The sequence below is a fragment of the Diplodia corticola genome (genome assembly GCF_001883845.1).
Source record: "Diplodia corticola strain CBS 112549 chromosome Unknown scaffold103, whole genome shotgun sequence".
NCBI classification, from domain to species: domain Eukaryota; kingdom Fungi; phylum Ascomycota; class Dothideomycetes; order Botryosphaeriales; family Botryosphaeriaceae; genus Diplodia; species Diplodia corticola.
In genome coordinates this window covers 1-57,326 of record NW_017971582.1, presented here as the reverse complement: position 1 = coordinate 57,326, position 57,326 = coordinate 1, and the positions used below count along the sequence as shown (strand labels likewise).

Below are 57,326 nucleotides of genomic sequence, written 5' to 3'. Positions count from 1 at the left end.
GGGGGGGAGGAATGGAGAAACAGCCAATATTGAGGAAAGAGAGAATATGCTCAGTGATGTTGTGGCCTTTCTAATCTTAATAAGTCTGCTCGACCCAACCCGTAAAAACTTCCTGTGATCTGCTCTCTCTCTCTCCCTCCGCGTCCAGACTGCGCGCAACCAATCACAAGCTCCCTCGAAGACGACGTCCATAGATATACCCGAATCTTCCGGCCCCTCTCCGACCTCCAACCTCCTCTCATCCTCCTCTACCGCCTTCTTGTTCGAGGCCGCCGCCCCTTTGCCTTGATTTCAGTTCTAGTTATTATTGTTATTACTGGAAGAGACCATGGTCGCTGCTTTTGGGTTGCGGCTCTTGCTATGTTCCAGGCTCTTCGTCTAGCTGCCGATCCTTCTTCGTTCTTGGTTGAACCAGAGAGAAAGGGCAGTGGGGGAGGGGTTAACTTTGATGGCGGACTACCTCTTCGGGGATTCCAACGGCGATGGAGGGCAGGCGGATGCCGAGATGCTGAGAGATGGTGGAGTCAATGGCAGATTGGACTTTAATAGTCTCTTCAGCGAGCCGTCTGATGAAGGTATCTCTTAATCCTAAGGCACTTTCCACGTTCAGTTACTCTCAACGGTCGAGCCAGATGTACCCACTTTAAATCATGGCCCCCACCCCATCCCCTCCCTCCTCCACCACGTCGAGAACAGCACATCCGATCCTCCCTGACGAGTGCGACGACGCGGAGCCACTTCCACGCCGCTATCAGCATCATGGAAATTTCCTGAGCCGCAGCTGAACTACTCGGCAGAGCACGAGGGCGAAGGGAAGAAGAGGAACGGTTATCGATTGACGTCGGCTGCGGGCAGCACGGGCCGCGACGTTTCTGCGTAGATCATCGGCTCATTCACTAACTTGAAGCAGGATGCAACGTCCGAGACGGACGATTGAGACGACGTATGACTTGCTCTGCTTTTCTCGGGGCTCTTCCGATGAACGGAAGAGGGCTGCGAGGCCGCGCTGATTGTCGGCAAATTTTTCGGTGCAGTGGGATCATGGGAAAATATATTTAGGCCCGTCACTTCTGCCGCCGTCCCCGGCCGCCTACATAACCGTCACCCCGTCACCAACCTATCCGCCAATTGAAACTCGAACCGAAAAGGAAACACACAACGGGAACAAGGGACAACGCCGTCAACACCCGTCGCCATCACTAGACACGCGCCCGCGACCAAGATCAGACAGAAGACGACCGCCCAACACACCAGCACCGCCACCACCACCACCATCAACCCCGAGACGTATACCCAAACAAAACAAAAAACGACCATCCACCCATCCACCCACCCCACCAACCCACCCCACCAACACCATGGCCTCCTCCTCCTCAACCCCAACCCCCGCCCCCACCACCTCTACCCCAGCCCCCACCACCACGACCACAAAGTCCCCCCGCCCCCTCGAAAACAAACTCGCCATCATAACCGGCGCGTCGCGCGGCATCGGCGCCGCCGTCGCGCGGCTCCTCGCCGCCCGCGGCTGCTCGCTCGTCCTCAACCACGCGACGGAAGCGTCCGCGAAACTCGCGGCCGATCTGGCGGCGAAGCTGCGCGCCCGGCACGGCGTCGTCGCCGCGGCGGTGCGGGCGGATGTGGGGGAGGAAGGGGGGCCGGGGGAGATTGTGGAGGCGGCGAGGGGGGTGTGGGGGGAGATGAATGGTGGAGAGGGGGAGGGGGATGGTAAGGAAGGGGAGATGCGGATCGATGTGTTGGTGAACAATGCGGCGGTGCAGGCGAAGGCGTATCTGGGGGATATCAGGCCCGAGGAGTTTTGGCGCGTGTACAAGATCAATGTGCTGGGGACGGCGATGCTGACGCAGGCGGTGGTGCCGTATCTGCCGTGGGATCGGAGCGGGAGGATTGTGAACATGAGCAGTGTGGTGAACAGTAATGTGAGTTGTGGTGTCGGACTTGCGCCCTGACTTCTTTCTTTCCTTCCTCCGTCCCTCCCTCCTCCCCTGGTTTGTTTGGGTTAGATGAAAGAGAGAAAGGGGAGGAGTTTTTTTTCAAAACTGATGAGATTGCTGATTCTTTTCCCCTTCCCACCCACACAGGGCATGGCCGGCTACAGCATCTACGGCGGCACCAAGGGCGCCGTCGAGGCCATGACGCGCGTCTGGGCCACGGAGCTCGCCGAGCGCGCCACCGTCAACGCCGTCAACATCGGCCCCACCATGACCGACATGTACCAGGACATACCCGTCGAGGTGCTCGCCGACGTGCTCAAGTCGTGGTTCCCCACCGCCCCGCTGAGCGCCGTCCGCGACCACGACTCGGACCGCATGAAGTACTTTGCCGACGCCCTCGGCGGCCGCCCGGGGTATCCGGACGAGGTGGCGGGGATCGTCGCCATGCTGTGCTTGCCCGAGTCGGGGTGGACGACGGGCGGGTTGATCGGGGCGAACGGCGGGGGGAGGGTGAGCTATTAGGTGGTGGGGGAGAGAGTAGTAGGAGTAGTACTTCATTGCCGCTGGTCATGCTATTGTCCCGTTTCCCATTTGCTTCGCACCGCAGGGTTAACGTGTAAAGGGAGACGGTGAGCACCAAATTAGAGTTGAAATGATCGCATAGAGATTGTATTCATGCTATCTACTAGTCTTTTATAGACCTGGATGCTGATTATTGGCTTGTTTGCCTGTGTTCGGCTTGATTTTCCACCATCAGACGGGCTCCACGTGCTTAAGACGATGGATGGTGGCACGCTTGTCCTACATACTCACCTCTTCCAGTAATGCATCGAAGTCTTGGTGGGCGGAGAGACGCATCAAAGCGGGGCTCACCATTACAGAGGCGGCGCTGCCATTGCGAGAACCGCGCGTATGATCTTGCATCTAATTCTACGAGACACCACTCTGAGATCTTCACTCGTATCAGTCGTGCAGCAATGCTGAGCTAAACACGCACCAAAAAGCTCGTTAGGGCCATGCAATTTAGCTCTTTGATGCGATAGGACGTGACAAGTCACTTTACACCGACGTCCACGCATATGACTCAGCTACCTGAACAGGTTTCGATCGAGCGGCTATCCTGTGCGCACTGCGAAAGTCTGGTACCGAAACGTGCAACCCTTCTTGGGCAGCGCCATCTTACATGGTTCTGCTCGTAGATCTGGTGACGTTCCCGATTCGGTTAATGACAAGTAGTTGTGGTTGATGCTGAGAGATGTCCATCTCTTCTTGGAAGCGGCCAGTCATGCGTACTGATCTCGAAGACTCGGGCGATGCGTGTGGTCGAAGGGTCTGGCGAAATTTTTTTGCACAGGAACCCTTTATCAACAACGGAACGGCCGGTCGGTCAGAGAATTGCCGTCATCCGTCTTCCCCATCTTCCAGCAGTTCTTCCCGCGTACTCGGTGTTTCCGACAGGCCACAGCCACCAGCTTTTCCTTGATGTCGTAGGTCTCCTCGTCTTCCGAGCGCACTCAGCAAGCATGCAAAGGGTATCCACGAAGGTCCAGCGATGCTAGGGCGGTCTAACGAGTACTCAGTGGGACCGGGAAGAGCACGCGACTATGCCTTGAGACTGACGACACATGACCACAGAGCGCCCTTGGGTAATGAAACAATGGGATCCAGGGACTGAGCGAGTTTCCGGGATGCCTTCGCCGCCATCACGGCTTGGATCATGTTCCAGGATGCAGGATCCGTCGGGGCAAGGCGCCATCTAGCCAAAACCGAGGAGGGAAGGAAGCCATTCGCCAGGCAAACATCCGGGGGAGCTGGGGGTCGTTGGAGCTGGGGGTCGCGAAGTGTCTGGAAAAGCCAGGACAGCTGGGCGGGTATTTATCCAGCTGGCTTCGGAGTCCCACGATAGACTTCATGCCGAGACTTGATTGGACCTCGCGGGGGCAAGCTTACCGAGGTGGATTGCGGAATACGGCAAGAAGCCGGAATCTCGGTTCCAGCGGTCCCAGCGGTTTCTGGCCCCAGGAAACATGGTGAAGGCTTCTGGAAGGAGTTGGTTCGGGCAAAAATGACCCGGGGGCGGATAAATGGTGTCTGGTGCCAAGTCGACTCCACAGCCATCCAACGCCTCCTCCCCGGACGAATGGCCACGAGAGGGAGGAGGAGGCTGCGGAAGATCGACCTACCCAAGTCGACGGCGCACCGTTGCGGCTGGCTGCAAGTCATGCATGCTGCAGCCACGGTGCTCTCCCGCAAAAGCTTGTCTGTGCGGACCACATGTGCGCAGAGGAGATGCCGCTTGTGTTTTGGAACGAAAGCCTACGCAACGGCCACGGAAAAGACAGAAACGGACAGCAGGAGTGGTTGTGATTGGACCGAAGGCGTGTCTGGGCGGTCGACGCGACAGGGGACGAGGCAGCGATAAGGCATGCGGCAGTCTGAAACAAACTCAGCGTCTGGGCAGCACGTATGGGAAAGGGTGTTGAGGAAGGACAGAGGACCTGCGTGTCGCGTGCCACGAAGCTGGAAGGACCTCACGGGTTGCCGGCGGTTCCATGTTCGGCATTCGAGTCAGGCCTGCCCTTGCCCTGTCTGTGCTCACCTCCCCGACACCCCGGCCTGCGCCACCGGGGCCCCGTGCTTGCGACGTCGCGCTATTGCCGTAAGCCGACGGGCGCAGAGAAAAAATTTTCTCTTCTCTGTCGCGGCCGACACTGGGGATCCGCGATAGGGGCAGACGCGGGTGAGGACGAGGCGGGCTGCGCGCGCGACGGGTGAGGTCGCGATAGGCACAGCGCCGGAAGCGAGTGAACCCACCCTCCCCACGGGGGGACTCGACGAGTCCAGGCTGCAATCTGGAGGCAATCTGTGTGGGCATGCGGTCGCCGGGGCAAGATGCCGACATTCGGCCAACCACGGCCGGCGCCGCTGTTTCGGAGCTCGGAGATGGCATGCTTCTGCACCCGCACCTCCACCTCTCCCCATCCTCGCCTCCAGCATCCAGCTCCAGACCCCAGCCCGGGCCCACACTCCACGGCACTCTCCGCCCAGAATACAGTGGAGCAAGATCCTCCCCAGATCCCTCTCTCCGCCCGTCGCGACACCCGTCACACCGCGCTGCGCGCCGGCACCTGCACCCGGCACCTCGTCGTCGCCGTCGCAGGGCTGGGTAGCAGAGCCGCACCGGAACGCCGCACCAATCGCGCCATCCGCCGCCACTGACGCCGCTTCCAGAAGCCTTCCAGAATCCCGGCGCCGGGGGGCGCAGCGTCGGCTGACTGCGCGGGCGGCAAAAGAGCTGCCCCAGCTGCTCCAGCCCTCCGTGCTCTCGGGGAAACTGTGTCTGGGCGTTGGCGGAGCGGAGGCTTGTGTCGGCTGAACGAACTGCCTTGGGACTAACGCTCCCCTAGCTACTCGTTTCCAGGCACCCTCAAGCCAACCACGGCCACCTGCCCCCGGCCTGTCCGCCTGTCCGACTCGCTGGCGGCCCAACTGCCTGACCATACGCGCCCTCACCTTGCCTATCCCAGCCTGCAGCGTTGTCTGCCGGCACGGCTCATTGTCGGCCAGCATGCGCAAACAGTGCGCCCACTCCCCAGGCGGAGGCCCCAGGACTCCACGAACCCACTTCGCCGGCGTGGGCTGCCCACCTTTGCGGAGGCCCATGGCCCCATCAATCCTCCTCTGCCGATGCTCGGCCTAGCCCAGCATCCCTCGCGCTGCCCGACACCACCTGTCATGCCATCAGTATGCGCGTGGTGCCGAAGGAACTTGCCTTCTCACCACCCGTCTCAGCCACCTTGGCACGCCGTGCCTGTCTGTCGCCCGCTCTCTCGTGCCTGCAGTTGCCACGCTCTGCCCACGCTCTGCCCACGCGCGCCGCCCGCCTCCTCGACCCGTCTGCCAAGCCACCCGCCGAGCCTCCAAGCAGACCGAGGGCCTGGAGGCATTGCTCTAGCAGCGATGCGCTAAGGAGCACAGGCCTCCGCAGCGCGCCCTCCGAACCGCTTTCGCAAAGTCCCCGCGTCGTCACAAGGTCCGCATGGGCCCATGTCCTTGCCGCATCGCCTTACGGCCATTGCGGCTTTTGCTGACCTCAATGGCGCCGCCGCGCAATTCAACGCCAAGCGCCTCTGCTCCAGCTGCTTCGTCTCCACTCTCACGGGTCGCCATTCATAAAAGCCCACTTCCCCGGCTGTCTGCCATTTCCCTTCCCCACGCCCTCCAGTCTCCCTCGCCGATCATCACCCACACCAATCTTTGAGGAGCCCCAGAAAACCTACCGCCAGCCATGGGTTTCGCTCTCAAGAAGCCCGACGACGTCGCCGGCGCCGCATGGTACGCCCACACGCTGCCTCTCAACACCATGCCATCACTGACCCCTGTCACAGGCCCGCCATTCTCATTGGCCTGTTCGTGGCCTTCGGTGGTGTCCTCTACGGCTATGACACCGGTACCATCTCTGGTATCCTGGCCATGGACTACTTCAAGGAAGAGTTCTCGACCGTCTCGCCCCCGGCCATCACTGCCTCGCAAGAGTCTCTGATCGTCTCCATCCTGTCCGCCGGTACCTTCTTCGGCGCTCTCACTGCTTCTCCCGTCTCCGACATCCTCGGTCGTCGCTATGGTATCATGTTCTCCGCCATGGTCGTCTTCAACCTGGGAGTCATTCTCCAGACTGCCGCCACTGCGCAGCCCATGTTCATTGCCGGCCGTTTCTTCGCCGGTTTCGGTGTCGGTCTCATCTCTGCCATGAGTAGGTTCCTTCGAGATGCCTCCCCCGCTTCCAAGTGCTCACATACCCCGCAGTTCCCATGTACCAGTCCGAGACCTCCCCCAAGTGGATTCGTGGTACCGTTGTCGGTGCTTACCAGCTCGCCATCACCATTGGCCTCTTCCTTGCTGCCATCGTCAACAACAGTACCAAGCACCGCATGGACACTGGCTCATACCGCATCCCGATCGCCATCCAGTTCGCCTGGGCTCTGATCCTCTTCATTGGGTAAGTCGAAAACTTCCGACGGTTCGCCATGGCGCTAATATCGTCTAGTCTCATCTTCCTCCCCGAAACCCCTCGCTTCCTCGTCAAGCAGGACAAGCACGAGCAAGCCACCGCCTCGCTTGCCCAGCTGCGCCGCCTTCCTCAGGACCACCCGGCCGTTGTCGAGGAGCTTGCTGAGATCGTCGCCAACCACCACTACGAAATGAGCGTCGGCACTGCCAGCTACCTCGAGTGCTTCAAGGGCACTCTTGGCAAGCGTCTCATGACCGGTTGCTTCCTCCAGGCTCTGCAGCAGCTTACCGGTGTCAACTTCATCGTAAGGGCTACCCCACAATCACGGACCGAGTTTCCATTGGCTAACCCCCTCCCCAGTTCTACTACGGTACCCAGTACTTCCAGAACGCCGGTTTCCAGAACCCCTTCGTCATCTCCGTCATCACCAACTCGGTCAACGTCGTCTCCACCTTCCCCGGTCTCTACCTCGTCGAGAAGATGGGTCGCCGCAACCTGCTGCTCATGGGCGCCATCGGCATGTGCGTCTGCCAATACATTGTTGCCATTACCGGTACTGTGGCCGGCACCTCGGACTTGGCTGCGCAGCGTGCTGCCATCGCCTTCGTCTGCATCTACATCTTCTTCTTCGCCTCGTCCTGGGGTCCCGTCGCATGGGTCGTCACCGGCGAGCTGTTCCCGCTCAAGGTCCGCGCCAAGTGCTTGTCCATGACCACGGCGTCCAACTGGCTCCTCAACTGGGCCATCGCGTACGCGACCCCGTACATGGTCGACGAGGAGCACGCCAACCTCCAGAGCAAGGTCTTCTTCGTCTGGGGCAGCTTCTGCTTCGTCTGCATCGCCTTCGTGTGGTTCCTCATCTACGAGACCAAGGGCCTGTCGCTCGAGCAGGTCGACGAGCTGTACCAGACTGTCAACAAGGCGTGGCAGAGCCAGGGCTTCCGCCCGCAGATCTCGTTCCAGGACGTCGACGACGTCGCCGACGGCCGCAAGATGTCGCTGCACGCCGCGGCGGACCTGGCCGCCAGCAAGAAGACCGTCAACATGGCGGAGAAGGCATAGGTGGAGTCGGACTGACTCGGTGTTTGTTGCTCTTTCCAATCCTCAGGATGTTGGAGACGAGTCGAGTGTTGCCACGGTGTTCCTGTTCTTTCCTTTCCTAGTTCATATCACTACTTGTAATGAGGCGACGCAAGCCATCTACGAGATACGCTGTTACGCACGCTTAGTATAGCGAGACCAAAAGCTTAAATATATAACATAGTCGAATATACCCCGTTTATAACTGAAAGTCCCTACCTCGCATGTGCATCTTTTATTATCTTGACTTGTAAAAGAATCGAGTCCATACGAATATTACACCTTACTTACGGGTAGTCGAATCACATGTCCGGATACATGTATGCAGTCTTGAAACTTATGTTTGTGTCAAAATATTTGCTTCGGCTACCCTTTGTAGAAGGCCCGCTCGATTCCAGGTCAAATTTTGTCCATTTCTTTCTTTCTTTCGTGGCATTCTCTTGTCTTTTCCTCTTGTACATATCCACCGATGCAAACCTGCCTCGCCATCCGTGGGTTAGACCGAACCCCATAGACTGATTCAGCTCTACCGTGCCGTATGACTCACTCCGTCTCCCGTCCGTCCTTTAGGCGCACAATCAAATTCCGCGATATACCTCGTGTTGTTAAGTATGTATGTATGTACGTACGTACGTACAATCGACACCCGCTCACCTCGCTAGCCCTCTGCCCATCCATCCATCCATCTATCTGCCCAGCGACCTCAGCCCAGCCAGCACACATGCCTACTCACTCACCTACCTACCAGCTGGCCTCTACACGCTCAACAGTTCCTGCCTGTGACGCAATGGCAGATGGGGTGTTTTTTTTTTTTCCTTTCTCTTTTCTCCATGCAGGTATCTATCTTCACAGCTGACGCGTCGTACACGGCTCAGACCAAGTATCCAACTACCCAGAACGTTTACTGGAGACAGGTCTGGGTTCCGGATCGGATCGGATCGCTGTGTATCAAGGGTCTCCCCCTGTCCCACGTGTCTTTCCACAAGAGTTCGAGAGGCACGCAAAAATCAACCGCTAGACGCGGATACAAGGTGCATAGGCCGTTGGTTAGTTGACACAGCTGTATGTAGCATCAGTCACGGTAAATGTGAAATTCTTCAGACCGGGGGAATATCCAAGCCTGGGATGTAAAAACAAAGCCGAGGTTTATTTATGCCGACTCTTGTTCGGCCCGTGAGTAGGGTAGTCAAGAATGCAAATCTCGCGAACGCCGATGTATGTGTATCTTGAAGTGCCGACCCCCTCCCGACCAAATCTGATGGTGATGGGGCAAACCTACTTCATAATATACTCGCTGCTCGCCCAAACCAACTCTAAACCCTTCCCACCCTCTTTCTCCAATTCATAGAGCACCCACCGCTTCATCACCACGACATCAAACACCGGACGGGTCCATCCGGCCCCCGATCCCAATCCCATCCCCCATGCCTACGGAAGGACGGCACGACTGCATCATCATCGTCGCGCTACTCTTCTTCTTCTTCTCGTCGTCGTTTAGGAGGGAATGATGGTGGTGGTTATGGCAGGCAGCGCGGCGTGGGAATGGTTGTGCGTGTTGAAGGAGGAGGAGGAGTGGCGGAGTGGAGTGTCGGGGCGGAGGTAAAGTTGTTGCCGGAACTGGGGCGGTCGGCGATATTGGCGATGTGGGAGAAGGGAGATGGTGGTGAGTGGAAGCTTATGGCGATAATGCCTTGGTCTTTTTTTTTCGGTAGTGGATATGGTGGGTTTATTCGGTGCTACTATCGGTGTTAGTAGACGTGTTATGAGAAACTCAGAGCGATATGGGAGTCGCGGTCGTGGGCTATGAGGATGATTTGGGGTGGTAAAGAGGGGGGTTGAGGGACGAGGGTGGTGGAGATGGACGGGTCGATGGGTGGGTTTTGTCGTGAGGTGGGGCCGCCGTGGCCGGGGATGGTCCGGGATGAGGGGGAGTAGGCGGTGTCAGATGCAGCTCGTTTGCGGGTAGCGGTGGAGAAGGATGAGGAGAGGGCGTTGCTCCAACGAAGGCAGTGGCAGGCGGCGCAGGTACAGGTCGTCTTCGTCCAATTCGTCCGAAAGGCTCAATCACTGAGACGGATGTGTTTGTCTACAGGCATTTTCGGATAGCTTTGTCGTTGTTGGCACCAGGAACGGAGAGAGCAGCGGGGAGAGGCATGACGCCATAAGCTTGGATTGGGCAGAGTTGCCAAGTGGGGTCGGGCGTCGGTCGCGGAAATGGAGCCGGGGCCCTAGCGTCCCTTCCATCACGAGTGTTTCTTCGGCATTCCATAGGGTGGCATCTCCATGCCTCGCCCAGAGCTTCTGTTCCTGCCAGATTCTTATCCTCCCCCAACGCCACATTGTTCCCTGACACAGAGATGCAGTCGTGCATCAGCCGGAGGCCGGAGGGACCGTCAGACCGGAACCGACAATTGATCACAGATGGGATTGTGGTGTTCAGCTGTCCGCGTTCGCTCTTTCCTCGATCGTCGGGGTAGCTCGTAGCTCGCCAAGGTTGGCCGGCCCTAGTCCACCCAGGTCAGAGACGACGAATGAGCCGATGGCGACCGAAAGACACACCTTCCTAGCTGTTGGGGAATCGCATGTGCGAAGTCGCAGTGCATGCTGTCCGGTCACACCGTGACGCACCTCTGTTCGCTTGACAATGCAAGCTTGCCCCTGCGTCACATCGCAGCTTCGCCTTGTCCGGCAGCAGCTTCCGCGCCGAACAGAGAAGCAGTGTTTGAGATGAGAGATGAGAGCAGGACCGGTGTTTGCTCCGCGTCGCAGCTGCAGCTCCGGATTGCAGCTGTAGCTACCTTGCTGGTATAGCTGCTCCACTGCCCAGTCGGCTCTGTGGCTCTGCGAGATCGGACATCTGCTCCACGTCAGTGACAGCGAAACGCAGACCCACCTTCTTCATGCTCTCGCGCATATATCGCTCTCGCGTGGGTCAATGGCCGGCAATGGTGGTGGCTTTGAAGCTGTCGACTTGGTGCGGCCTGCTTGCAGCTCGGCGGCCACGCTCGCGGCCACGCTCGCGGCGGGCAGCTCGGCCAGCTTTGACTCATTCCACACGAAGCATCACGCCGAGGCTCGAGCGGTATTTGGTCTCGTGGCCGCTGCGGCAATTGAGGCATTGAGGCAATAATTGAGGCTCGGATGGGCGTAGCAGCGGTCAGCGCCGTGCGTCTGGAGTCGTCTCGCGATCTCCTGACGGTTCGTGGATGGCCCCACCCCCGCAGGCCGATCGCGCCGCTGGCTGGCCGCTGACTGGCCGCTGACTGGCTGGCGCCATCACACCACAAGCTCACCACCCGCGCCATGCCTCCGCCATGCTCCTCCCCATTCGTCATCCCACAGCGCCCGCCGCGATCCAGCCAATCCCTTGCCTGCGCCGTATTGCGTCACGCGACAGCGCCCGTTTGCAGCTGGCTGCCGCTCTGCTGCTGGGCCGGGCGCATCCCCGTGCCCGCCCCCAAGGGGTTTCCCGCGTTTCCTTCTTTGTCTGGAGCAGCCAGCTTCCCCGCATTTTGCGACACTGCCCGCGACGTGCCATGCCACGCCACCCTCGCCGGTCCCCTACCTCGCCAGCCCTCGCATGTCCTGATCCAGGCATGATCCTGCTCGCCGCTGCTTAATCGCGCACCGCACCCCGGAATGTGCTGCACAGCTGAGAGCTACCGCAGCTACCCCTCTCGAGAATCGGCCCTTAACGCTTCGCGACGCCTATATAGCTGCTGCCCGCCTGCTTGCCCCTCTGCTTCCTTTCTTTCATCATCGCATCGTGTGATCCCAGCCATTGAACCAGCAATCAATCACTCTCCATCGTTTCCTTGTCATCAAGGAATCGACCCAGCGCCCTGTAACCAACCCCACCAACCAATTCCACCATCACCACCACCGGACAGTCGTCCTCCACCACCTTTTCCCCCATCTTAACCAACCCCACCAACCGGCAAGATGAGTGTCATGGCTTCCGCGGCGCCCGCCCACCAGCAGGCTACCGCTCCCCACTGCGCACTGCTCCCCCGTCCCTACGTAAGCTGACTCCACCCTCCCCTCCTCCCATTGCAACCACTGACCCGCGCCTCAGCCCACCCACACCTTCGCCGTCGGTGACCTCCTCACCGACCTCCGCCATCCCACCACCACCACCCTCCGCACCGAGGCTCTCAGCACCAAGGACTACGACGACACGCGCCTGACGGCCTACTACAAGGACGTCGCCTCCATCTCGCCCGCGACGGGCAACTTCACGCGCTCTCTCGGCGGCGAGCTGCTGATCAAGAAGCCGAAGCGCGCCCACACGCGCTTCTGCAGCATCTCGGCCGAGAAGGCCTCCGTCCGCGCGCTCAAGGACCCCTTCAACGCCTTCGAGAAGAGCGTCAAGGCCCCCGACGCCGCCGGCTGGCTGCTGCGCGCCGCCAACGCCCACTCGCCGCTGTACTGGGTCGCCGCCGTGCGCGAGCTGACCAACGCGAGCTACGCCCACGCCGCCGCCGCCGACGCCGGCAACGGCCTGCTCACCGTCCGCCGCACCAGCTTCTCCGAGCAGCAGCACGCGCAGGACGCCGAGGAGGACGAGAACGGCGACGTCGACGGCGATGCCATGCGCGCCAAGATGGGCGGCTTCCGCCGCCGCGACTCGGCCTTCGAGGAGCCCACGCGCACCAAGACGGACGTGCTCGGCGCCGAGATCCGCGAGTGCAGGGTCAAGGTCATCAAGGACATGGCCGGCTCGCCCACGAGCCCCCACGAGCGCCGCGCCAGCATGCCCAAGTGGCGCTGGACCTACGTCGCTGTCAAGAACGAGAATGGCGAGGAGGTGCAGCTGGCCGTCGGACTCGGCGCCCCGCTCGACCAGGAGGAGGTTGCCGACCTCTGGGAGGAGGGCGATCTCGACGAGGAAGAGGAAGAGGAAGATGATGATTGAATGATATACCACAAAGCGACACGAATGCGAGGCGTTGGGAAACTGGGATCCAATCGGCGTTGTTTATTTTCTTAACTCACCGGAACGTCCCAACGGCGTCTCTCTGTACAACTTCTTGCCACTACTACCGACTTCAACCCCCAGAAATACCTATCTGCGGCGTCCTGTATTATCTTTTTTTCTTTCAGCTCTCAAGTGTAGGGAGGAAGGTGGATGGCGGCGTTTTGCACTTTTTTCTCTTTTCCAAACTATTTTGAAGATCGTTTCGGCGAGACTTCTGCAAATCCTGTGTAAATATCTACAAACAAATCAGCCGGCTTTTTTGATCATACAATCAACGCTCTTCCAAAGAAACCCTCCTCTCTGTGATGGCTCCCTTCTCTTATTAGTTGAAACGATGGGGTTCGCAGTTGATATATAAACTTTCCCCATCCTTATCGCTTAGAAAATCGCCAACCAGCGCACGCGAATACTCCTCGAGCGTGCTGTGGTTTTTTCTCGATATAAACACGCGTTAGATCTAACTTTATATAGAGAGGCTTCACGTTTCCAAGGTTCGAAATAGTCGATACTTTACTAGGCTATTATATTGGACTTCTATTTCTATTGGAGATTAGCGGAGGCCTCTGCGATAACCATGCGTCGGCCGTAAAATCGGCCGCATCTAAGGCTAGAAGTTTTATTCGTATGTTTATAAGTATCTATCGTATAAAATCTAAACGAGTCCTAGTTAACTATCCATATTTGCTAAACACCGGAAGCATGGTATATGCCTAATATTAGGGCTATATAAATAAGCATAGAGATCCTTTAACATCCCGCCGAGCGATGTATGAGGTGTTCCCACATAAAATTCCGCTATTGCGTAAAAATAGCCATTGGGAAATGGCAGATCCCACAAAGTATACGATACCATCATTATGGTAATGGTACTACCACACCGCTATAGGGATACCGTACCGTGATTTCGACTTCCGCATGACCCTATCAGTGCATTCCCCTGAATGACAACGGTGGCGCCATGGATCGTGGGTATTCCGCGAGGTTCCATGGGTCCTCTGTACCCTAGTGTGATGCGACGTGCTGTCAGTAGTCATCAACAGGCTTGTCTTATTTCCCTATTCAGCCAGCTCTAACGAAATCCAAGAAGGGCCAGATCTCTGTCCAATCCCCTTCCAGTTTATTGCGGGTGATCCTACCTCCCGGCACTTTGCATCGATCATTCACAAGCTTCTGGCCGGATCAAGCAACAGAGCTGTCTGTCTACAGGCCCACAATCCTCGCACATGACTCCGTGCAGAGCCCCGGGAAAAGGAATCCAGCTCCATTAAATGCAAACAGAATGATATTGACAACAAGGAAAGGTACCGACAAAAAGCGGCACGACCCGCATCTCACGCCCGCACGCCCGCCCGCCCGCCCGCCCGCCGGTGGACGCACCCCCCCAAACAAACACGTGTACGCAGATGATTTGTCACCTACCTACCTCCACCATACATACATGTTGCGTGCATTATTGTTGGGCGGCGGCTAAAGCACACAGCCTATAGCGCCGATCCGATCCGCCTTCTTCTGATTCGCCCCCCGCTGCATCTCACCCCCTCCCTCCCTCCGCATGTGTCAGAACAGAACAGAACAGAACACCCAAAAGCGATGTCTTACACACAGGAAGCTCGAAGCTCCCCTGGTCCGGAAAGAGTGGTTAATTAGAAGCGGGGGGAGGTGGACAATACATCCTGCTTGTATGCACCTTGCAAGGTTAACTGGAAATCCTTTTGTTGTTGGACGCCCGGAGCCACGTTGGCAGGCAGGCAGGCAGGCGGCAGATTGCTGCGCGTCGGGTGGGTGGGTTCGTTCGTTTGCCCTGAGGACCGAGCGCGGAAACGAGTGCACACTGCACGTTGCTTGATCCCGGCCGGCTTCAGCACCCGCGGTGACTGAGTACGCAAGCAGTGAACTGTCCCATTCGGGTACCCTGTCTATGAAACAGTGAGGGGAAAAAAAGACTGAATGGGCAAGACAGATATGGACGGAAAAGGTCTTGATATAACGAAAGTCGTGGGAAAGCAACGTCAAATTGTTCTCATCCTTCAATTACTCAACATCGATCTCGCAAAAAGTTTGTAATTCGAGTCTGTTGCCTACGGTGACATGTCAAAGGCAAGCGAAGCACAAACGAAAAGAAGAAGAACCAAATTACTCATGAGTTTGAAGCAAAACCGATATGTTCCCGGATCGCCTACACAAGCCTATTTACTCCGGAGCCGAGAGAAAGAGTTGAAAGAGAATGAAGAAGACCGAACAGACCGAAGTGCCTATACCGAACCGAAAAAGCCAGATTTGTAAAGAGAACGTCCCAGGCTTCGCTTCGTACCGAAAAAGAGACGCTCGCATGATGAGAAACAGGAAAGTAGAAAGAAAAATAAACCAGGCCATTCTTTCGCCAATCCGCCCCGTTCTCTCAGAAGCTACTGTGTATCGATGAATGTTGGTTTGAGGGGTATGTAACGCCATTCTTGATGCCCGCGTTCCACTTTGCCTGCTTTCCAATCCTGTTTGCACCGCTGTGTGTTTGTGCCCGAGTGTCGTATGTAAAGCCCGTCCCATGTATCCGTTCAAACTCCGGCCAGATCACGGCCAAGGTGCCCCGTTGCCGCACTTCACGTAAGGTCAATAAATCTTTCTCGCATCCGCGCGTTCGATCCGAAACCGTCGAGCCCGCCTAGTTGCCGAAGTAAAGCTTCATGGCGCTGAGGACCCTCCTCCTGCACACCGGGCAGTTGTCCACCCTGCGCGCGCAGCTCAGACACGCGACGACGTGTCCGCAGTCGTAGAAGGCGGCGTCCGCCCCGTCTTCCCAGCAGATGCGGCAGAGACGCTCGATTTCCTGCGCGTTCTTCCAATGCGTGACGCCCTCGCCGAACTTCTTGCCTGCCTTCCAGCCGCCGAGGTACGAGTTTCCGGTTTCGGCTTCGATGAAGCTGCCACGGCCTTCTGGTAGATTGTCCACCCATTCACCCTCGTAAACGTCGCCGTTGGGATACGTGAGACGCCCGTTGCCGTGACGCTGTCCGAGACGGTAGGAGCCGACGTACTCGCTTCCATCAAAGTAGAGATGGCAGCCGGATCCGTGCGGGCGCCCGCGCACGAGCACCCCCATGTAATGCTCCGAGCTGAAGTAGTCCATGGTGAAGTGGCCCGTCAGCGGAGTGGTAGATGTGACGAAGCGGGCAGCTGTTGCGTGCTGGACGTAATCGACAGGGTCCGAGAACAGGGCGCGGCTTGCGAGCGCAGACCTCTGTTCAGAGCTGAGACGTGCTTGTGCGATGAGGATGGCAGTGCTGTGAATGCCGGCCTGATTGAAAGATACGCCTCCACGTTGGAGCCTGGTAACGACTGTGGGTGCTTCTTCCTCAAACAGGTCAAATGGAACGTCGCGTGGCCAGTCCAGAGCATCGAGAACTGAATGGTCAATTCGGTCACTCTTTTTGGCCACCACCGTCTTGTGCGCTCTCAATGTCTGAGACTCTGGCTCGAACTCCTTCAAGAAGTAATAGATCTCTTCGTGGGAAGCAGTGAGGTTGTGGGTTATCGGAGGAGGTACGGCGAAGTCGAAAGGAGGAATGTTTGGATTCGTTATCACAACCACGTTGTCCATAGACTGAAGAGGCGGGGTGATGAAGTCGGCAGACATTGGCGGAGGTGGTGGCGGAGGCATGGCGTGCACAGCCTCAATGTTGTTGGCCATCTCAGTGTCGCTACCGTCAGCTACTGAGGTATGGGGTGGCCGAGGAATGGCGAAGGCTGGATCGCCGGTGACGTCCACGGCGTGTTGGCGAGCAGCCTGAGCAGCAAGTCCTTCGGTAATCACAAGGTCCATCTGTTCATCCGGGTGATTGCCGTTTTCCTCTGCATCATTCATCGGAGAATCTTCGCTATGCGGGACACCCGCAATTCCGGACTCGGGAACCTCGCTGACCGAGGTAGTTGGCTTGGGCAGCTCAGGCAGATCCGCGAAGTCCAACACATGTACCCATATCCTGCGCTCCGGCCGATGCTCTGCTGCAGTCTTAAGCGTCCAGGTCGGTGACTGATCCGGATCATCGCGAGGGTCCTCGATCGTGCTGCTGCTTCGCATTGTCGGTCGATGGGACGTGCCGTTCGGGTGGTCGAGGAACCAGAATTTGACTTGACGGGGATCCTTGGCTTGGAATTGCTGCGCTAGGAGTTTTCTGACTTCCCTTGCAGATGCAGAGGCAGGGAGCTTGACATTGGTGCGATAAGGAGAGGTTTCCCACTTGCGGTCCGAGGGATCCATGGTACCGGGCCCCTCGTGCTGAGTGAAAGCGGCAGAGTCAAAGACCTGGTAGTCCAAAGTCTCCTCCGTTGTCTCAAAAACTGATTGCTTGCGACCGCAAGGGGAGCGGTTCTTCAACCATTGAGGTACCTCCCATTTTGGCTCATCTTTGCTGAATTGTTTCGGAACAACGTCTTGACGGACGTACATGACAATATAGGCCACAGCCGACTTTTCTGTGCCACCACCCTCATGCGCCTCGATTGCTTGCCTTCTAGTTAAACAAACCACGCGGTTCTCTTCCTTGCCGTCGTAGTACGCGTACCATTTGCCTCCAGGACCTTTGGGCCGAACGACTGAATAGTACGATCCGGACTGGAGGCTGTCTCTGTGGACAATGAATCCATAGAGGATGTAGGCTGTCTTGTGGATGGTGACCTTCTCCAGCAACTTCACCTTGTCTGCCCTCTTCCGCATAGAATGGGCTTCCCGGTTGAACTCCTGTCGCTCCAACTCCACATGCAGAACTTCCGGTAGGGGAGCCCCTGGCTGGACCAGGTTGACCGACTTGTCGATCGCAGCCTGCATGTCTGCGCAACCCGTGACCGGCGCGCGATATGTTGGCATGTTCATCATGCGATCTCTCTCTGGTCCGAACAGGTCCTTCAGCTTGTCCCTGGACGGTGTGTCCGCCAATTCGTACTCAATCTTCGCCCGCAGAATCTCCCAGATCTCGATAACGTCCAGCTTGCTCAGAGAAGAATCAGTACCGTACCACTCCAGCGCATCTGCGACATCGTCCAAATCTACTGGGCCTGATCCAGGGAGAACATCGGTCCGTAGCTTGTAGATTGTTCGTTGGAGAGCAGACAGAAGCGGCTTTGGCTTTGCTCTGGCTTCTTTGGTGGGATCGGCCAGCTCGAGCTCGTAGAGGAATTTCCGGAAGGGCTTCAGCAGCATCCATGAGGAAACTGCGGCAATCAAGCTACCGCCATGTGATTCGTACTCCGAATCCGCCAGCCCCTGCAGACCCGTCATGGCAAAGCTGTCCCATCTGTTCTCACGGCTGTGATGCTCCCACAAGCACTCGGTGGGATCATTGATGATCCGAATATGAGCAGTGAGCACCAGCTTATCGTTTCGAAGCAACGCCTGGCGCTGACCCCGTTGTCGATAATGAATTTCAAAGTAGGGGCCCGCAAAGCGAGTCCAGCCCCAATCTGGCGAATCCGGGCAGAATCTGTGTGAGCATTGTCGGAAATAGTTTGTTCGTGGCTCGGCAGGGTTGTAGAGCACAACGGAGACTTGCGCCGCGACACTTCGCCGTTTGAGGACCGGTTCTTCGGTGAGCAGAGGAAGGGGCCCTTGCCGATATTCCGTGGACGGAGCTGCTGTAGAAGATGGGCGGGGCTTGGCGTGCAGGTTGGGGGTCTCGGAATTGACTCCAAGTGCTCTTTCAGGTGCGGATGCATCATTCTGGTTCTCTTTTCGTGCCACGGATAAGCATTCAACATACACGCTCAAGAAATCCGAGTCATTTCCTCGAGGGTAAAACTTGATTTGCCAATCGTAGCCTCCGACGTTCACCACGGGCGACTTCATGAGAAGCTCCCGGTTAGGGTTTTCCCGTGTGCCGTTGTAGTTCGAGATGGTCCAATCCACTCTTCCCGTTGGCCCAGGAGTGTACTCAGGGTCGTCGAGGTCTTGGAAGGTTCTCCGTTGCCAGTACTCATCTACGATTATCCTCTTCAGCATGCTGAACCAGAGACTGTGAGTTGAAGGAACTTACCATCCAGCGCACTATGCTCACCCATAGCCTCGATCTCTCTAAGCTCCTCCTCGTTTGGCACCGATGTGTCCTCCTTGAGCTCCCTCCACGGAGGAAGCACATCCTCTTCGTCATCTGAGGTCTCTTCGTGTTCGCCAGCTGCACCTCCAGCACGGGGAGAACCAGGTGTAGACTGCGGGGGAACGACAGCAGGCGGAGGCGGTGGCGGTGGCACTAGAGGATGCTCATTGGGGTCTCCGGCGCTATCAATAGAGCTACCGCGCGAGTTGACGCGGGTGAGGGCATCCCCGATCGTCGGGATTGGATGCTCGTTTGCGGGTGCCGACGATGGAGGCGCAGGAGGGCTGCCGAGAAAGTCAAGAGATAGAGGCGGAGCGTTGGGACGGCCAAAAGTAAAGCTTCCAGGCGCGTCGGGAGATGTGTCCATGGCGTCTTGCTCCTCACGCAGTGCCATGGCAGGCCCGCTGGGAGGGGGAGCCGGGTCCAAAGGCGCACCAGACCGGATCAGGTGTGCAGGCAGCTCCTCGGAGCCGTCTGTGTCATCCATGTCCGAATCCTCGCTCTCACTCTGATCGACCGTCGGCGCAGGCGGGTGCGGGTTGTTCTGGCTCAGGCCGGGGTCGTCGGGGAAGAGCGGTGGGTGAGCGCGCGGGCTGGTCGGGCTCTGGGATGCAGTCTGAGGGAAGGAGGCGAAGGAAGGCGGTGTCGGCGAGCGCTGGCCGAAGAGCAGAGGCGGAGGATCAACGTTGGCGGAGCTTGTTGTAACGCTCATGGTGGTGGAGTCAGGGCGGCGCAGGAGCGAGGGTGATGCAGCAGGCAGACATGCGCACTTCTGGGTCAGCGCGATAAAGAAGGAGGCGCGAACGAGGCGCAGAGGGCAGCGGTGGTGCGGGCTCGGGCGCAGAGAGGGCGCGAAGGTTAGTGTTGGAAGTGCGAGGCTGCAGCTGGGGTTATCGGGTAAGTTTAAGCTGTCCAAGCTGCAGTTAGGAAGCTCCACGTAAGAAGCCGCATCCGCAGGACAAGTCGGTCCCGCCGTCCAGAATGCTTAAATAATGCACGGCAGCAGGCATCACGCCTCGACGAGTCGCAGGCAGCGCTGGCAATCACAAGCATGGCATGGCGGCGTCCAGCCTCACTCCAGAAGCTCGGGCCGTTGCCTCAGAAGCTCAGACGCGCGCCTTCCCGCGGCTGATTGGTGTAATTACGATGATTAACTGCCTGGCACAGCCATGGCGGCTGAGCGTCTGGCTCGAGGGAGCTTAGCGTAACTACAAGGCTGAATCCAGCATGGTGCGCGGCCGGGGTCTGAGCTTCTGAGGCCGCTTGATCCTGAGCTCCGTTCGCCTGATCTGAGCGTACCCGCAATTCCCGGCCCCCCGCCGCCAGCCAGCGCTGCTTGAAACACGCCCGCCGCGAGCAGCTGCCAGCGAGCCAGAGCCCGCCGTGTGCCGTCACCGTTGCGGGGTCGCGTCAGCCGCAGCACAGTGAGAGTGACGAAAGAAAAGCAGCCTGCGGCCATCCTTGTGTGGGCGGTTGGAGCCATTGTGTTGAAACGACCCTTCGTAAGTAGCTGAAACGGACATCTATGGGAGCATTAGAACCGTACGGATGCATCCAAATGTAGGACTCCGCTGCCCATGTGGGCGGGCCGGCGTCTTTTGTCACCCACTGTAGCAGCACCGATGGGGCCACCGTCATCGCTGCAAGCTGGTGCCTGCTCCAGGCCGCCGCCTGGGCGAGGCTCAACAGATCCTTGCTGTGACGCGCCAGGAGGTCGTCTCAGCCCGCATCGAGAACGATCCGCGCCGACCGTGTCATCTCGTTTCACGGCCACCCTGCCTCTCGCAGCTCCTGTTCCCATGCTTATCGGGGACGTCGGAATATTATCTTTTCTATGGTATCATCGTGCAACGCGGCTGCGTGCTGCCTGTCTATTGGCGACGCCCGCAGCGCCCCATTTCTCCGCTCTATTTTCTCGGCTTCGCAAACGTCGCCGCCACGATCAGCGGGAACACGACCGTCGCCTCCGCGTACACCTTGACGCTATCGCCGTCCGCCTTGATTTTGCCCCAGCTTACAGCCTCATCTGGCCGCGCCCCCGCGTCGCTCCCGTCAAACTCTTGCGCCGTGTTGATGTACACTGCGCTCTCCGCTCCGTTGCGCATAAGGTTCGCGTTCGCGATGTGGTGCTTTACGATGCCGCCGCCCAAAATGATGATTCCGCTGCGCTTCGCCCTGACCGCGATGGTGTTGATCTTGCGAATGTCTTCGACAATGTCGACCCGCAGCTGCTGCGGGCTCGCTTTGAACGTATGGAAATACAGCATGTCTCCGAGCGAGCCGTCGGTCAACGCTGGACAGAAGACGGGGATGTCGTTCTTCCACGCCCAGTAATACACGGAACGTTCGTCGTTAATCTCCTTGCCGAGGCGGTGGATCATCTTGCTGGGCGTCCAGTGGATCGGTTCCTCAGAGTCGCGGCTAGCTTCCTGCTCGGCGAGCATGGAGTCCAGGATCGGCACGACCCAATCTTCGAAAGCGCAGTAGTTGCTGTTCGGCACAACCAGGTTCCCGATGCGGTTCATTCCCTTGGCGCGGAGCGAGGCGCCCGAGGTCTGGAAAGAGCCCAGGTAGGTTGGCGCCAGGCATTTGATAAAGTCCTCCTCGACGCCGCCGGCCGTCGTCACAATGGCCGACACGTGCTTGTGCTGTACGAGATAGCGTAGCGTCTCGCGCAGGCCAGAGGAAATGAGATTGGACGTGTAGCCAAGGAATATGGTGGTGCCTTCGCCCGTTTCGGCATCCTTCCAGGTTCGCTATGACGGTGTTAGAACAGGGAAAGCTAGCGACAGGGCAATTGGCGCACCATGCCCTCAATGACCCTGACGGCCTGTCCAACCGAGGTCGCCTGGAACCCCATGTTCTCCATGCCGGCGACCAGCTCCTCCACGGTGATGCTCTTGCCTGCGTAGTCATTGAACTCGATGCCCTTGACCTCCCGCGCGCCCTCGGGCACGGGATCCGAGGGCTTTAGCACGGCATCCGTCGCTCCTGATGGTGCTTCGCCGAGTGCAGCATTTGGTGACGCCGTCGTGGCGCTGCCGGTTTGCGTGCTCATTTTCTTTGTTGGAATAATGTGTGGGGTGAGGTCGCGCCGAGTGAAAATCGTTAAGACCTGGACCCTCCGCGGGGATGATTCGGCAGCGCCCGGCCGCGATTGCGATCGCGCGTGTCAGACTCAGAGGCGGCCCGCCGCAGCGCCCTGGGCAAGACGCCAGCGCCGTTGCGCGTCTCTCATCACACCATTCTGCTCAGCCCGCCCTGCGCCGTTGGAGAAGCGATGCACGTGACGAGCAGCCCTTTCCAGCAGCCAGGAATACGAGATCGGTCCGCACAAGATTGATGAGCGCGGCACACCAGCGGCGGTGCGTATGGGGGTGAAGCGTGAAGCTTGTCTTGCCGACTGATTCAGCGCGGCACTCGCAGCGGCAAGGCTGATGCATGCCGTGCGTATGAGGCGCCGGACGGGAGCGGTCGTCGAGAGTGCGATGCAGACACCGTGCTCTCGAGAGAGCCGTCGTGCCGTCCGGACGAATGCCTCATCTCTCTCCGCAGGACGTGCGCAAGGGCTTTCTGCAGCACGTGGCACCTTGCCCGATCTCTCCAGGGCCTCCCCAAAGCGGCGCCCTCGCCAGCATCATCATTGCCCAGCAGCGGCGGCGGCAGCGACGACACGTGCATTGGCACGCTCGTGCAGCCGCAGCCGTCGCTGCTTTCTGCTCGTCGGGCTGCCTGCTGTTGTGCGCCTGGCCGCTGGGACTCGACTCGACCCTCAGTTCGAAAACGACGTCACGGCTTTGATTGGCCTGGGTTCGGTGGAACGTTAGCGCATGGCTGATCGCCCACAGCACCCCTTGTTTTGGGCACTTCACGGGCTGAGAAAGTAGCAGGGATTCGGCGCCTGGCCCGCCGCACGCATCTGGCGCGAAAACCTTGAGGTTCTTCCGACCCCTGACGGGCTGCCGGCTGAGGCGACAGCCTGGCCAGCCGGGCCAGCCTGGCCAGCCTACCTAGCCAGCCTCTGCTGCACGCGCCCTGCACGCCGTGATGAGCACACGCGGGCGACGGCTGCGGCTAGGCGCGGCGGCTCTCGCGCCCGGCTGTGCTGCGATGCCGCGATGCCCAGGCGGGGGCGCTGACAGACGCCCGTCTTGCTCGAGAAGGCTGCGGGAGCGCAGGCTGGGGTGACACGCCCTTGATCAATGTTTCAGCGGTGCGGCGGAGGGCTTGGGCTGCGCATAGCATGGGCTAGCTCCAGCCGTCGGGGCTCCCACGCATCATCTTGAAATGGCCAGCCAATGAGCGTCGCGCATGCGGAATGGGGAGCGCAGAGCTTCTGCAAGTGCTCTTCCAGGGCGGTGGAGCGGCCCTAACCCGCAGTCGATTGTGTCCCGGTCCGTTCTTCTCGTCTCACATCTCCTCTCATCTCTTGACAACACTCGCAACAACACCAGCCCAGCACGCGCACCCTCCCGCGCGTCCACCCCCCGCCCCGCCTGCCATCGTGATGCGCCAGGCGCAGTGAACGACCGCCGCCTTTCCCATCGCCGCCCGCCCGCGAGCCGCAACAGCCTGCGGAGCCGAGAACCGCCACGTCAAGGCCTCTAGCCAGGGTGCAACCGCGACTGCACAGGCGCTCGCCGTCCTGCAGGACCGCCCGAAGCCCAGCCCGAGCTCAGCAGCAGCAGCGCGCCCCGTCTGCCCCGTCCCGTGCCGCTGCAGTGCCGCGGAGCGCGCAAGCAGACGCCCCCCCAGCGTGTGGAGCCTGGCCTGTCAGGGCGTTGTCACCCGTCAGGCACTTGTCTCTGGTCTCGCCTTCCCTGGGCGATCGGTAAAGGCGCTCGGACGCCGCCAAGGCTACCCGCCCGGCTAGTCTATTTTTGAAACGACACTTCGTTGACACCATCCATCTGCATCTCAATCCGCCATCACCGCCATCTGAAGTTGGGTACGTGTTCGTCCCTGTCCCCGCCCCTGTCGCCCCGCTTTGCCGCGCCTGTCATGAGCGTGTGCCCCCTGTGCGCGGTCCCGCGGAACGCTTCCGAGATCGGGCTCCGCCGTTGTGGTACTGGCCCCTCAACTTGACCCAAAGACCTCGTCTGGCCTTCCCACCACGCGCCCTGTCCTTCTTTTCTGTTGTTGTTGGGATGACCGCCTTCCCTGGGCAGAAATTTCTTTTCTATAAGATGGACAGCAAGAGCGCTCTCCCTCCGGGCTCACCTTTCCCCTACCCTCGGCATGGCATCGACGATCCTTGTCCGTTCATATGCTTTGTGCATTGCGTCACCCTCCTCACTGCCTCATCAGCTGTCTTTTTCTCACCTTGTCCGAATTTTGCATCGTCGATAGCTCCTTCAAACATGTTGCTAACGTGGTTCTTTACAACTGTAGGTGCTCTGCGCCCGAAAACTCATGCTGGCTAGCGTTTAAGTTTTTAGATTTGGAAATCAGCTCGCCAGCGAATCGGACGGAGGATAGGATGTCCTCCAGATATCCTAACGACTCCCGCTACACATCGCGTGATCGAACGCCTCCACGATACACCGACCGACGAGCGTCTACTTACAGCTCCAGCTTTACCCCCAGGAACGACGATTCCAGTAGCGGAAGGCCTTACCCGGATTCCATTAGCGGTTCGGCATCCAGAGACGTTCCCCGCGGCCCGAAGGCGCTTTCGGACTCGACCCGAGGCCCGCCACCGGGAGGAAGTGCCTCCGTGCCCGCCGGACCGCGAGGCCGAGGATTTGGAGGCCGTTCCGAGTATCGTGAGCTGCGAGATGCACCTCCACTGAGTGACGGAAGAGGGGGATCTTCGTGGCGTGGCGGCGACAGGGATCGGCATTTTGATCGGCGAGACAGACCGCTCTCGCCACGTGCACGTTCTCCGGGACGGGACTCTCGAGACTCGCGTGATTCGCGCGATTTTGGGCCTCGGGAGCTGGACATTGATCGCGCTCGCAGAAGTGCGAGAGATGGCCCTCCATCGGCGGGGTCCAACTACTCGGATCCTCCATCCGGTGGGTTTGGATTCCACGGACGCGGTGGGTTCAGCGGTCGCGGTAGGGGAAGAGGCGATTGGGACAATCGCGGACGTGGGCGAGGGTCTTTCGCCGACGACCGTAACTCTTTCCGACCGAGGAGCAGGTCTCCACGTCCAAGGTGGGAGAAGGAGCCATCTCGTGATGACCGGATCAGCGACCGTAGAGACGATCGGAGGTTTGACCGTCGCGATGATGACCGGCCGTTCTACAGAGACGATCGGGAGGTCGATAGATACAAGCGCGATCCCGTGTCTTCACGGGACGCCGACATCCGGAGGGCAAGTGTGGCTCATGATGGCCGGTTCTCAAGTGCGGCCAGTTCAACATCTCACCAAAGTCCACGGCATCCATCCATATCTGGTCATGGCGGTGGCGTGGACCGCGCAAGCACATCAGACTTGCCAAGGGAACTACTCCCTGGTCGGCGCGCCTCTGTCGCACAAGAGCCTGTGTCAGCCAAAGACAAGCCTGACTACATAGCAGCACGTGCAGAGGCTTCCAGAGATCGTTATGGCCCACGGGCTTCCTCTCCGCCCCCACAAGCCCCACAGGTGCCTGCGTTTGGGTCAGTCTCATCCTTCCAAAAACCGGCCACGACTTTCACGACCCCGACCTCGAATGTCTGGAGGCCTCCGCAACCTGCACAACCACAGGCTCCCGCGTCGGGCGTGCCTTCAGGCCCCAAAATCCCTCCCAGTGCTCCCAAGGCCTTATCAGCTGTTCCTCCTACTGCCCCGACCGGCCCCAAGGCTACTCGCGTTGCGGAGAAGCCAACTGTTGAGAAACCTGCTCCTGAAATACCGCAGCCTACCTCAACCACAGCGGAACAGTCCAAGCCAAAGCTCGAGAATGGTTCTTCTGTACCGAGTCAAGTCCCGGTTGCACCCTCAGGTCCCTCTTCCGAACAGCAAGATGTAGCGCCTCGCTCTCGCCCTCCTTCGCCTCCCATTGCACCTCCTACTGGCCCAGCCGCTCTTCAAGCCCGCCTACCTATCCCCGCTCCCCCCACCGGTCCTCGAGGGCTCGTTTCACCGCAGCAACCCCACAGCCGCCTTGTGCCTCCCCCGGTCGTTCCGCCTCGCGATGGCCCTCCAGCTACAAATATCCCGCTTGGACCGCGAGCATCGGGTCCGTTCAGCACGTCTCCGAGAGGACCTAATGCCGGACTTGGTCCAGGTCCAGCCATTCCTACAGGGCCCAAAGCCGATCGTGGCCCCCCTGTTGCACCTCGGGCTGCTCTCTTCCCCCAAGCTGAAAGACAGCCGATCAATGCACCAAGAGCTCCGATGATGGGGATCCCTGGCAGGAATCTGCAATGGATCCGACCTGACGCTCCCCGGTACAGTCGGGGCCCTGGACCAATTGTCCCTGCAAAACGAGATCTCGATGGCGACGAAAAGGAGAGGTACACTCCGAATAGACCCAGGTCCCCTGCGTTTGCTGTTGGTTCTCCTGTCAGTGGACCTGCGACGCCGACGCCCTCGGCGCATGACACAATGTCAGTACGACGCAAGTCTGCCAGCGAGATCAGATCCCGTGATGAGGCTCCAGAGACGCTCAGCGCCAGACGAAACTCTGCGTTTGCATTTTCCGAGTCGAACATCAAGGCGGAGCGGCCTTCAACCACACCTCAACCGCTGGAGCCCCACGCGCGTGAATCACAGTCGGACGAGGCCAGCGAAGACGACGATGAAATGGATCTGGACGATGAGTTCTTCAGTCAGAAAACTAGATACGAACGCGAGAAGGTCCGTCTCGAGTCGCGTCTGAAAAACTTGGAAGACCGAGGCTTCCGATGCAGTAGCCCTTTGAAGACGCTACTCCGGTTGTCTCGCATTCGTGAGGCTGATCTCCCCCGGTCCGCACCGGCTCCTGTAGTCGGGGTAGCACCGAATACCGGAAACTCCCACAGGATCAAGGAGCCTGAGAGGATGGAGCCAGACTTGCATTCCCCAACTTCCACTATGAACGGGCCGATGGTGGGACCGCCGAACGAGAGGGCGGAGAAGGCGCCACCTGTGATGGCGCAGCCCGTACCGAAGGGAGAGGCCCCGAAGCTCCCCACTCCAAAAGCTGAGGAGTCGGAAGACGTCGAGATGGGAGAGGCCAGCGCCGTCGAAGAGGTGGACGGTGGAGTCCAAACTGCTTCCAGCGAGGACGAATCCATCACCGAAGTCGACCTTCATTCATTACCCTACCTCAACCGAGGCCCGCCGACACCGCTTTCTGACCCCGACCAAGAGAACACGGGTCTCAGAACAAACATCATGGCTGCAATCAAGGACAAACTCTTCAATAATATCCGCGCCGAGCAAGAGTTTCAAGGCACAGCTCTCCATATATTCCGGATGCAGTATCACAACTGGGGTTTCGAATCAGCTCATCGGGAGAAAGACGCCGCCATGCGCGAGGAGAAAGAGAAGACTGAAGAGCAAGAAGCAGCGGTGTCACCCAGTGAAACCAGCACTACAGGACCCGCTCACAGACAACGCCACGTTACGGATTACGATCTTGAGAATATTCTTGCCGAGTCCAGAAGGATGGAGGAGGAGAGAATAGAAAAGCAGAGGAGAGAGGAGGAAGCAAGCAGAAATCCTTTCTCCAACGGACAGGCTCCGATTCCCGACATGTTGCCGGACGACGAACTCGAGAGGCGAAAGTTTGTCAACACCAACCGCCTCCGCGAGCCCAGCAAGGGAATACTTACTTTTGGCTTTGAACCTCCTGAGGACGACTTCTCACCGGAGGAGCACAAGAAGCTGGTCACAGCTTACTTGCAGACTCCTAAGGATTGGGGTGAGATCGCCAAGGCTCTTCCCAATCGCAACTTCAGGGAATGCATCAACCACTACTACGCTACGAAGTGGAATGGAGAATACAAACCCCCGACTGGTCGTCGCAAAGCCAAGCGCAGGGCCGGAATTCCCAAGGGGAGGAAAATCGCAATCCCGTTTGCCAGCACTGACCAGGTCGATGGTGAAGATGGTACTATCGCTACGACGACAGAACGTGGCCGGCCTCGACGCGCAGCGGCGCCCACATTCGGCGACAGGGAGATGCAAGATGATCATGCTACCCCGGTCCCGACTCCTGGACGCCAAAGGGGTGCATCGACTAGAGGGGAGACCGTCGAGCCGAGCACCGAGAAGCCTGTCAAACGCCAGCGTGTTGCGAAGGAAAAGGGCACGAAGCGAGGGCGTGCGGCCCAGCAACTTGCTCCTGCGCCGTCGGCGTCTCCCTCAAAGACGGATAAAGACATGTACCCAGGCGAGGCAGCCCTCGACCCGAGTAGGATGCATCGAACCGAGGAAGAGGCAGCACTGCTCGCCCGTCTACCGTCTGTCCAACCCGATATTGCTGGTCAATTCGGTGAAACCGCGTACCAGGTCCCTCAGACAGCACCGGTCCCTGAACGACCCAAGGGTCGTGGCGCTGGTTCTCGTGCTGGTGGAATGTCAAGTTACTGGTCTGTGAACGAGTCCACTGATTTCCGCAATTACCTGGGTTATTTCGGTACAGACTTCCACGCGATCGCGAAGCAGATGGGGACTAAAACTGCGGCGATGGTCAAGAATGAGTATTTCCGAAAGACCGACTCTGGCAATCATCCTGAGCTTGTTGAAATTGCACAAGCCGCAGATGACAGGCGGAGCCGGGGTGAGGATATTGGACCCCCACCACCACCGACAGCCTCTAACAAGCGTCGTTATGACACTACTCAACCGGCCATCCCCCGCACTTTAGCCCCCACCCCTGCTGAGAACGTGGACATCAAACAGTCTCCTCCGGCTGCCGACCTGCCTGCTCGAACAGCGTCTCCGCATGTTCAAACCGGGTCTCGATTCCCGCCGCTCGCCCAAGCTAGCCCAGCGTTGTCCGCGTCTACCCCTCCCACCTCCATCATTGCGTCTACAAGTGTGCCGGCGCCAAGCAGCCACGCTTCCGCCTATGGGAAGCCGGCGCAGCATGAGATGCCAGGTCCTCGCCGTGGCTTTTTCTCGCAGCGTGAACCCTCGAGAGCTGCTCTGGTGCAAAACGATTTGAGACAGCCGCCCCCGGAAGCACCTAGAGATGTGCACGCGGAACACCACCATCACAGGCGGCAATATAGCCAGGGCCTAGCCGGATCCCAGCAGCTGCATGATCCTCGATATGTGCGCATGTCTGCTGAGCAACGCGAGCGTGAAGCTCAGGTGACGCAACAGCAAGAGATTTATGGCTCATCGGCTGCTGCGCATCACCCACTTTACAGAACCAGCGTCCCGCCGCAGCTACCGCCACAAAGGGGCTCAGAGCCTCCTTCAGAAGCAAGGCCCGGACAGGTTCAGCAGGGTGCTTTCTCGCGCGGCGCACCGCAACTTCGCCATCTCACTGAGACGCCTAGCCAGCTGCCGATCGCTCAACCGCCTGGTCGGGTCTCGAGGCATGTGTCCCCCAAGAGGGAAGAAAGTCAGCAACCGTATGCTTCGTCTCAACCTGCTGTCCAAGCTACACCGCGTGTGGCGTCGGCGGTGGCGGAGCCTCGGAAGACATCGAACTTGGCAGATCTCCTCAATCCCGCTCCTTCCGAGCCAAAGCCCAAGGAACAAAAACCGGCAGTGGATGACCGAGCGAGTGTGCTTCCTCATGAGCGGCCATATTCGGCACAAGGAAGGCCCATCCATCAGACCACCGCCCCGCCACCGCCGCCGCCTGTCACGATGTCGAGCTCTTCACCTGCGTTCCCTCGGAGGGATGTGTTCACAGAGTCGCCAGCGCCCAATAGCCCGTTCGCCAGACCAGCCTATATCCAACAGACTCAGCAGCAGCAGCAAATGCAAGCGCCGCAGCGCCGTCCCATGGAGGTCTCTAGCCGTGAACAGTCGCAACCGCCTGCATCACGGGATCCCTGGGCAAGGCCTGCTTATTCGCAGCCTCAGCCCCCGGTATCTCAAACGAGCTCGCCACACCCAGCAGCTTTGCAGCAGCCACAAGCACCGATTCCCATTGATGGGCGTCAACAGTATCCTGGCAATCACCGGGCCGCTCTTAGCCAGCTGAACACTTCGGCACAGCCGCGAAACGTCCATTCTCCAACTCCGTCGCATGCGCATCACTCGCGCACCCCTTCCTACACCCATCAACAGTCTCGTCAGCAAGCGCCGACACCGTTGCAGCCCATCCCCGCTGCCCCTAGCCCGGCGCGCGAAAACCCCGGCCCTGTCCTTGCTGCCAATCCGTACGTGCAAATGACGCCGCCACAGACAATTCAGCAACTGGTGCCTCAACAACAGCAAGTGCAACAGCAAGCCCAACGCAATGAGCAAGCTGCCATCCAGAACCGCACCCTAACTTACGCTCAGCCACAAAGCCAAGCGTATGAGAACATGATTGAGCGCGAGCGTGCCATTCGTCTTGCTGAGCAGCGCGATCGCGAGGATCAGATGAGACGAGAGCACGAAGCTCAAACTGCACACCACAGCCGAAGCACTTCTTTTGCGCAGTCGCACTACATGCGCCAGCCAACCCCCAGCCAGGCTGATCATGCTGCTTCCCGCTTCTCTTCTGCTGGACCTGCGGTGCCCCCGCCGTCAGTTCGCAATTCGGCGCATACCCCAACCGCGCACATGGGCTATCCGCCGCCGCCTGCACCGCCAGCACATCACGGTCTGCCCACGACGCAAGATCACGCGCATGCACACGGCTTCGCCACCCAAGTCCCTTCGGCAAGCCAGCGCGGGATCGAAGCCATCTTGCGGCGCGAGCAGGAAACGGCCATGCGCCGGCAGCAGGAGGCCGTGGTGCAGCACCAACAGGCCCAAGCGCAGGCGCACGCACACGCGCAGGCGCACCGCGAGCACCGCTACCGCGAAGAGGTGGCGGCGCAGCAGCGCGGGGAGCAGATCCGGAGGCAGCACGAGGAGGCCGTGGTCCGGGACCGCATCGACCGCGATCGTGCCGCCGAGCGCGACCGCGTGGACCGGGAGTACGTCGAGAGGGACAGGCAGAGGAGGGAGCGCGAGGAGTGGGATCGGCAGCAGGGGAGGAATATTTTTGGGGGTTCGAGGAACGAGAGGGGTGGGTTGTTTGGGCCGAATAGGTGAGGAAGGGACGGTGGAAAGGAAGTAAGTGAGGAAATGGATTGAGGGAACAAGTGAACACTACACTACTGAGGTACATGGCTGCCAATCTTCTTCTTGTTTCGACTCTCCTTGAACTTTATTTTTTTTGTTTCTTGGAAAGGCCGAGTCTTGTTCATTCAGTCATGAAATGGATGACGACTATTTAATGGGTCAAAGACGCCAGAGAGGAGAGAGGGGTTTGAAGTCAAGGAGAAAGAGGGACAGACGCAGATGATAGCCGTGCTGATTAAACGGACCGCTCCGATGCCGTGAAGGCACCGCCGAACTATCATTGTTTTATTGTTACTGTCTTTTTGTTCTTTTTCTCTGTTTGTTGCTACTATCACTGTTCCCGAAGATAATGACCCCCCAGATACCAAAGAAGAAACATTCCTTCTGCTCCCTGCTAGCGCGGATGATGGGTGTTGGTGTTGTACATAGCATGTAGGCTTCTTGCCTGGCTTTTTTTTTTTTTTTTGGGGTCGCCGTCGCCGCTTCTTGTCTTGTATGTATGTATGTATGTAATCTATCGGTCGTTATACCATTTGTTAATATTGTACTGTACATTTTTGCTTCATAGGTAATTTGAACTTTTTTTTTTTTGCCCCTTTGGTGATCCTTCAATGCTCGCATCCACATCCGGACATCTGCTCCCGCTACCGATGAAAAAAGGTCGCTCAATTGTACATCTACGTTGGCACACTTGCTCTGACTGCCAATGCAAGGGATCGCAGTAGATTAGTTTCTTTCGTCACCCACTGTGCAGCTGCATTCGGGGTTGTTGGTTGGGTTTGCGGAGTGACTGACAAGCGGCTTCTATGTATGTATGTACATAGATGTATCTATTTTGCTGCGAACGGAGGGAGCGAATGCATCGTGAACTGTTCGGTGCTTTTGTACTTGGGCTTGCAAGCCTACTCGTCTGCTTGAGGTTCGTGCTTGTTGATAACTGTTTACGATAGCCTGCGGGGTTAAACTATTTCTTCTTCCTTTTTTCAACATGGATATACGCTGTTGAGTGAAGCACATAATAGGTCTTTGTGACTTACTGCGGGTGATTGTGTGTGCAGAGGGCACATTGGAGAGAAATGGACGCTGAGTGATTATTGTGGTACACTAACAAGCGGGTGCTTAACTGCTACGTGGCCTACATGAACGCGTCCGGTTGAGTTATTCTGCGTGGTTGAGGACAGGGCAGCGATATTTTCAGGAGGATCCCGCCCTGGACAGACAGGCTGCCCTTCTCCTCTTCGCCGCTTCCCTTTACCTAAGCGGTGCTCCCTTTACCTAAGCGGTGCTGGCACGCACATGGACTATAAATATTGACCGGACCACCCACCTTCGCACCTTCCTTCTCTCAACAAATCCTCGAGCTAGAAGGTAACCCAGTTTCCTCAACGACAGTCACCGCTGGTTCCTATACCGGCATTATTCCTCTTGCAACCATGGCGCTTCCGACGCAGCAGCCCGCCCGCACCTCCAAGTCCCCCGTCGACGTGGGAACCCTGTCCCGACACATGCGAAACCTCTTCTCCTCCTTCAACGACAACACCACCAACAACAACAACAGCGTGCGGCCCGGCGAATTCATCGTCGACGACGACGCCACCCTGGCCTTGATACGTGACATCCAGTCCGTGTGCTACGAGATCGTACTCGCCAGAACCGAGAACACGTCGGCCAACGCAAACCACGCCGACCACGCGACCCGCCTCGCCGACCAGCTCTGGCGCGCGACCAGCGAGCGCGAGGTGCGGTCCATCATGGCGCAGCTCCCGCGCGAGCCGGCGCGGCTGCGCGTGGAGCCCGCGGTCTGCGACGGGCTGGCGCAGCGCGGCATCTACTGCTCGACATTCGGCACGCTCGTCCGGTACAAGGGCCCCAACGACATCAGCGACCACGGCAGCAACGACGGCAGCAACAACAACAACAACAACAGCGGGCCGCCGCCCGGCGTGCCCGAGACGGTCAGGGCCGAGCCGGACGTCGAGAGGCGGTGGGAGGCGAAATTCGCGCGGCTCCGGTCGGCGGCCAGGTGGCGGGCGACGGCGCGGACAAAGGAGCGGGAGCGGGAGCTGGCGCTGGAGCTGGCGCGGGAGCTGGAGCAGGAGCGGGATCAGGCGCTGGAGCGGGCGCGGGCGCTGGAGGAGGCGGTCGTTGCGCTAGGTTAGGATCAATGTGATGTTCGTTGATCGGTCGGTTGCAGGTGTGGTTGCGTGTATGCAGTGATTGATACGTTTACGGGATAAATTGAGAGCGGGAGAAAGGCAAGGAAAGTCGGAAGAGAAGAAATGTACCGCCCGATCAGAATGCGAACCTAGGTCCTATTATCGAAGCTTCCGTGAAATGCTTGCTCTTGGCGGCAGGAGGCAGCTGCAGGTGTGGAGCGAATGGTATGCTCGGTTGGTAGGTGGGAGAGGAACTCACGTACAGCCAGGTCGAATCAATGATGCTGGTGTCAAGTCATGGCATCTGCAATGGACAGAACCTGGCATTCCATGAAACAGAGTCCCAAGAGAGCCGCTGGGGGATGGAAGGTACGGTTCATGGGCGTATAATCCGGCCACAAGGCTTGACTAGGGACTCAAAGACATTCCTTCCTGAGCCGTGTAGTTACTCCATGGATATTGCTCTAATTGAGCCAGGCAAACGCAGGAAAGCAAGCGCGAGTTGAGGAGACGAGGCGTGCGAAAGCAGGCGAAGGCGAGAGAAGCGGCGGCAGGCGGTGAGTGAGGCTAGCGAGGGCTTGGCCGGCAATTGGTGGTGGTTGCGCGCGGACCCTTTAGATCTGCAACGTTGCCTTCCTCTCGTCGCCGCAGTCCGCAGTCGATTCGCCTCAACAAGAATAAATATCCCCCACCGGCGCATCCTCCTCCTCGCCGTCTCCGTCACTTCTTCACTCCCCCCCAACGACCGACTCCGCGACGCCCGACAGCCCCCGCAACCGCCACCATGGTCAACCCCCAGATGTAAGTTTGCGCAAAACTTGGACAACGCGCGAGAAGGCGTAAGAAGGCGTGCTAACGAGTGCCTCTGCGTGCAGCACCAACCTCGCCATCATCTTGTATGCCGCCCCCGTGCGCCCGCGCCCTTCCGCGCGCCCTCCTAACGTTGCGTGTCTTGCAGGGTGATGATGCAGGTGTCGAAGCGCATTCCGTTTGATGACCCGAACGTGCTCAACGGCGTGCGCGCCATGTACGTCGTGTCCAACCTGATCATCGCGGCCGTCTACTTTTACGTGAAGACGTCGATCGACAAAAAGAAGGGTACGTTTCTGGCGAGAGAGAGCGAGAGAGAGAGAGAGAGAGAGAGAGCGCCACGGCTGACGGGGGAACAACAACAACAACAGACATGACGGTGCTCAAGTACGTGGAGCCGGCGCCTCCGGGCAGCGGCGAGGAGCCCAAGGCGGTGACGACGACGGTGCACGCGTACGACACGGCGCAGCTGAAGCAGCTGTACAAGGCGCAGATGATGGGCGTGGGCATGATGGCGGTGATGCACTTCTACTTCAAGTACACGAACCCGCTGCTCATCCAGAGCATCATCCCGCTCAAGGGCGCCTTCGAGGGCAACCTGGTCAAGATCCACCTGCTCGGCAAGCCCGCGTCGGGCGACCTCAAGCGCCCGTTCAAGGCCGGCGGCGGCCTCATGGGCGCCATGGCCGGCGCCGGCGAGATCAAGACGGACAAGAAGAGCATCGAGCAGGCCGAGCGTGCCGGCCGCGGTGGCGTCAAGGACGAGTAGACGGGCGAAGGAGGCATTTGTTTTTGGCATTCGGGGGGCCTTATACTTCTGAGGCGGAAAGGCAAGGAGGGTGCGGAGGACATTGTTCGTACGGCGCTGGCTTCACGCCCGATGCAAAAAATCACAGCTCGTCACGCCAACGCTTGTATTTCTGTCGAACCATGAGATGAAAAATGCACACACACGCACACACACAGACGTCTACCCCGCACTCGGCTCCGCAGCGCGCAGAAGGGTTGGAGATGACGTTTCAGGCAGGCCTGATGGCGGCAGCAGCTGGCCCTTGCCCCCCTGACGCATTCGTCAGGCCTCGCAGCAGAAGGGGGCGGCGCGTGTGCAGGCAGGCCGGCAGGCGCTGGTCGCCCGGCTCCCAAGACGCGGCGCCAGGAACAGGATCGGCTCGCCTGATGTGATGAGGGATCTCAGCGTCATCTCCCGCGACGTCCAAAAGGCGGAGCTAAGAATAAACTTAAACAACACCGGGCCCAACCAACCAACCAACCTCGATTCCATCGTTTCCGTCCATCGCGGCTTGGGAGACTGACTGCGCCCCCGGCTTCATCCCACACACTCCCCCCTTCCGCGCCGTCCCGCGCTGCTGCCTTCCGTCTCGTAAGAAGGCGGGCGAGCGAGCGAGCGAGCGAGCGAGGCTGGCCACCGGCCAGATCGATTGCGCCGAGCCCCGTCGTCGGGCAAAACAGCCAGCCAACAACGGTCACGCCCAATCGTTCCTTCCAAGGTAAGCAAGCAAATATAAGCCAGGCCCATCGTTGCTGCGGCGATGGTGATGATGATGATGACGATGATATTGAAAAGAAAACCTGTTCTCTCAGTCCCACAGATTTGTCCCTTGGGCGCCCCGGGAAGGAACGGGGAAAGGGAGAGGCATAATAAATAATAATAACACGACGACGACGACGACGACGACGACGACACAACAACAACGCCGACTTTGCCAACACCGAAGCACACCATAACCCTCGGATTCACCCGCCAAAAAGAAGAGAAAAAAAAGAAGAAACAACAGCAACAGCAACAACAACAACCGCCTGGACACGTAGAGGCCAAACGAACCAAAAAAAAACAAAAGAAAGAAAGAAAGAAAAGAAACCATGTCCGCACCAACCGACGACGACCCCTTCGCCAAAGCCGCAGCCGCGTCTTCGACCTCCCTCCCCTCCGGCGGCGGCGGCGGCGCCCCACCGCCCTCCGCGGAACCCCTCGTAACCTTCCACCACCTCTCCCCGCGCTACCCTTCGCCCCGCCCCTCTTCCTCCTCTTCCCCCTCCACCACCTCCCCCACCAGCCCCCGAGACCGAAACCAAGACCAAGATCAACCACCCCAGTCGTCCCTATCAATATACCAACACCAACCCCCCGCCCACCACGTCCTCCTCGCCAACGGCACCCTCTCCGCCTTCCGCAACCCGTGGCCGTCGTTCGCCGAGGGCGGCGCCGCCGCCGCCCAAGGTGGCGGCCACAGGATGGGCGCGGGCCAGGTCATCCACGCGCGGTTCTTGTCGCGCGAGCGGAAATACGTGCCGGTGCCGACGAAGAAGGAGGAGCTGGTGGGGGTGGTGGTGCCGGATTGGGGGTGGGGTTTTGGAGATGGGTCGGGGGGTTGCTGTGGTGGTGGTGGGCCGCCGGTGGATGAGGGGGGGTTGGGTGGGTTGGGGAAGGAGGTTTTGGGTGGGGAGGGTTTGGGTAAGGAGGTTTTTGGTGAGGGGATGGGGGGGGTTGCTGGTACCGGTGAAGGGAAAGGGAACGGAGGCGGCAATCCGAACGCGACCAAGATGAAGGCGACGTGGATCGGGCATGCGTCGTGGCTGGTCGAGACGGGGGTGAAGCGCAAGGCGCCGATTTGGACGCCGTCGATTACGCTGACGGTGGCAGATGACGAGGCGGGGGATGGCAAGGCGACGACGAGGATGTTGGAGCTGAAGAGCGATGATGAGGAAGAAGAAGAAGAAGAAGAAGGAGAAGGGAGTGAAGAGGAGGGGGGGAAGGAGGGGAAAGATGATGACGATGATGATGGCGCTTCGTCTTCTTCCTCCGAGGCGACGGCAGGCCCCGACGACAAAACCACCGAACACTCGTCCGCGGCCGAGAAGAAGGAGACGGGAGGCAAGAGAGGGAAGGAGACGAACAAAACGAAGAAGAAGAAAAAGAAGAAGAAGAAAACGCAGAAAGAAGGCCACGTCGAGCGCGGCATCCGCATCCTCTGCGACCCCGTCTTCAGCACGCGCATGTCGCCCGTCCGCTTCGCGGGACCCAAGCGCTTCATGCCGCCGCCCTGCGCGCTGGCGGACCTGCCCGACCCCGTCGACGTCGTCGTCATCAGCCACGACCACTACGACCACCTCGACGGCCCCACCATCCGCTTCCTCGTCGACCGCGAGCGCAAGCGCCAGCACCGCCTCAAGTCCGCCGGCCGCGGCATCCTGTTCCTGTGCGGCCTCGGCGTCGGCCGGCACCTGCAGGGCATGGGCGTGCGGCCCGAGGAGATCGTCGAGCTCGACTGGTGGGAGGGCGTGCGCGTCGCGGTGCGCGGCGTCAAGGGCGCGGTCCGCGTCATCGCCACGCCGAGCCAGCACTTCAGCGGGCGGGGCGTGTGGGACGCGGGCAAGGCGCTGTGGTGCTCGTGGGTGGTCGAGGAGGTCGGGCTGAACGACGACGACATGAACGACGACGGCGGAGGCGGAGGCGGCCTGTCCGGCCTGCAGAAGCGCGCCAACGAGCAGCTCGAGCGCGCGACGGGCGGCCCCAAGCGCCTGTACTTCGCGGGAGACACGGGCTACCGCTCCGTCCCGCCCGCAGTCGCGGCCGCGGCCGCCGCCGCCGACGGGGGCGGAGACCCCGACGACGCCCTCGCGCGCCTGCCGCGCTGCCCCGCGTTCGCGGAGATCGGCGAGCTGTACGGCCCGTTCGACCTGGCGCTGCTGCCCATCGGGTGCTACTCGCCGCGGGCGATGCTGTCGCCGGTGCACGCGGCGCCCGAGGACGCCGTGTGCATGCACAGGGACCTGCGCAGCCGGCGGAGCGTGGCCATGCACTACGGCACCGTGCGCATGCCGCTGAGCGAGCAGTACGAGGACGTGCGGGAGCCGCCCCGGCGGTGGAGGGAGTGCGCCGAGCGGGACGGGCTGAGGTGGGGGGAGGAGGCTGTCGCGTGCAAGATTGGGGAGACGGTGCTGGTGTAGTGTAGCGTGGTTGATTGAGTGAGCGTGGAGCTGTGTGGTCGGAACTGGTGTGTATGTACAAGTGTGGGACGGACAGGTAGGTAGGTAGGCGCGCGGGGCATTGGGAATATCCTCGACGGTATCAAGGGGTGCGCTCGACCTGGCGTGGAAGAGATGAGGGGTCGTGTGAAGAAATGGGACGGGTGGACGAGACTGGGAGCGTAACGGGTGGGTGGATGGTTGTAGTTGAAGTTTCTGGCTTTCGGTGCTGGCCAGGTCATCGCGAGCGGCGGCCGACTCTTCCAAACACTTTCTGACCTTGATGGCCAGAACGCGGCGGCTACGTCAAGGGTATGTAGTATCTCCGCAGCTTGTGTTGTTCGTCAAACGGACGTAGTGCCTTGGGATTGGACTTTGGAGCCGTTCTGTCAACCGTAAAGTCTGGCTGACAGTTGTTACACCGTTGGGAAGAACGGTAGGCCATTTGGCATCCGGTGCGCTAGGTGGCTTGGACAGGCATCCTATGGAATATTCAAGTTAGTAGATCCTTCTGGACAAGGTGGCGATGGATGCATGAATGTAAAAGGCGTGATGGCCGATTATTCTCTAGATTTTACCATGGGACTTTGGCTCCTTCCATAATACTTTACCAGTAGCTCGCCGGAGAACAGTGTAGGCGCCTTCCTTAATCACGCGCCGCCGGGCCGGCTTAGCATCCGAAGCCTTGAGGTTATAGTATAAAGATCATCTCTAGACCCGTTTGATTCCTTTCCAGTCCCTTAACTTCTATCCTCACAACGAGCCGCTCACTCACCGGCTACGACGACGCGCATAGGTTGATATCCTTCCGGTGAGTCTTTTCAGCTCCGTTCTGCAGTCGCGCGCGGCTCGACAGCGCGGATGTTCTCACTTCACTGTCCCAGTTTCACTGACCTCCCATGTCCAGAGACTCAAACAAGAACAAACCGCATCACCACCGCAACCATGGTCGCGTGGACCACCGAAGTCGAGAAAAAGCTATTCCTATGCGTCATGAAGCAGATGAACCAGCACATCAACTACAGGCAGCTGGCCGCCGACATGGGCGCCCTGGGCATCGGTCCGTCATCTCTCACCCTCCTCTTCCTTCTTTCCGTCCTTCCTTCCTGCCTTTCCTCCCCCCCGCCTCACCTCACCTCACCTCACTTTCAGATGCGCCTTTTCCCCCCACCGCCCCTCATCCTAGCTCCAATCCCCCCTCCCTCTCACTTCATCACCACTCCGCCTCCCCTCCCCTCACCCACCCAACACTCCTCCCATCGCTGAGACTTACCACCAAAACCAACCACAGACGTCACGCCCAAAGCTTGCACCCACAAAATCGCCCACATCAAGGCCGACGCGAAGGCGGGCGGCGGCGGCGGCCCGTCCACCTCCGCCCCGGCCGGCACCCCCGCTCGCCGCAACAAGAACAAGCGTGTGAGGACGGCCAGTACTACCGACGAAGAAGAAGAAGAAGGATCCGATGGCGATTCGGATGCCCCGGCCGCGAAGACGAAGAAGACGAAGATGATGAAGAAGAAGAAGAAGATGGACGGCGGTGGAGGTGGAGGTGGCGGAAAGAAGAAGGGTAAGGCTGCTGTCGTCGTCAAGGAAGAAGAAGATGGGGATGATGACGGCGACGGCGACGGTGACGAGGACGAGCAGAGCGATCTTGCGCTGTTCAGCGCGGCTGCGGCTGCGGCTGAGGCTGTGGTGGATCAGGGGTCGGAGAATGAGTCGGAGTTTGGGGAGGCTGTTTAGATGGGGCGTGGGCTGGGCTGGGCTGGGCTGGGCTGCTCTCGCTCTCGCTCTCTATCGGCAGAAGATGAGTTGTTAACCAGCCGGTCTACGTACCTTCTCTCGGCGCACGTCATCTTCTTTCAGCTCTGCTGGGTGTGTGTGTGTGTATGGTGGGGTCTTGCTGCTCGTCTCGGTCTTTCATCCTGGTGGTTTCGACTCCCTTTACTTTTATTTTTTCTTCTTTCTCTCTTGCCCGAGGTCGGTTTTTTGGGGCTTGGTTATGGGGAGGGGGGTATTTTTTTTTCTTCTTCTCTTTGGTTACGGTACTCTGAGGATACAGTGACATCGAAGACAAAAGCTGGGAGGAACACACACGGTAGTTTTAACGCACCGTCACGGTGTGCTCTACTTGAATATCTACCAGCGACAAGGTAGAAGGACTATGGGTTCTTAATGGGACTACAGATTCTTCTATTCTCCTGCATTGTGCCATCTCACCGACCATGTTTTGATTGCTTGACTAGATCGTATGTACATACAGACCGGAGTGGGGAAGTGTCACGACCGAAACATAACGATGCAGCAACTCACAGTTCCGGTATGAGCTCCAGAGAGTACGAGCACGAGAGGCGGGAGCAAGCTGAGACGGAGGGACAGAGACAGAGCAAAATGACGAGGGGGTAGGAGGGGAGGGGAAAGAAAGGCCATGACCAAACCCCACCCAAATAGCGCGATCGACAGCTCTTTGCTACGCGCTCCGCGAACAGAATTTCTCTCTTCCATGTTTCTAAAAACAGACGTCCAAGTGACCAAAGGGAAAGAAAAAAAAGAAAGAAAGACGAGAACAACGGCAAGTCGCTTCGAGCCACTAGCTGCTTCGACGCTGACCGCGACGTTGCGTCCAATCCCTCCCCCTTTTGTTTCTTTCCCCTCTCTATTCCCCACAGCTTCTTTTTATAAACACGCTTGGTGGAGTAGTAGCCTCACCACACGCACCGTCTCACCAGTCACAAGATGGGGTGGTGGTGGGGTGGGGGGGAGAGTGTTCCTTGCGACATTTTACGCGTTAGGGACGTTGAGCGGGAAAAAAGTGGTGGTGAAAGTGGTGGTGAAAGTGAGACAATGAAGAAATGCATCCCCACGGCAAGGCCACCTACCCTCCCTCCCTCCCTCCCTCCCCTCCGGTTGGCCGGACGGGACGATCGACGCAGGTTCCCGCCTCCCGCCTAGCCCGCGACTTCGTATAGGGCAGTGACGGGGCTTCGGACCGAGTGCGAGGTGGGTGGGTCGCGTCACGTCCGCCTCGCAATGGTGGGGTTGCCGAAGATAGAAGCAGAGAAGAGGGCCCCGCGGACCCAGCGACTAGGTAGGTAGGCCGGAGCGTCTGTGTGGGTGTGGGTGTGTGTGAGAGAGAGAGTGGGAGGGAGGAGAGGGTAGGTCCAGGTACAAGGGTTGTCCATTGCGGCTACTAACGGACGGGGGTGTATATTGTGGGTCCTGCGCAGCGAGGAAAGAAAGCAGAAAAAGTGGATCTGGTGATGGATGACGATCATTCCCGTGCCGGGTGTTGCGCGGGCAGGGATTCGAGCCATGTTAAGAGGAGGGGTGTATGACGGTATAGAGAGTGAAGCTGCATCCCACCTTGGCCATCACCAGTGCGGGTGGTCCCTGCGCTCATGATACCCAACATGCGCATTCTCTCTGCCCGCATGGCCCTGATACCCGTTGGAGGGGAGACGAGAAAGGGGTTTATTTTGGGGTGGAAGAGGCGCTTAATGCCGAGTATTGCGTGCAAAGAGGACGTACGCACGGTTGCGCATGTGTGGCGGTGTGGCAGAGAGAAAAAGCAATAACTAGCAAGTCCCAAATGACGGTAAATTGAGCTCCCCTTGCTGCGGCTGGGTGCTGGGTGGCGATCATCGTCATTTGAGTTTCTGGGTTTTGGTCCCACTAAGCGACGTTAATTGTTTTGGCGTGTTAATTAGGCGAGCTCGCATTGCTGGCGGTCGGGCTGTGCACTGGGTGTTCATTTCGTGCATCCCTTTTTTGGAAGCGGCTGCGCGCTTGGACGTTCCCTGTGGCTTGTCGTTACATGCGCTTACAAGGTACGGAGGCTGGGGAGAAAAGCCAATGTTGTATGTAGCATTGTGAAACCCTGTCCGTCTCTTTCTTTTTCTTGTCTACATACACTCACTCACTGTACGTGCAGAACCAGTCTGTGCTCGCCGTCGTGGCTATACCCTCCGGATCCCCGGAAGCTCAACACATTATTGACTGCCGCGTCGGCCGACGGAACGGCGGAAAAACTGGAAAGACCGAGATGTGGACCCGTAGGGCTGCAGGCTTGCGCATGCGCCCAAGAGTAATGGCCCTGTATCCGTAGGCGGTGAAAAGGGTGCCCTGTCGCAACGACGTAATGTCCTCAGCCCGTCTCCTCAGCCTTACGGAGATGCCGACGCTTTCCTGACCGCCGACCCCGACATGCGGCCCGAGCCACCATGATGGCCGCTGCGAGTACCTAGCGGTGGCCGGCAGAAGAGAGAGCTGGTGCCGGGTGCTGTAGCTGTCCGGAGCGAGGCGGATGCCCGGAATATGGGGAACGCAGCAGAGACAAAAGGCCCGCGCTTGTGGCTGCATTTGTGGCGGTGTGTGCCTGCGTCTGCTCAGAAATTGGTCAGAAATTGGACGAGAGCGCGCGTGCCCGAGTGCGTGCGCTTCCCACGCTCTGGCCCTGCCTGCCCATCTTCGCTGCATTGCCCGCCGGTCTAGATGCTGTGCCGACTGCTTTCGACACCGCTTGCCTGGTCAGGAAGCAACGTTGCGCCAACCTCGTATCAGTCAAGGCACTCGCCGCACCCGTGTGGCGTCAGCCGATTGTCGAAGACACCATGACTCGCTGTAGCTGTGTCGAGTCTCCGCTGTCATGTTGCTTTGTCGAGTTCATTTGAACCCCCATCTACTGCAAACGCCTTTGGACGAGTCAATGGCAAATGACAGTTGCACCTCGCTGTAAATATAGATCCATCATCCTCTTGTCGCTTAGTCGGGTGGGCAACAGCAGTGCTGGTCTGTTTCAACCCTCTCGTTACTTTACTTCAAGGCCATATCGGAGTCAGAAGTCGTAGGTTCCTGCCGTGTATCGTTCGATGATGAACAGAGCGGTCGTTTGGGCACCGCCAAGTGGTCGCCTTTCCCATTGGCATCGTTGGCCAACTGAACGCTATGATAAGCATCGGATGCGGGCTGCAGAAACCGTACCGGCCATCGTCTCGAGCAGAGGATGAGGTATCGGCGATCAGAGCACAGAGTAGAGGTTCAAACAAGAAAGTCGGAGTAACCGGGGTGCGAAGGCGCTAAATTCGGAGTTGCCGACGGCCGCACACTGCGGTCTTCTTCGATGACGTGCTGCTGGCGATCACACTCGACTTCTTCACTTCGTTGGGTTCAAGCGTTCAAGCCCGCCATCCTCGTATCGCGTACAAGCCACAGCCTGTCTCGCGACCGGCATCTGCCCCGGCAAGGGTGCGGGTGGGGAATGACGAAATCCCCCTGAGTAGCTCAGCCATTTGGTTTCAACTCAATGTTAATTTTGCCATTACAAGCTAGCGGGAAGGTAAAAATAAAACAGAAAGAGAAAGTCCATGCCAGATGCAGGCGCACTAAAAAGAATACGATCCAGGAACGACCCGCTGATGCAACCGAAAAAGCAGCGAATGACGCAATGGGATATCTCGAACAGCAGCCATAGACCAAAGAAAGATGAAAAAATTTGGAAAGAAAGAAAAAAAGAAACGCCCTCCCAATGCAAAGGGTCTTGTAGCAAGCGAGTCGTCGCAGACGTGAATGCCGTCATCCCCTTTACACATTAACAGTTACCAATAACGCCCGTTCTCTGCCGTCTTGGCTGGCCAGCAAGCCAAGGGGTATACGGTTCTGCTGTGGGTTTTCAATCGTGCTTGTGGTGCCGGCACCACGCTTCGCTCCGGGGGACTTGTCCGAGCGAAGCCTTGTCGACGAGGAGATGCAAATTCGCTCATGTCCGGCCGTCGGCCCAAGTGCCATGTCGAAAGTGTCCAATCAGACAGCGAACAAAGCTCCCAACCGATCCCTTCTCCCTGGGGCTTCCCTTCCATTCGTATCGGGACCCGACCAGCGGGTCCGTTCCGACACACCGTCTCCGTCGCCGTGGACCCCGGCAGTAGTGACGAAGACGGTAGTTGCAGTTCAGCGGGGCTTCCGGAGTCGAGGATCGAAGGGGACTGCTGCCCGAATGCTTTGTTCATCGTCCAGTGGGTGCCGTCTTCGCGTGGGTTGCGCAGGTGTAGCCAACGTGGATGATCTTGTCCGACACCGGGTGGCGGCCAACTGCAGCACACGCATCGACGGCGTGCACGTGGTAGATGCAGCCGCAGACGGCGTACTTCTCGACGATGCGGATGCACATTTTGGCGGAGGGTTGCGAGGAGATTGGTGGATTTTTTGGCAAGTTGACGGTTCAGTTGTAGCCGCCGCGACCCATTAAACCAGCGGGAGAGACAGTCGGGTTGCTGAGAGAGGTGAGAAGGAAGGACGACCGGGCTGCAAGGGCTGGACACTGGAGAAGGGATTGTCGCTGGTGGTGAGGGCTCGGTGGCGGCCTGGGAAAGTTTACTTATACATTCTGGCTGGGGAAGCGCAACGGCCATCGCGAGATGTGACTCTTGGAGGATCAGTAAGGCTGCTGCGGTGCGCTCTCGGGCCTCACGACGGATAGCTGTACTAAGGATAGATTTGCGCACTAGCCACGGCTGAGGCTGACCGGCAGTCCAAGCCGCTCCGGGCAAGCTGCGGCCCTGTCGACGCAGAATCCGGTCGGCGGGGGTGGAGGGGGTGAGGCGCAGCAGCGGTGCGGATGAGAATGACATGAGCGGAGGTCAATTGACGGCTGCAGTCTGACTTAATTGATCTCCACCACGTGCGCGCCAGGCCGTGCGCGGGCCGGCAGACATAATTGCAGGATAATTGAGCCTCGTCGGGGTCGCTAAGGTCCGAAACGCCCCAAGTGAGGAAATATTGGGCACATATTTTTGGGCGACTCTGGCGGCGCGCTCGGGGCCGATCACCGTTTGGGAAATTAGGAGATACGAGGAAAGGGGAGGCGCAATGCCCATCGCCGGCGAGAGGGCGTCGAGCACCGCGATGCTGGCGATGCCGCGGGTGCTGCGGGTGCTGCGGGTGCTGGGAGCCGCTGACGAGAGGGCGCGGCGAGCCCGAGACAGAGGGCTGGTGGCTCGAGTCGACGCGGTGGAGGAAGCCGGCGGGAGTTGGGGGCCACGGGCTGCGGGAGCCACGCGGTGGCAAGAGAGCAGTCGATCGCACTGGCGGGCGCGGCACGACGGCCGCGTCGAGCTGGCGGGCGCGCAGAATGGAGCCGCAGCGGGAGTCATGGGGTGTGGCAGTGAGGTCAGCGCTGGAGCAGCCACCACCTGAGCGGGCTGCCGGCGTACCGTAGGGCTGAGCCCGCTAACCCGCTTCGGCTGTGGTTGCGTGGGTTGCGCGGGTTGCGCCTGCCGCAAGCGCGACGACACCGCTCTCGCTCACCTCACGCGCGCCGCGCCCGTCAACCGCCCGCCAACCGCTCCACCCCGAGCGGACCATGCCCGCAGCATGGCCCTCTTTCTGGCGCCGCCGCCCGCCGTGCTGACTACTGCCGCCCTGACTCATGCCCCTCCAATGTGGCGAACATCCAGGGGTCCCGACCAGTTGTGGGGTTTGAGGCGGTGCAACCGATCTGCGATAGACGACCGTGGATGCCTGTCGCTCACGCTGATGGCCGCCGTTTCGCGAGCCGCCCATGCCTCCCGCGCCGTTCCTCTGTTTCCATGCGACGTTTCATCCGACCACACTGTTTCAGCCTGTCTACATGTGCCCGCCCCGCCATGCCTCGAGCGGCTTGGCCAGGTACATGTATAGAACACGCTCGGACTCCCCACTGAAGATCTTCCATCCTCTGCCCACTTCACATGCTCTATTGAGACAGACTCTCGACGATTGTCCGCCGCTGACTTGCTGCCTCACCGGCCGGCCATCTTATTCAGTACCTTGCCATTATTCACCGCTACCCGGATCCCGACATCCGTACGAGATGTATCCACTGCGTCTCTCAGTTACATTTCGCCTCGGCGCCCTGCACCCGTCTTCGTGTTGCAAATCTTGCCCACAGTCCCTTCGGCGCTTTTGTTTGCCACTCCGGTGCCTTTTCGCTGTGGAGTCTCATTTCCCAACATAGACGCCTGAGCATTGTGCAGTACTTTGTGGGCAGTGAGTCTTCGATGAGCACGGCGCTGCGTGTGCTTGCAGCTTGCAGGTTGGGCCGCCACCGTAGACATCCACACCGCTCGACTTTGATGTTGTTCTTCGAATGGTGCCTCACATAGATGTCTACTTCTATTAGCAATTAACAACAAAGACTCTATATACTGAACAGTGTGAAATGTCAAACTTGACGTTTTATTGATGCAAGCCAGTCATGGGTCATTTCACAGTGTTTACTTGCCTAAAGCTAAAGGTTCGGTGAGATCGAGTAGTTGTGTGTGTGTGTGTGTTTTTTTTTTTGCCTGCCGTGGCATCGACGCTGGCGGATTCGAATGCTCATCTACGCGAAATAATGCTAGACTACATTTTGTTTTGATTGGTATTCTAGGAGATGAAGTATATAGACATACCCAGCCATCACAGCCACCAAGTTGAGTGGAGCGATGGCAGGCTGGCAGAAGCGGTTGACGCTCTGGACCGTTGAGCCGCCTCAAAGAGCCCCGAAGCGTACAAGAACGGATGACCAGGCCGAGTTAGGATGCCGTCCTCGTCACTGGTCCAGCAATTCTCCGGCAGGTGCTTGCATCCAGATTGGGCAGGCACGGGTGTTGGCAGTGTGAAAGTGAAGTGTCGCACCTTCCACAATACCAACACCAGGGTCCGTGCGCACGGGTTGTAGATATTTTCTGCCCTCCACACAACTTGGATCCTCTCCTCCTTCTTCAGACCACACCACCATTTTCGACATCACCAGCAGCAGCAGCACCAGCTACTCCTGCCCACAAATCCTCGAAAATGAGACTCCGCTCCGGCACCATCAAGCCGGGCGACGGCTTCGCGTCTCGCCGCATGGACAAGCCGCGCGTCACCAAGCGCAAAGCCTCTGCTCCAAGGACGCCTTTGGCCGCCGCCGAGCAGAGTTTGATCAGCAAGGTAAGCCCGCTCGACCGCATCATGCCGCGATACACCACATCCACCTCACTCGATCTCTCTCCCCACTTGGTCTGCGTGCGGCGGCTGACATGTCCGCAACAGAAGTTCCGCTGGACTGAGAAGAGGGACCGGACCCTTCTCATCCACCTCATCGGCCTCGGAGGTGCCATCACCGACGAGGAGTGCGCGAAGTTGGCGACGCTGTGGGAGGGCGCCACAGCCGACGACGTCCATGCCCGCGTCGAGTTTCTGCGAGCCCAGCAGATTCTCACCATCAGGACGGAGGAGACGGCCGAGGCAGCTGCCGAGGCCTATCCCGAGTCCGCGCGGGCCGACAATGTCGACCGTCACGCCAACGTCGAGGAGTCCGTCTCGGAGGAGACCTCCTCACCGCACTCCCCGTCACCCTCCTTGGACCATGGGGCTCTGACACCACCGTCACCACCATCCCCATCTCATCCCTCTTCCTCGTCCGCCATCTCTAACGACGAGGGCGATGACGCCGACAACAACGACGACGACGAGACGCGGGCCGCTCTCAAGCCTGCGCTCAAGTCCAGGGGCAGCACCACCGCTGTTTCTGGCGGCAAGTCCGTCCATTTCGCGTCCCCCGTCATCGCCACGGTGCGGGCGATTCCACGCCTGTCCGAGAACTCGGTTCGCGACCATAAGAGGGGTCGCCGTTGGTTCCCCGTTGCGACCGCACCGTGGGAGGATGAGATGTTCTCCGCCGAAGACGCCTCCGACTCCGCCTCCACCTCCTCCTCTTCCAGCCGCCGCCGCCGCAAGCGCGCCGCTGCCGACGACGACGACGACGACGACAACGACGACGACGACCTCGCGCGTCCCGCCAAGCGTCGCCGCAGCACGAGCGGCATCAGCAACAGCGACGACGACGACGACAACGACGACGACGACGACGATAACGACAACGTCGAAGAGGAGGAGACGGAGGTATCCTACCCCCTCTCCCAGACCGCCCGCTCCCCACGTGTCCCGCGCACGCGCGCCGGCTCCTCCCTCACCGCCAGCAACTTCTTCCACGAGCAGCCCACCAAGAAGGCGCGCGGGTTCCGCAACCATCTGGGCGCCTGGCCGAAGCCAGTGCGCGCCATGGCCGCCGTCGCCGAGGGCCTGGAGTGGCAAGAAGAAAGCGACGACGAGGGAGAGACGGCCGTGATCGCGCGGGACGACCGCTTCCAGATGCGCGACGAGATCTTCCCGCGCCTCGAGTTCGCGAGCGGTCGTCGCCTTCCCGCCGCGACGGTCGAGCCGGACTTGGGCTGGGAGGAGCCTGCCGCGCGCGATAGCGGCGGACTCTGGGAACTCGAGGGGGAGGATGAAAGTGAGGAGGAGGGTCATCCGGTGGAGTCTGGAGATGTGGATGACATGGTGGTGGAGGAGGCGGAAGGGCTAGTTGGGGGAAGCGAAGACGTGTTCTTCCAGCCGGCGCAGCCCATCTACGATCACGCGCAGGGCCCGTGGGGCTACCAGCAGGCGGAGGGTGGAGTTTCTGCGCCTTACTATGGCGAGCAGTTCGCGGGTGACGAATACGGCAATTCCGCTGGGGGCTGGTCCCTCTCGGAGGCGTCGCAGGAGGAACCCGTGGACGACGGCTCCGCCGGGCAGCAGTACTTCTACCCGCCTCCTCCTGTCGACGACGGTGGTAACACCCCTTACCCCATACTCGGCAGCGCCTCGCCTGCGTGGATGGTCGGCGAAGATGAGGTCGCTGAGCGCCCTCAACAGCAGCAGCACGTGGAGGAGACGGAGGAAGAGGAGGAGCGTGATGCTGACGACGACGATGACTGGTCATACTTCAACCAGTTCAGTGATCAGTCTATCCGGCCTAACAATCCGTAGGATGGTTTGGTCGATTCTCTGACTCCTGCTGTGTTGTCCCAGTTCATTCGCTCGTTCAGAAGCTCACCTACCTACCGGAGTTTGCAGTGCAATGACGATGGAAGAATTTCGTCTAGGCTCGAACCGATAATGTGCCTTTGCCATGCCTCGTCTCACGATGGGGAAGGCGGGTGCCGGGGAGAGCTGATGACATGTTTCTAGCCCATCCTCTCTTGGCCTCACTCTCGCCTCCTGGAGTTGCTGTGGAAGACGGTGATGGCAGAATTTCGCTTTCCAGATCACTGATGCGTCCTGCCAGGCTCACCGGCCCGTTTTCTGGGTGGCGGTGCCTCTTGGTGGGAAGGCAGGGTAGCGCATCACCGGTTGGCACGTTTCTAGCCAATCTCCTCTCATGTCCCGCACTCCCCTCCTGTTTTGGTATGGATCCAGGTCATCCGGTCCTGGAAAGGTTCCCTCCCGGTTTTGGCAAGTCAGCACGCTCGAATCGCACTTTTATGTGCGCCAGCTTCCCTCCGCCGTCGCCATGAGTGTTGTATTTGCTGAGCTGGTCTCGTACTTACACCTCATATGCCGCACCATTCACCTCGCTGGACGAGCACTCGCCGACATTGACAATTCGAACCGATCCAATTACCCTTAATTCCGAGGATATGTACATATTGCATACGAGGCCATACAGTCGTTACCAATCCGGATCTGGCGGATTTATCCGGACGAAGAAGTAGCTCAGGACGCCCCCTCTCTTCCCCGCAGGTATCTCGACTCCGACCTTCTATCATTTCGGCCGTCCATTCGTTCTCTCCCATCGCTCGATACCATCTCATGCGCGGTTCGGAATACCCATCCCCGGCAAGTGCGCCAGCGGCGACCTGTCCACGACATCCCTGATCTCCTCGACGACCGCGGACTGTGGTGCCGGGACGCCCGCCGCAGCAGCCACAACAACCGGCTTGCTCGCCAACGGGCTATCAGTACGCTTGGCCTGCTCGTCACCCTGCACACCGTTCTCCATTGCCTTCGCCAACGCCGTGGAAGCAGCAGGCTCGGGGACGGGATCCTCGGGCGCCAATTCCTCATCATACTCGTCGTCTTGCCAAGAAGAAGAAGTCACTGGGATGGGGCCGGAGATGGTGGTTGAAACTCCATGCGCAGGCGCGTTCTCTTCTTCTTCCTGGATGGTGCCATTCATGCCGTTCGACCAAGCTTCGGCGATCTCGATGGCGGTCTCAACGGTGACGGACTCGCGGCGACCTGCGAAAGCAGGCGTTTCGTCAGCGTCGGCCTCGGCCTCGTCCTCCCACACCATGCTGTCGTCTTCATCTTCCTCGTTGATGGGCGGCTCGGCGCTGATAGTGGTCACGACAGACGGACGGCGCGACGCGTCGAACGCGGCGGTGCCGGGCGGCGACAGATTTGCAGGCTCGCTCGACGTGGTGATCTCGAACGTGGCGATGATGGAGGACCGGCGCATGTCGCGGACGGGCTCGGGCTGCCACTCCTCATCCTCGTGATGCCAGCCGTTCACCTTGATCTCAGCGGGTGTCTCCTCGGGAGCGACGGATTCCTGCGGCGCCGCGTCGGATGCAGCCACGGGAGCGGCGGGAAGGGGTGCTTCAGGCGGCACATCCTCATCCTCCGGCACCACAGCAGCGACAGCAGGCACAGCAGGCGCAGGCACGGGCTCAAACTCAGGCTCAGGCTCAGGAACAGCAGCGGCGGCAACAGAAGCGGGCGGGCTAAACGCAGCGACGGCGGCAGCGGCAGCCTTATCGTCCTCCTCCTTGATCCTCAGCTTCTCCTCTTGTTCCCTCTGCTCCGCCGACGCTTTCCGCAGCGGCTCGTACGACGCAAACTTCTCAACCGACCGGCCGCGGCCGAGCCTAGGTCTCTTGGCGTACGCAAAGCCTGTCACGCGTTGGTCGTCGCCATCGTCCTGCGAGTGCTTGGAGCGAATGGGGGAGTATTGCGGCACCGGTGATGGCGTTGCTGCAGATGGCGGGGCTGCTGCGACGGCGGCATACGATTCGCTACTGGTGGGCGCTGGTGTTACTGCAGATGGTGCAGGTGCAGGTGCAGGCGCGGGCGCGGGCGCGGAGCCGTTTTGCGCCGACGCAGATGGCGTCTCAGATGTGGTCTTCTTCTCCTCGACGGCACTGGGTGTGGCCTTGCCATTGGAGCGCTGCGTCCACAGCTCGTCCGTCTTCTCTCCCTTCTTCTCGGATTCCGGCTGCCTCGACTTGGGCTTCGGCTTCGGCTTCAGCGATTTCCGCTTCCGCCATTGCAGGAACAGGATTATGGAACCGGCGGCGAGGGGGATGCCGAGCACGACGCTCTTCCGCGAAAGCAGCTTGACCGCCTGCTGCTGGTAGAGGGAAATACTGCTCGAAGTCTGCAAAGAGAAGGCACAATGCGTCAGCGAATGGGCTCCCGGAAAAAAAGATGGCGGTCAAGCGAGAGCTGCAACTACCATTTTCGGCGCGGCGCCTGAGGCAAGCGTGGGATTCGCAGCGTCTTCGGGAACGTCTCAATTGCGCGCCCAATACGCTTCGCGGGATGGCACAGGACGCAAAAGCACGAACAGCGGGCGGCGGGCGGAGCAAAGGGCGGCAGGATAGGAGGATGGGCGGTCTGGACGGCTCCCTGTCTGACGTTTTGATGATGGCAGCGGGCGTGTGCGCGGGAAGCAAAGGCGAAGGCCAGGAAATGGCAGAAAAAGAGCGGCACCAGGGCGCGCGGGGCTTTTCTTTTTAAATGACAGGCGAGTCTACGGCAGATGCGTTGTCGGCGTCGTAGCAACAAAGCTGCAACCAGAACGAGCAAGAGGGGAGCGCCACGGCAGAACGATGGTCGCGCGGACGGTCGACCCACAAATTACCAGCACTCAAGTCAGCCCTTCCAGCCAAACAACTCATCGGCCGGCATGGATCGGGTGCCGAGAAACAGGACCAGCGGCAGGGCAGCGGCAGGGAACGAGGAGAAAAAAGGGGACCGCCATCGGGGCGTGGCGGCCAGCAACGGTGTGTTTACAAACTGTCGGGTGCAGACCGCGCCGGACGCCTGAGCAGCGCGCGAGAGGTCGGGCCCATTGACGTGTGGTGGCCTGCTGCTTGCCGGGCTCATCCCAGCGGGCAATTTGTCTAGCGTGATGCCACATCCGCCGTGGTGTCAGGTCACCAAAGCTCGCGCTCGCAGCGTCGTGTTTGCGTCGAGAGTCAGGGGAAGGACAATCGTCGCCCGGATCGGACACGCCCTGACTACTTGGTGCTGCAACCTGCGAAGCCCGCCTGACCTAGCGGCCCCTCGACCTGCTGCTGCGCCCTTCCAGCGCTCCAGGCCTATTATCCGCGCGTGCGCCGCACATCATCATGCAGCGAGTGCCGCCATGCCGCCATGTTCGCCGGTACGCTAAGAGCGGTCCCCTGCGCTACTTCTCTGCGTCGGAGATGCCCAGCGCCATACCGCCGCGCCGCCGCCGTCCTCGCCGCCTTTTGTCCTCCTGGCTCGTTGGGCAGCCCGACGCGGTTCCAGGGCCGGCCGCAGAACAGTGCTCCCACCATCCGTGCAGGTTTCCCCGTCAGCTCGATCTCGGAGACGCGGCTTTTAACGCCCATCCTTCACGCCGCCGGCAGAAGCCAGAGAAGCCCAATCACCTGCCCACAATGCGAGCGAGCAGCAGAGTCATGATTGAGGCGCGACCGCAACACGGGGCGCGCTGCATAGCCGAGGCGCTGCTCCAGGCTCTTTCCGCGCCTTCCCCGCCGACGATGGCGATGGACAACCGATCGCCCGCGACTCATGAACATCCCATCCTCCAATATTCGACCCTCTCGACTCTGTGACGTCGCCCCTCTCCGCCAGCACCTCTCAGGACGCGAGCGCCCCACCAGACGCGGGCGAAAGCGCATGCATCTATGACATGCACGTTGGGGAAATGCACGTGGGAAAGGGGTCCGGGTGCAGCTGGGCTGCAGGGCCTAGATCGCTTCGGGAAGCATGGTCGAACGAGGGCTTGCGCCTGGCTCTGCTGTCAATATGTAACCGCGACGCCTGTGGCGCTTCGCCACGCATGACTGCCCGTACAGGCTGCTTCATGAATCAACAGCAACCCGTTCTTGCGAAAGAAAACCCCTTGTTCGGGGGGATGTAAAAGGGGAGAAGAGAACTCATCAGCAGGTTCCGTCTGGCGCGGCCCGAATCGGTCGAGGTTGCTCCATGGGATGCATGCATGCTTGCGGAATGAGACCTTGCATCAGCCCGCACGAACTTCTTACTGGAGCGATCTCGAACAACGGTGTCAAAACACCGGACTTTTCTCCTTGCATGTTGTGGCAACAGTTCGCATCGTCGCATCGCGTACAGTGCGATCTGAGTCTCGCAAGTCAGAGACTGGCCACGCAACATCGAGCGGCTGGCCCAAACCTCTGTCTGAATAAGCAGCAGATCTCCTTTGTAGCATTGAGGCTCCAACTCCGCCTCCCCCTCTACGCAACTCAAACAGCAGCCGCACACTCTGCGTTTTGGACTAAGATCAGGTTAATATGCAACTGATACAAGACCGAATGACAGCAACCAACAACAGAAGAAAAACGACATTGACACGCAGCACATTATCGCACCGCAAATGACAGCAGATGCGCGGATGAGCGATCCTCCACGAGGCAAAGTAGCCAGCAAAGCGGTCCATTCAGTTTTGGAGACTGGCTTGGCCTTACCACGGATAATGTGAACAGTATGCTGATTGCAGACGCGTTTGCCAGGTGTCACTTAGCGGCGCCAACCTGTGACCAAGAGAGCAGAATACAAATAACGCAGGGCTCAAAATCTGCTGGCCCTGCTCATGCTGATGCCAGATTCTGACAGCGCGAAATCACAACGCAACAATCAATGGGCTTGATATCTTGTGTCAAGTCCACACTACAACAAGAACCACCACACGACAGTAGGTCACTTGCATCAACACAGCAAGCCAAAGGCTACGCAATAGAAAACTGTAAAACAAGAACGAAGATTGCGTACGAGGATGAAAAATCAGTAAAGAAGAGATGGAAAAAGCATTGGGAAAGGGTGAACTTGGAGCTTGGAGTAAATGAAAGCCTGGGGAGAATGAATCAAGCCGCGAAGGTTGGTTACGAGTCTAGAGTACGGTAAAGAAAAGGAAACAGGTAGGATGGGTAGGAAGGATGAAGGGAGGCGATGGAGACGGAACGGAAATGGTTGTGGCTTATAGCGCATTCTTGATGGTTTGCAGTGGAGAAGGCTGAGTTGCGTGGAGGAGTCGGCTTTTGGAGCTGCCCTACAACACCGGCGCAAAAAGGCTTAAAGACGACATGATTTCATAGAAGAGATAGGACTGAATTTCACATGGTAGTGATTCATAATGTAGATGCACTTATAGTGGCGGCAATGCAACCGCTGGTGATGAAAACGCGGCGTCTCGTCAGAACAGGCAAAGAGAATATGTTTTGGAATAACATGAACGAACAACGCAACTAGCCACATCACTCATTACTCTATCGAAGCTTGCGCTTCTAACTGAGTGAGATTGCCTGAGAGTAGCTGAGATGATGGGAAAGAGGCTGTAAGGGAAGTGAGTGCCGCAGTGCAATGCAAGACCCAACTAAAACACTTGTCTCGTTCAAACGGTATTGCCGTGTATTTCCAGCAGCGATGCTCTAGAAGCGTTGCATCCTCGTGGTATATGGAGGCGATGAGGTTGAGAAGATCATGCCCGAGATGGCGATGGATTGCCGTGTTCGCCGACTGCGCAAGGCCTGACGTTTCCCCGGAGAGCCGGCATTTTGCCCTCCGACAACCTCTACAGCGCAGTCTGAATGCTGGAGAGAGCACGAAGTCGGCTCAACATCTGCTGACCGGAGCTTCTCCACCCTCCAGGATGATCTTTCGAAGCGCATCCGCCCTGGCTGGCAGAGCGCCCGCCTCAGCGGCTGTTCCTATGCTGCCATACAGCTGCCTCGCATCCTGAGGCCAGCTCACTTCCGTCAGCATGTCTCACCACCGGTAAGTGGCACGTCCTTGTATGCCGGGGCCTCTCATCTAGATGCGCTCTCCTAGGTGGGAAACATCCTTTCCTTGGTCATCTGGCGACCGAGGGCTCCAGTGGCTCAAACTGATATCTGCTCGACTCGCGTCGCCGCCGTGTCTTTCAAGAAGAGACCTGGAAAGCCCTTCCCTTTTACCCTCTTCTCTGACGTCAACTCATCCAAGACTGCTGGCGTGGTTTCAGAACCGGAACAGCTAACATGTCCTTCAGCGTGAGGCCATTGCCTCAAGGAAGACAATCTGTCCGGATGCATTCCACATCATATTCAAGCACGTGACTCGGACGTCAACTCCACCAGCCAAACATGGTAATGGCGATGCAAGGACCCCTTTGTGCTCACTTAGTAACTGATTGCTAATACTCCCTGTAGTCGTCAGGCTCCCGTGTTGCCACCTATACGCTGCAGCCTGGTGTTGCTGTCTTAGGGTCACGTGCTGTTCCCGTTATGCCTGGGCACGATTCTAAAGAAACGCGCGGGTTCCGTCTGCAATAACACAACACCCACCACCGCCCGCCCAACCCCGCCGTTTTTTCAACCAAATCAGACACCGGCTCGACGGTCGCCCCCTTCGTCTCCGTTCATCTGTACGATCAAATAGATACAAAGCGTAATCATGCCGGGTGGAAAAGGTAACAATTTTCAGCCTCTACACGCTATCGAAAGGTGGCTAACGCGTCCTTTTCCCGCGTTCTACAGGCAAGACGGGTGGCAAGACGGGTGGTAAGGGAGACCAAAACGTCAAGACGTCCAAATCGCACTCGGCGAAGGCCGGTTTGCAGGTAAGGCTGAAAGCGCGCCTTTGACCGGGACGCGCCACATCACGGCAGAGCTCCCCGACGCGCTTTTCCATCGCGGCCGATGCGCTCCAAGAACCATCAGCGCTAACATGGTCGCCTCCAGTTCCCCTGCGGCCGCATAAAGCGTCACCTTCGCAACATCACCCGCCAGCGCACGCGCATCGGAGCCAAGGCCGCCGTCTACCTCACCGCCGTCCTCGAATACCTGACCGCCGAAGTGCTCGAGCTGGCCGGCAACGCGGCCAAGGATCTCAAGGTCAAGCGCATCACGCCTCGCCATCTGCAATTGGCCATCCGCGGCGACGAGGAACTCGACACGCTTATCCGCGCCACCATCGCCTTCGGTGGTGTGCTGCCCCACATCAACCGCGCGCTGTTGCTCAAGGTCGAGCAGAGGAAGGGCAAGAAGGCCATCGAGGTCTAGGACCGTGTTGTGCGCCAATAATGCTGTCTCTTTCTGGGAGGATGGAACCAAAAAAACGATAAAATACCCGGCCCGGCGATTGATAATGGGCGTTCCGCAATGACACATGGCGGGGAGGTGCATGTACGATTATGAACCACGAGCGTTCGGGCGCGCGCGGACGGGCTGAGGGCGTCACAGTTTGCCGCGCGCTCTCTCGGACCGCGATAGGCCGCCTTCAGCTTTGGTCCTCCCTCCCCTACATCGCTGTCGACGGACATTCAGTCACGCCAAGATGTCCTCTGACCCAGGCCGGCTTCTTCACGGTCGTTGCTGCAACGCTCTGTCTGCGATGTTACTTCGGGTTGTTTCGTTTAGGCGTGGCGGGAGTCCAAGGGTTGGGTTGACCAGACGGGCTGCTTAGTAGTGTGTTAGCTGTAGTAGGCAAGGTGGGAAACCTTCTTAGTGTCCGCAAGTAGACAATGAACTCTCTGCTTCCCCCGTACTTTGTGGCGGCCCGGAGGCGGGTCATCTGGATGGCGACAGAGAGGGCAAATGTGTTCCAAATGTGACTGTTGACTCATGCTTTTTAGGACCAAAAAAGCGCAGCAGACGACTTCTGGCAACACGCCACCGTTGGACGAAGCTGCCGTGATCCGATAGTGCATGACGGCATAGCTGACGCATCGCCCCGGGGCGAAAGCATTCCCAGCGGCCCTGACGAATCACAGCACCCAGCCAGTGAACGGAATGGGCGATGCAAAAGCCCCCCCCATTGCTTTTTTTTTTTTTTTTAATCTGGCAGAAGAGCGCGAGAGCTCCCCCATTCCTCTCCGACGCTAGCACCCCCGAGCCACTCTCAGCAAAGCAACAAAGCACCACCGTTGCGTGGGACCGTGCCGTTGCGGCCTAGGTGGGCGGCGCGAGCCACGGCGAACCATGGACTGCCTGCCTGCCTGCCCTGCGCGCGCGCGCGCGCGCGCCCAACACCAGAGCCGTGTGTGTGTGTGTGTATGTCTCACAAAGAGCGCAAGGCCAGGC

General features: G+C 59.0%; 13 protein-coding genes across 13 annotated transcripts; 10 read left to right on the top strand and 3 right to left on the bottom strand.

Annotated features, from left to right (window-relative positions):
* Positions 1 to 1,358: 1,358 nt before the first annotated feature.
* Positions 1,359 to 2,474, top strand: BKCO1_10300013 (nad-binding protein; the record flags this gene model as incomplete). The annotated part of the gene is made up of 2 exons (XM_020270162.1): positions 1,359 to 1,937; positions 2,100 to 2,474. 2 exons carry the CDS (start codon positions 1,359 to 1,361, stop codon positions 2,472 to 2,474), a joined length of 954 nt encoding a protein of 317 aa, XP_020125174.1.
* Positions 2,475 to 6,240: 3,766 nt separating this feature from the next.
* BKCO1_10300012 (high affinity glucose transporter rgt2) lies at positions 6,241 to 8,025 on the top strand (the record flags this gene model as incomplete). Its single annotated transcript, XM_020270161.1, has 5 exons — positions 6,241 to 6,287; positions 6,341 to 6,705; positions 6,759 to 6,951; positions 7,000 to 7,267; positions 7,324 to 8,025. The coding sequence occupies 5 exons, from the start codon at positions 6,241 to 6,243 to the stop codon at positions 8,023 to 8,025; spliced, it is 1,575 nt and encodes a 524-aa protein (XP_020125175.1).
* Positions 8,026 to 11,985: 3,960 nt separating this feature from the next.
* On the top strand, positions 11,986 to 12,958 carry BKCO1_10300011 (uncharacterized protein; the record flags this gene model as incomplete). Its single annotated transcript, XM_020270160.1, has 2 exons — positions 11,986 to 12,063; positions 12,119 to 12,958. 2 exons carry the CDS (start codon positions 11,986 to 11,988, stop codon positions 12,956 to 12,958), a joined length of 918 nt encoding a protein of 305 aa, XP_020125172.1.
* Positions 12,959 to 15,680: 2,722 nt separating this feature from the next.
* Positions 15,681 to 19,816, bottom strand: BKCO1_10300010 (math and uch domain protein; the record flags this gene model as incomplete). The annotated part of the gene is made up of 2 exons (XM_020270159.1): positions 15,681 to 18,988; positions 19,045 to 19,816. The coding sequence occupies 2 exons, from the start codon at positions 19,814 to 19,816 to the stop codon at positions 15,681 to 15,683; spliced, it is 4,080 nt and encodes a 1,359-aa protein (XP_020125173.1).
* A 1,195-nt stretch (positions 19,817 to 21,011) lies between these two features.
* On the bottom strand, positions 21,012 to 22,162 carry BKCO1_1030009 (deoxyhypusine synthase; the record flags this gene model as incomplete). Its single annotated transcript, XM_020270170.1, has 2 exons — positions 21,012 to 21,860; positions 21,911 to 22,162. 2 exons carry the CDS (start codon positions 22,160 to 22,162, stop codon positions 21,012 to 21,014), a joined length of 1,101 nt encoding a protein of 366 aa, XP_020125176.1.
* Positions 22,163 to 24,583: 2,421 nt separating this feature from the next.
* On the top strand, positions 24,584 to 31,228 carry BKCO1_1030008 (myb dna-binding domain-containing protein; the record flags this gene model as incomplete). The annotated part of the gene is made up of 1 exon (XM_020270169.1): positions 24,584 to 31,228. The coding sequence occupies one exon, from the start codon at positions 24,584 to 24,586 to the stop codon at positions 31,226 to 31,228; it is 6,645 nt and encodes a 2,214-aa protein (XP_020125177.1).
* A 1,463-nt stretch (positions 31,229 to 32,691) lies between these two features.
* Positions 32,692 to 33,417, top strand: BKCO1_1030007 (uncharacterized protein; the record flags this gene model as incomplete). The annotated part of the gene is made up of 1 exon (XM_020270168.1): positions 32,692 to 33,417. One exon carries the CDS (start codon positions 32,692 to 32,694, stop codon positions 33,415 to 33,417), a length of 726 nt encoding a protein of 241 aa, XP_020125183.1.
* A 781-nt stretch (positions 33,418 to 34,198) lies between these two features.
* BKCO1_1030006 (phosphate transporter) lies at positions 34,199 to 34,993 on the top strand (the record flags this gene model as incomplete). Its single annotated transcript, XM_020270167.1, has 4 exons — positions 34,199 to 34,215; positions 34,290 to 34,310; positions 34,373 to 34,512; positions 34,596 to 34,993. The coding sequence occupies 4 exons, from the start codon at positions 34,199 to 34,201 to the stop codon at positions 34,991 to 34,993; spliced, it is 576 nt and encodes a 191-aa protein (XP_020125184.1).
* A 1,112-nt stretch (positions 34,994 to 36,105) lies between these two features.
* BKCO1_1030005 (metallo-hydrolase oxidoreductase) lies at positions 36,106 to 38,193 on the top strand (the record flags this gene model as incomplete). The annotated part of the gene is made up of 1 exon (XM_020270166.1): positions 36,106 to 38,193. The coding sequence occupies one exon, from the start codon at positions 36,106 to 36,108 to the stop codon at positions 38,191 to 38,193; it is 2,088 nt and encodes a 695-aa protein (XP_020125181.1).
* A 963-nt stretch (positions 38,194 to 39,156) lies between these two features.
* On the top strand, positions 39,157 to 39,954 carry BKCO1_1030004 (major facilitator superfamily; the record flags this gene model as incomplete). Its single annotated transcript, XM_020270165.1, has 2 exons — positions 39,157 to 39,271; positions 39,503 to 39,954. The coding sequence occupies 2 exons, from the start codon at positions 39,157 to 39,159 to the stop codon at positions 39,952 to 39,954; spliced, it is 567 nt and encodes a 188-aa protein (XP_020125182.1).
* Positions 39,955 to 47,022: 7,068 nt separating this feature from the next.
* BKCO1_1030003 (uncharacterized protein) lies at positions 47,023 to 49,023 on the top strand (the record flags this gene model as incomplete). The annotated part of the gene is made up of 2 exons (XM_020270164.1): positions 47,023 to 47,160; positions 47,263 to 49,023. 2 exons carry the CDS (start codon positions 47,023 to 47,025, stop codon positions 49,021 to 49,023), a joined length of 1,899 nt encoding a protein of 632 aa, XP_020125179.1.
* An 820-nt stretch (positions 49,024 to 49,843) lies between these two features.
* On the bottom strand, positions 49,844 to 51,493 carry BKCO1_1030002 (uncharacterized protein; the record flags this gene model as incomplete). Its single annotated transcript, XM_020270163.1, has 2 exons — positions 49,844 to 51,412; positions 51,491 to 51,493. 2 exons carry the CDS (start codon positions 51,491 to 51,493, stop codon positions 49,844 to 49,846), a joined length of 1,572 nt encoding a protein of 523 aa, XP_020125180.1.
* Positions 51,494 to 55,698: 4,205 nt separating this feature from the next.
* On the top strand, positions 55,699 to 56,306 carry BKCO1_1030001 (histone; the record flags this gene model as incomplete). The annotated part of the gene is made up of 3 exons (XM_020270158.1): positions 55,699 to 55,714; positions 55,782 to 55,864; positions 55,986 to 56,306. The coding sequence occupies 3 exons, from the start codon at positions 55,699 to 55,701 to the stop codon at positions 56,304 to 56,306; spliced, it is 420 nt and encodes a 139-aa protein (XP_020125178.1).
* Between the last annotated feature and the right edge of the window lie 1,020 nt (positions 56,307 to 57,326).